Here is a 72,089-nt window from a genome sequence, read left to right on the forward strand (position 1 = left end):
TACATGGTGATACTATATAACGTTATACGTTATAACGTAATACTATATAACGTTATACGTTATAACGTAATACTATATAACGTTATACGTTATAACGTAATACTATATAACGTTATACGATATAAAGTAATACTATATAACGTTATACGTTATAACGTAATACTACATAACGTTATACGTTATAACGTAATACTACATAACGTTATACGTTATAACGTAATACCATATAACGTTATACGTCATAACGTAATACTATATAACGTTATACGTTATAACGTAATACTATATAACGTTATACGTTATGACTTAATACTATATAACGTTATACGTCATAACGTAATACTATATAACGTTATACGTTATATGGTGAAACTATATAACGTTAGAACGTAAAACTATATAACGCTATACGTTATATGGTAATACCATATAACGTTATACGTTATAACGTAATACTATATAACGTTATACGTCATAACGTAATACTATATAACGTTATACGTTATAACGTAATACTATATAACGTTACACGTTATAAGGTAATACTATATAACGATATACGTTATATGGTAATACTATATAACGTTATACGTTATAACGTAATACTATATAACGTTATACGTTATAACGTAGTACTATATAACGTTATACGTTATAACGTAATACTATATAACGTTATACGTTATAACGTAATACTATATAACGTTATACGTTATAACGTAATACTATATAACGTTATACGTTATAACGTAATACTATATAACGTTATACGTTATAACGTAATACTATATAACGTTATACGTTATAACGTAATACTATATAACGTTATACGTTATAACGTAATAATATATAACGTTATACGTTATAACGTAATACTATATAACGTTATACGTTATAACGTTATACGTTATAACGTAATAATATATAACGTTATACGTTATAACGTAATACTATATAACGTTATACGTTATATGGTGATACTATATAACGTTATAACGTAATACTATATAATGTTATACGTTATAACGTAATACTATATAACGTTATACGTTATAACGTAATACAATATAACGTTATACGTTATAACGTAATACTATATAACGTTATACGTCATAACGTAATACTATATAACGTTATACGTTATAACGTAATACTATATAACGTTATACGTTATAACGTAACACTATATAACGTTATACGTTATAACGTAATACTATATAACGTTATACGTTATAACGTAATACTATATAACGTTATACGTTATAACGTAATACTATATAACGTTATACGTTATAACGTAATATGATATAACGTTATACGTTATAACGTAATACTATATAACGTTATACGTTATAACGTAATACTATATAACGTTATACGTTATAACGTAATACTATATAACGTTATACGTTATAACGTAATACTATATAACGTTATACGTTATAACGTAATACTATATAACGTTATACGTTATAACGTAATACTATATAACGTTATACGTTATAACGTAATACTATATAACGTTATACGTTATAACGTAATACTATATAACGTTATACGTTATAACGTAATACTATATAACGTTATACGTTATAACGTAATACTATATAACGTTATACGTTATAACGTAATACTATATAACGTTATACGTTATAACGTTATACGTTATAACGTAATAATATATAACGTTATACGTTATAACGTAATACTATATAACGTTATACGTTATATGGTGATACTATATAACGTTATAACGTAATACTATATAATGTTATACGTTATAACGTAATACTATATAACGTTATACGTTATAACGTAATACTATATAACGTTATACGTTATAACGTAATACTATATAACGTTATACGTTATAACGTAATATGATATAACGTTATACGTTATAACGTAATATGATATAACGTTATACGTTATAACGTAATACTATATAACGTTATACGTTATAACGTAATACTATATAACGTTATACGTTATAACGTAACACTATATAACGTTATACGTTATAACGTAATACTATATAATGTTATACGTTATAACGTAATACTATATAACGTAATACTATACAACGTTATACGTTATAACGTAATACTATATAACGTTATACGTTATAACGTAATACTATATAACGTTATACGTTATGACGTAATACTATATAACGTTATACGTTATAACGTAATACTATATAACGTTATACGTTATAACGTAATACTATATAACGTTATACGTTATAACGTTATACGTTATAACGTTATACGTTATAACGTAATAATATATAACGTTATACGTTATAACGTAATACTATATAACGTTATACGTTATATGGTGATACTATATAACGTTATAACTTAATACTATATAATGTTATACGTTATAACGTAATACTATATAACGTTATACGTTATAACGTAATACTATATAACGTTATACGTTATAACGTAATACTATATAACGTTATACGTTATAACGTAATACTATATAACGTTATACGTTATAACGTAACACTATATAACGTTATACGTTATAACGTAACACTATATAACGTTATACGTTATAACGTAATACTATATAACGTTATACGTTATAACGTAATACTATATAACGTTATACGTTATAACGTAATATGATATAACGTTATACGTTATAACGTAATACTATATAACGTTATACGTTATAACGTAATACTATATAACGTTATACGTTATAACGTAATACTATATAACGTTATACGTTATAACGTAATACTATATAACGTTATACGTTATAACGTAATACTATATAACGTTATACGTTATAACGTAATACTATATAACGTTATACGTTATAACGTAATACTATATAACGTTATACGTTATAACGTAATACTATATAACGTTATACGTTATAACGTAATACTATATAACGTTATACGTTATAACGTAATACTATATAACGTTATACGTTATAACGTTATACGTTATAACGTAATAATATATAACGTTATAAGTTATAACGTAATACTATATAACGTTATACGTTATATGGTGATACTATATAACGTTATAACGTAATACTATATAATGTTATACGTTATAACGTAATACTATATAACGTTATACGTTATAACGTAATACTATATAACGTTATACGTTATAACGTAATACTATATAACGTTATACGTTATAACGTAATATGATATAACGTTATACGTTATAACGTAATATGATATAACGTTATACGTTATAACGTAATACTATATAACGTTATACGTTATAACGTAATACTATATAACGTTATACGTTATAACGTAACACTATATAACGTTATACGTTATAACGTAATACTATATAATGTTATACGTTATAACGTAATACTATATAACGTAATACTATACAACGTTATACGTTATAACGTAATACTATATAACGTTATACGTTATAACGTAATACTATATAACGTTATACGTTATAACGTAATACTATATAACGTTATACGTTATGACGTAATACTATATAACGTTATACGTTATAACGTAATACTATATAACGTTATACGTTATAACGTAATACTGTATAACGTTATACGTTATAACGTAATACTATATAACGTTATACGTTATAACGTTATACGTTATAACGTTATACGTTATAACGTAATAATATATAACGTTATACGTTATAACGTAATACTATATAACGTTATACGTTATATGGTGATACTATATAACGTTATAACGTAATACTATATAATGTTATACGTTATAACGTAATACTATATAACGTTATACGTTATAACGTAATACTATATAACGTTATACGTTATAACGTAATACTATATAACGTTATACGTCATAACGTAATACTATATAACGTTATACGTTATAACGTAATACTATATAACGTTATACGTTATAACGTAACACTATATAACGTTATACGTTATAACGTAATACTATATAATGTTATACGTTATAACGTAATACTATATAACGTTATACGTTAGAACGTAATACTATATAACGCTATACGTTATATGGTAATACCATATAACGTTATACGTCATAACGTAATACTATATAACGTTATACGTTATAACGTAATACTATATAACGTTATACGTTATAACGTAATACTATATAACGTTATACGTTATGACGTAATACTATATAACGTTATACGTTATAACGTAATACTATATAACGTTATACGTTATAACGTAATACTATATAACGTTATATGTTATAACGTTATACGTTATAACGTTATACGTTATAACGTAATAATATATAACGTTATACGTTATAACGTAATACTATATAACGTTATACGTTATATGGTGATACTATATAACGTTATAACGTAATACTATATAATGTTATACGTTATAACGTAATACTATATAACGTTATACGTTATAACGTAATACTATATAACGTTATACGTTATAACGTAATACTATATAACGTTATACGTTATAACGTAATACTATATAACGTTATACGTTATAACGTAACAGTATATAACGTTATACGTTATAACGTAATACTATATAACGTTATACGTTATAACGTAATACTATATAACGTTATACGTTATAACGTAATACTATATAACGTTATACGTTATAACGTAATACTATATAACGTTATACGTTATAACGTAATACTATATAACGTTATACGTTATAACGTAATACTATATAACGTTATACGTTATAACGTAATACTATATAACGTTATACGTTATAACGTAATACTATATAACGTTATACGTTATAACGTAATACTATATAACGTTATACGTTATAACGTAATACTATATAACGTTATACGTTATAACGTAATACTATATAACGTTATACGTTATAACGTAATACTATATAACGTTATACGTTATAACGTAATACTATATAACGTTATACGTTATAACGTAATACTATATAACGTTATACGTTATAACGTAATACTATATAACGTTATACGTTATAACGTAATACTATATAACGTTATACGTTATAACGTTATACGTTATAACGTAATAATATATAACGTTATACTTTATAACGTAATACTATATAACGTTATACGTTATATGGTGATACTATATAACGTTATAACGTAATACTATATAATGTTATACGTTATAACGTAATACTATATAACGTTATACGTTATAACGTAATACTATATAACGTTATACGTTATAACGTAATACTATATAACGTTATACGTTATAACGTAATATGATATAACGTTATACGTTATAACGTAATATGATATAACGTTATACGTTATAACGTAATACTATATAACGTTATACGTTATAACGTAATACTATATAACGTTATACGTTATAACGTAACACTATATAACGTTATACGTTATAACGTAATACTATATAATGTTATACGTTATAACGTAATACTATATAACGTAATACTATACAACGTTATACGTTATAACGTAATACTATATAACGTTATACGTTATAACGTAATACTATATAACGTTATACGTTATAACGTAATACTATATAACGTTATACGTTATGACGTAATACTATATAACGTTATACGTTATAACGTAATACTATATAACGTTATACGTTATAACGTAATACTATATAACGTTATACGTTATAACGTTATACGTTATAACGTTATACTATATAACGTTATACGTTATAACGTAATACTATATAAGGTTATACGTTATAACGTAATACTATATAACGTTATACGTTATAACGTAATACTATATAACGTTATACGTTATAACGTAATACTATATAATGTTATACGTTATAACGTAATACTATATAACGTTATACGTTATAACGTAATACTATATAACGTTATACGTTATAACGTAATACTATATAACGTTATACGTTATAACGTAATACTATATAACGTTATACGTTATAACGTAATACTATATAACGTTATACGTTATAACGTTATACGTTATAACGTAATAATATATAACGTTATACGTTATAACGTAATACTATATAACGTTATACGTTATATGGTGATACTATATAACGTTATAACGTAATACTATATAATGTTATACGTTATAACGTTATACGTTATAACGTAATAATATATAACGTTATACGTTATAACGTAATACTATATAACGTTATACGTTATATGGTGATACTATATAACGTTATAACGTAATACTATATAATGTTATACGTTATAACGTAATACTATATAACGTTATACGTTATAACGTAATACTATATAACGTTATACGTTATAACGTAATATGATATAACGTTATACGTTATAACGTAATATGATATAACGTTATACGTTATAACGTAATACTATATAACGTTATACGTTATAACGTAATACTATATAACGTTATACGTTATAACGTAACACTATATAACGTTATACGTTATAACGTAATACTATATAATGTTATACGTTATAACGTAATACTATATAACGTTATACGTTATAACGTAATACTATATAACGTTATACGTTATAACGTTATACGTTATAACGTAATAATATATAACGTTATACGTTATAACGTAATACTATATAACGTTATACGTTATATGGTGATACTATATAACGTTATAACGTAATACTATATAATGTTATACGTTATAACGTAATACTATATAACGTTATACGTTACATGGTGATACTATATAACGTTATACGTTATAACGTAATACTATATAACGTTATACGTTATAACGTAATACTATATAACGTTATACGTTATAACGTAATATGATATAACGTTATACGTTATAACGTAATATGATATAACGTTATACGTTATAACGTAATACTATATAACGTTATACGTTATAACGTAATACTATATAACGTTATACGTTATAACGTAATACTATATAACGTTATACGTTATAACGTAATACTATATAACGTTATACGTTATAACGTAATACTATATAACGTTATACGTTATAACGTAATACTATATAACGTTATACGTTATAACGTAATACTATATAACGTTATACGATATAAGGTAATACTATATAACGTTATACGTTATAACGTAATACTATATAACGTTATACGTTATGACGTAATAGTATATAACGTTATACGTTATATGGTAATATTATATAACGTTATACGTTATAACGTAACACTATATAACGTTATACGTTATAACGCAATACTATATAACGTTATACGTTATAACGTAATACTATATAACGTTATACGTTACATGGTGATACTATATAACGTTATACGTTATAACGTAATACTATATAACGTTATACGTTATAACGTAATACTATATAACGTTATACGTTATAACGTAATACTATATAACGTTATACGTTATAACGTAATACTACATAACGTTATACGTTATAACGTAATACTATATATCGTTATACGTTATAACGTAATACTATATAACGTTATACGTTATAACGTAATACTACATAACGTTATACGTTATAACGTAATACTACATAACGTTATACGTTATAACGTAATACTATATAACGTTATACGTTATAACGTAATACTATATAACGTTATACGTTATAACGTAATACTATATAACGTTATACGTTATAACGTAATAGTATATAACGTTATACGTTATATGGTAATATTATATAACGTCATACGTTATAACGTAATACTATATAACGTTATACGTCATAACGTAATACTATATAACGTTATACGTTATAACGTAATACTATATAACGTTATACGTTATAACGTAATACTATATAACGTTATACGTTATAACGTAGTACTATACAACGTTATACGTTATAACGTAATACTATACAACGTTATACGTTATAACGTAATACTATATAACGTTATACGTTATAACGTAATACTATATAACGTTATACGTTATAACGTAATACTATATAACGTTATACGTTATGACGTAATACTATATAACGTTATACGTTATAACGTAATACTATATAACGTTATACGTTATAACGTAATACTATATAACGTTATACGTTATAACGTTATACGTTATAACGTTATACGTTATAACGTAATAATATATAACGTTATACGTTATAACGTAATACTATATAACGTTATACGTTATATGGTGATACTATATAACGTTATAACGTAATACTATATAATGTTATACGTTATAACGTAATACTATATAACGTTATACGTTATAACGTAATACTATATAACGTTATACGTTATAACGTAATACTATATAACGTTATACGTCATAACGTAATACTATATAACGTTATACGTTATAACGTAATACTATATAACGTTATACGTTATAACGTAACACTATATAACGTTATACGTTATAACGTAATACTATATAATGTTATACGTTATAACGTAATACTATATAACGTTATACGTTAGAACATAATACTATATAACGCTATACGTTATATGGTAATACCATATAACGTTATACGTCATAACGTAATACTATATAACGTTATACGTTATAACGTAATACTATATAACGTTATACGTTATGACTTAATACTATATAACGTTATACGTTATAACGTAATACTATATAACGTTATACGTTATAACGTAATACTATATAACGTTATACGTTATATGGTGATACTATATAACGTTATACGTTATAACGTAATACTATATAACGTTATACGTCATAACGTAATACTATATAACGTTATACGTTATAACGTAATACTACATAACGTTATACGTCATAACGTAATACTATATAACGTTATACGTTATAACGTAATACTATATAATGTTATACGTTATAACGTAATACTATATAACGTTATACGTTAGAACATAATACTATATAACGCTATACGTTATATGGTAATACCATATAACGTTATACGTCATAACGTAATACTATATAACGTTATACGTTATAACGTAATACTATATAACGTTATACGTTATGACTTAATACTATATAACGTTATACGTTATAACGTAATACTATATAACGTTATACGTTATAACGTAATACTATATAACGTTATACGATATAAGGTAATACTATATAACGTTATACGTTATAACGTAATACTATATAACGTTATACGTTATAACGTAATAGTATATAACGTTATACGTTATATGGTAATATTATTTAACGTTATACGTTATAACGTAATACTATATAACGTTATACGTCATAACGTAATACTATATAGCGTTATACGTTATAACGTAATACTACATAACGTTATGCGATATAACGTAATACTATATAACGTTATACGTTATAACGTTATACGTTATAACGTAATACTATATAACGTTATACGTTATAACGTAATACTATATAACGTTATACGTTATATGGTGAAACTATATAACGTTATAACGTAATACTATATAACGCTATACGTTATATGGTAATACCATATAACGTTATACGACATAACGTAATACTATATAACGTTATACGTTATAACGTAATACTATATAACCTTATACGTTATAACGTAATATGATATAACGTTATACGTTATAACGTAATACTATATAACGTTATACGTATAACGTAATACTATATAACGTTATACGTTATAACGTAATACTATATAACGTTATACGTTATAACGTAATATGATATAACGTTATACGTTATAACGTAATACTATATAACGTTATACGTTATAACGTAATACTATATAACGTTATACGTTATAACGTAATACTATATAACGTTATACGTTATAACGTAATACTATATAACGTTATACGTTATAACGTAATACTATATAACGTTATACGTTATAACGTAATACTATATAACGTTATACGTATAACGTTATACGTTATAACGTAATAATATATAACGTTATACGTTATAACGTAATACTATATAACGTTATACGTTATATGGTGATACTATATAACGTTATAACGTAATACTATATAATGTTATACGTTATAACGTAATACTATATAACGTTATACGTTATAACGTAATACTATATAACGTTATACGTTATAACGTAATACTATATAATGTTATACGTCATAACGTAATACTATATAACGTTATACGTTATAATGTAATACTATATAACGTTATACGTCATAACGTAATACTATATAACGTTATACGTTATATGGTGAAACTATATAACGTTATAACGTAATACTATATAACGCTATACGTTATATGGTAATACCATATAACGTTATACGACATAACGTAATACTATATAACGTTATACGTTATAACGTAATACTATATAACGTTATACGTTATAACGTAATATGATATAACGTTATACGTTATAACGTAATACTATATAACGTTATACGATATAAGGTAATACTATATAACGTTATACGTTATAACGTAATACTATATAACGTTATACGGTATAACGTAATACTATATAACGTTATACGTCATAACGTAATACTATATAACGTTATACGTCATAACGTAATACTATATAACGTTATACGTTATAACGTAATACTATATAACGTTATACGTTATAACGTAATACTATATAACGTTATACGATATAAGTTAATACTATATAACGTTATACGTTATAACGTAATACTATATAACGTTATACGTTATAACGTAATAGTATATAACGTTATACGTTATATGGTAATATTATTTAACGTTATACGTTATAACGTAATACTATATAACGTTATACGTCATAACGTAATACTATATAACGTTATACGTTATAACGTAATACTACATAACGTTATGCGATATAACGTAATACTATATAACGTTATACGTTATAACGTTATACGTTATAACGTAATACTATATAACGTTATACGTTATAACGTAATACTATATAACGTTATACGTTATAACGTAATACTATATAACGTTATACGTTATATGGTGAAACTATATAACGTTATACGTAATACTATATAACGCTATACGTTATATGGTAATACCATATAACGTTATACGACATAACGTAATACTATATAACGTTATACGTTATAACGTAATACTATATAACGTTATACGTTATAACGTAATATGATATAACGTTATACGTTATAACGTAATACTATATAACGTTATACGTTATAACGTAATACTATATAACGTTATACGTTATAACGTAATACTATATAACGTTATACGTCATAACGTAATACTATATAACGTTATACGTCATAACGTAATACTATATAACGTTATACGTTATAACGTAATACTATATAACGTTATACGTTATAACGTAATACTATATAACGTTATACGATATAAGTTAATACTATATAACGTTATACGTTATAACGTAATACTATATAACGTTATACGTTATAACGTAATAGTATATAACGTTATACGTTATATGGTAATATTATTTAACGTTATACGTTATAACGTAATACTATATAACGTTATACGTCATAACGTAATACTATATAACGTTATACGTTATAACGTAATACTATATAACGTTATACGTTATATGGTGAAACTATATAACGTTATAACGTAATACTATATAACGCTATACGTTATATGGTAATACCATATAACGTTATACGACATAACGTAATACTATATAACGTTATACGTTATAACGTAATACTATATAACGTTATACGTTATAACGTAATATGATATAACGTTATACGTTATAACGTAATACTATATAACGTTATACGTTATAACGTAATACTATATAACGTTATACGTTATAACGTAATACTATATAACGTTATACGTTATAACGTAATATGATATAACGTTATACGTTATAACGTAATACTATATAACGTTATACGTTATAACGTAATACTATATAACGTTATACGTTATAACGTAATACTATATAACGTTATACGTTATAACGTAATACTATATAACGTTATACGTTATAACGTAATACTATATAACGTTATACGTTATAACGTAATACTATATAACGTTATACGTTATAACGTTATACGTTATAACGTAATAATATATAACGTTATACGTTATAACGTAATACTATATAACGTTATACGTTATATGGTGATACCATATAACGTTATAACGTAATACTATATAATGTTATACGTTATATCGTAATACTATATAACGTTATACGTTATAACGTAATACTATATAACGTTATACGTTATAACGTAATACTATATAATGTTATACGTCATAACGTAATACTATATAACGTTATACGTTATAACGTAATACTATATAACGTTATACGTCATAACGTAATACTATATAACGTTATACGTTATATGGTGAAACTATATAACGTTATAACGTAATACTATATAACGCTATACGTTATATGGTAATACCATATAACGTTATACGACATAACGTAATACTATATAACGTTATACGTTATAACGTAATACTATATAACGTTATACGTTATAACGTAATATGATATAACGTTATACGTTATAACGTAATACTATATAACGTTATACGATATAAGGTAATACTATATAACGTTATACGTTATAACGTAATACTATATAACGTTATACGGTATAACGTAATACTATATAACGTTATACGTCATAAAGTAATACTATATAACGTTATACGTCATAACGTAATACTATATAACGTTATACGTTATAACGTAATACTATATAACGTTATACGTTATAACGTAATACTATATAACGTTATACGTTATATGGTGATACTATATAACGTTATAACGTAATACTATATAACGTTATACGTTATAACTTAATACTATATAACGTTATACGTTATAACGTAATACTATATAACGTTATACGTTATAACGTAATACTATATAACGTTATACGTTATATGGTGATACTATATAACGTTATAACGTAATACTATATAACGTTATACGTTATAACGTAATACTATATAACGTTATACGGTATAACGTAATACTATATAACGTTATACGTCATAACGTAATACTATATAACGCTATACGTCATAACGTAATACTATATAACGTTATACGTTATAACGTAATACTATATAACGTTATACGTTATAACGTTATACGTTATAACGTAATACTATATAACGTTATACGTTATAACGTAATACTATATAACGTTATACGTTATAACGTAATACTATATATCGTTATACGTTATAACGTAATACTATATAACGTTATACGTTATAACGTAACACTATATAACGTTATACGTTATAACGCAATACTATATAACGTTATACGTTATAACGTAATACTATATAACGTTATACGTTACATGGTGATACTATATAACGTTATACGTTATAACGTAATACTATATAATGTTATACGTTATAACGTAATACTATATAACGTTATACGTTATAACGTAATACTATATAACGTTATACGTTATAACGTAATACTACATAACGTTATACGTTATAACGTAATACTATATAACGTTATACGTTATAACGTAATACTATATAATGTTATACGTTATAACGTAATACTATATAACGTTATACGTTATAACGTAATACTATATAACGTTATACGTTATAGCGTAATACTACATAACGTTATACGTTATAACGTAATACTATATAACGTTATACGTTACATGGTGATACTATATAACGTTATACGTTATAACGTAATACTATATAATGTTATACGTTATAACGTAATACTATATAACGTTATACGTTATAACGTAATACTATATAACGTTATACGTCATAACGTAATACTATATAACGTTATACGTTATAACGTAATACTATATATCGTTATACGTTATAACGTAATACTATATAACGTTATACGTTATAACGTAACACTATATAACGTTATACGTTATAACGCAATACTATATAACGTTATACGTTATAACGTAATACTATATAACGTTATACGTTATAACGTAATACTATATAACGTTATACGTTATAACGTAATACTATATAACGTTATACGTTATAACGTAATACTATATAACGTTATACGTTATAACGTAATACTATATAACGTTATACGTTATAACGTAATACTATATAACGTTATACGTTATAACGTAATACTATATAACGTTATACGTTATAACGTAATACTATATAACGTTACACGTTATAACGTAATACTATATAACGTTATACGTTATAACGTACTACTATATAATGTTATACGTTATAACGTAATACTATATAACGTTATACGTTATAACATTATACGTTATAACGTAATACTATATAACGTTATACGTTATAACGTAATACTATATAACGTTATACGTTATATGGTGAAACTATATAACGTTATAACGTAATACTATATAACGCTATACGTTATATGGTAATACCATATAACGTTATACGTCATAACGTAATACTATATAACGTTATACGTTATAACGTAATACTATATAACGTTATACGTTATAAGGTAATACTATATAACGATATACGTTATATGGTAATACTATATAACGTTATATGTTATAACGTAATACTATATAACGTTATACGTTATAACGTAATACTATATAACGTTATACGTTATAACGTAATACTATATAACGTTATACGTTATATGGTGATACTAAATAACGTTATAACGTAATACTATATAACGTTATACGTTATAACTTAATACTATATAACGTTATACGTTATAACGTAATACTATATAACGTTATACGTTATAACGTAATACTATATAACGTTATACGTTATATGGTGATACTATATAACGTTATAACGTAATACCATATAACGTTATACGTTATAACGTAATACTATATAACGTTATACGGTATAACGTAATACTATATAACGTTATACGTCATAACGTAATACTATATAACGTTATACGTCATAACGTAATATTATATAACGTTATACGTTATAACGTAATACTATATAACGTTATACGGTATAACGTAATACTATATAACGTCATACGTCATAACGTAATACTATATAAAGTTATACGTCATAACGTAATACTATATAACGTTATACGTTATAACGTAATACTATATATCGTTATACGTTATAACGTAATACTATATAACGTTATACGTTATAACGTAACACTATATAACGTTATACGTTATAACGTAATACTATATAACGTTATACGTTATAACGTAATACTATATAATGTTATACGTTATAACGTAATACTATATAACGTTATACGTTATAACGTAATACTATATAACGTTATACGTTATAACGTAATACTATATAACGTTATACGTTATAACGTAATACTATATAACGTTATACGTTATAACGTTATACGTTATAACGTAATACTATATAACGTTATACGTTATAACGTAATACTATATAACGTTATACGTTATATGGTGAAACTGTATAACGTTATAACGTAATACTATATAACGCTATACGTTATATGGTAATACCATATAACGTTATACGTCATAACGTAATACTATATAACGTTATACGTTATAACGTAAAACTATATAACGTTATACGTTATAAGGTAATACTATATAACGATATACGTTATATGGTAATACTATATAACGTTATACGTTATAACGTAATACTATATAACGTTATACGCTATAACGTAATACTATATAACGTTATACGTTATAACGTAATACTATATAACGTTATACGTTATAACGTAATACTATATAACGTTATACGTTATATGGTGATACTATATAACGTTATAACGTAATACTATATAACGTTATACGTTATAACTTAATACTATATAACGTTATACGTTATAACGTAATACTATATAACGTTATACGTTATAACGTAATACTATATAACGTTATACGTTATATGGTGATACTATATAACGTTATAACGTAATACTATATAACGTTATACGTTATAACGTAATGCTATATAACGTTATACGGTATAACGTAATACTATATAACGTTATACGTCATAACGTAATACTATATAACGCTATACGTCATAACGTAATACTATATAACGTTATACGTTATAACGTAATACTATATATCGTTATACGTTATAACGTAATAATATATAACGTTATACGTTATAACGTAACACTATATAACGTTATACGTTATAACGCAATACTATATAACGTTATACGTTATAACGTAATACTATATAACGTTATACGTTACATGGTGATACTATATAACGTTATACGTTATAACGTAATACTATTTAATGTTATACGTTATAACGTAATACTATATAACGTTATACGTTATAACGTAATACTATATAACGTTATACGTTACATGGTGATACTATATAACGTTATACGTTATAACGTAATACTATATAATGTTATACGTTATAACGTAATACTATATAACGTTATACGTTATAACGTAATACTATATAACGTTATACGTTATAACGTAATACTACATAACGTTATACGTTATAACGTAATACTATATAATGTTATACGTTATAACGTAATACTATATAACGTTATACGTTATAACGTAATACTATATAACGTTATACGTTATAACGTAATACTACATAACGTCATACGTTATAACGTAATACTATATAACGTTATACGTTACATGGTGATACTATATAACGTTATACGTTATAACGTAATACTATATAACGTTATACGTTATAACGTAATACTATATAACGTTATACGTTATAACGTAATACTATATAACGTTATACGTTACATGGTGATACTATATAACGTTATACGTTATAACGTAATACTATATAACGTTATACGTTATAACGTAATATGATATAACGTTATACGTTTTAACGTAAGACTATATAACGTTATACGTTATAACGTAATACTATATAACGTTATACGTTATAACGTAATACTATATAACGTTATACGTTATAACGTAATACTATATAACGTTATACGTTATAACGTAATACTATATAAGGTTATACGTTATAACGTAATACTATATAACGTTATACGTTATAACGTAATACTATATAACGTTATACGTTATAACGTAATACTATATAACGTTATACGTTATAACGTAATACTATATAACGTTATACGTTATAACGTAATACTACATAACGTTATACGTTATAACGTAATACTATATAACGTTATACGTTATAACGTAATACTATATAACGTTATACGTTATAACGTAATACTACATAACGTCATACGTTATAACGTAATACTATATAACGTTATACGTTACATGGTGATACTATATAACGTTATACGTTATAACGTAATACTATATAATGTTATACGTTATAACGTAATACTATATAACGTTATACGTTATAACGTAATACTATATAACGTTATACGTTATAACGTAATACTACATAACGTTATACGTTATAACGTAATACTATATAACGTTATACGTTATAACGTAATATTATATAACGTTATACGTTATAACGTAATACTATATAACGTTATACGTTATAACGTAATACTACATAACGTCATACGTTATAACGTAATACTATATAACGTTATACGTTACATGGTGATACTATATAACGTTATACGTTATAACGTAATACTATATAACGTTATACGTCATAACGTAATACTATATAACGCTATACGTCATAACGTAATACTATATAACGTTATACGTTATAACGTAATACTATATATCGTTATACGTTATAACGTAATACTATATAACGTTATACGTTATAACGTAACACTATATAACGTTATACGTTATAACGCAATACTATATAACGTTATACGTTATAACGTAATACTATATAACGTTATACGTTACATGGTGATACTATATAACGTTATACGTTATAACGTAATACTATATAATGTTATACGTTATAACGTAATACTATATAACGTTATACGTTATAACGTAATACTATATAACGTTATACGTTATAACGTAATACTACATAACGTTATACGTTATAACGTAATACTATATAACGTTATACGTTATAACGTAATACTATATAACGTTATACGTTATAACGTAATACTATATAACGTTATACGTTATAACGTAATACTACATAACGTCATACGTTATAACGTAATACTATATAACGTTATACGTTACATGGTGATACTATATAACGTTATACGTTATAACGTAATACTATATAACGTTATACGTTATAACGTAATACTATATAACGTTATACGTTATAACGTAATACTATATAACGTTATACGTTACATGGTGATACTATATAACGTTATACGTTATAACGTAATACTATATAACGTTATACGTTATAACGTAATATGATATAACGTTATACGTTATAACGTAATACTATATAACGTTATACGTTATAACGTAATACTATATAACGTTATACGTTATAACGTAATACTATATAACGTTATACGTTATAACGTAATACTATATAACGTTATACGTTATAACGTAATACTATATAAGGTTATACGTTATAACGTAATACTATATAACGTTATACGTTATAACGTAATACTATATAACGTTATACGTTATAACGTAATACTATATAACGTTATACGTTATAACGTAATACTATATAACGTTATACGTTATAACGTAATACTATATAACGTTATACGTTATAACGTAATACTACATAACGTTATACGTTATAACGTAATACTATATAACGTTATACGTTATAACGTAATACTATATAACGTTATACGTTATAACGTAATACTATATAACGTTATACGTTATAACGTAATACTACATAACGTCATACGTTATAACGTAATACTATATAACGTTATACGTTACATGGTGATACTATATAACGTTATACGTTATAACGTAATACTATATAATGTTATACGTTATAACGTAATACTATATAACGTTATACGTTATAACGTAATACTATATAACGTTATACGTTATAACGTAATACTACATAACGTTATACGTTATAACGTAATACTATATAACGTTATACGTTATAACGTAATACTATATAACGTTATACGTTATAACGTAATACTATATAACGTTATACGTTATAACGTAATACTACATAACGTCATACGTTATAACGTAATACTATATAACGTTATACGTTACATGGTGATACTATATAACGTTATACGTTATAACGTAATACTATATAACGTTATACGTCATAACGTAATACTATATAACGCTATACGTCATAACGTAATACTATATAACGTTATACGTTATAACGTAATACTATATATCGTTATACGTTATAACGTAATACTATATAACGTTATACGTTATAACGTAACACTATATAACGTTATACGTTATAACGCAATACTATATAACGTTATACGTTATAACGTAATACTATATAACGTTATACGTTACATGGTGATACTATATAACGTTATACGTTATAACGTAATACTATATAATGTTATACGTTATAACGTAATACTATATAACGTTATACGTTATAACGTAATACTATATAACGTTATACGTTATAACGTAATACTACATAACGTTATACGTTATAACGTAATACTATATAACGTTATACGTTATAACGTAATACTATATAACGTTATACGTTATAACGTAATACTATATAACGTTATACGTTATAACGTAATACTACATAACGCCATACGTTATAACGTAATACTATATAACGTTATACGTTACATGGTGATACTATATAACGTTATACGTTATAACGTAATACTATATAACGTTATACGTTATAACGTAATACTATATAACGTTATACATTATAACGTAATACTATATAACGTTATACGTTACATGGTGATACTATATAACGTTATACGTTATAACGTAATACTATATAACGTTATACGTTATAACGTAATACTATATAACGTTATACGTTACATGGTGATACTATATAACGTTATACGTTATAACGTAATACTATATAACGTTATACGTTATAACGTAATACTATATAACGTTATACGTTATAACGTAATACTATATAACGTTATACGTTATAACGCAATAGTATATAACGTTATACGTTATAACGTAATACTATATAACGTTATACGTTATAACGTAATGCTATATAACGTTATACGGTATAACGTAATACTATATAACGTTATACGTCATAACGTAATACTATATAACGCTATACGTCATAACGTAATACTATATAACGTTATACGTTATAACGTAATACTATATATCGTTATACGTTATAACGTAATAATATATAACGTTATACGTTATAACGTAACACTATATAACGTTATACGTTATAACGCAATACTATATAACGTTATACGTTATAACGTAATACTATATAACGTTATACGTTACATGGTGATACTATATAACGTTATACGTTATAACGTAATACTATTTAATGTTATACGTTATAACGTAATACTATATAACGTTATACGTTATAACGTAATACTATATAACGTTATACGTTACATGGTGATACTATATAACGTTATACGTTATAACGTAATACTATATAATGTTATACGTTATAACGTAATACTATATAACGTTATACGTTATAACGTAATACTATATAACGTTATACGTTATAACGTAATACTACATAACGTTATACGTTATAACGTAATACTATATAATGTTATACGTTATAACGTAATACTATATAACGTTATACGTTATAACGTAATACTATATAACGTTATACGTTATAACGTAATACTACATAACGTCATACGTTATAACGTAATACTATATAACGTTATACGTTACATGGTGATACTATATAACGTTATACGTTATAACGTAATACTATATAACGTTATACGTTATAACGTAATACTATATAACGTTATACGTTATAACGTAATACTATATAACGTTATACGTTACATGGTGATACTATATAACGTTATACGTTATAACGTAATACTATATAACGTTATACGTTATAACGTAATATGATATAACGTTATACGTTTTAACGTAATACTATATAACGTTATACGTTATAACGTAATACTATATAACGTTATACGTTATAACGTAATACTATATAACGTTATACGTTATAACGTAATACTATATAACGTTATACGTTATAACGTAATACTATATAACGTTATACGTTATAACGTAATACTATATAAGGTTATACGTTATAACGTAATACTATATAACGTTATACGTTATAACGTAATACTATATAACGTTATACGTTATAACGTAATACTATATAACGTTATACGTTATAACGTAATACTATATAACGTTATACGTTATAACGTAATACTACATAACGTTATACGTTATAACGTAATACTATATAACGTTATACGTTATAACGTAATACTATATAACGTTATACGTTATAACGTAATACTACATAACGTCATACGTTATAACGTAATACTATATAACGTTATACGTTACATGGTGATACTATATAACGTTATACGTTATAACGTAATACTATATAATGTTATACGTTATAACGTAATACTATATAACGTTATACGTTATAACGTAATACTATATAACGTTATACGTTATAACGTAATACTACATAACGTTATACGTTATAACGTAATACTATATAACGTTATACGTTATAACGTAATATTATATAACGTTATACGTTATAACGTAATACTATATAACGTTATACGTTATAACGTAATACTACATAACGTCATACGTTATAACGTAATACTATATAACGTTATACGTTACATGGTGATACTATATAACGTTATACGTTATAACGTAATACTATATAACGTTATACGTCATAACGTAATACTATATAACGCTATACGTCATAACGTAATACTATATAACGTTATACGTTATAACGTAATACTATATATCGTTATACGTTATAACGTAATACTATATAACGTTATACGTTATAACGTAACACTATATAACGTTATACGTTATAACGCAATACTATATAACGTTATACGTTATAACGTAATACTATATAACGTTATACGTTACATGGTGATACTATATAACGTTATACGTTATAACGTAATACTATATAACGTTATACGTTATAACGTAATACTATATAACGTTATACGTTATAACGTAATACTATATAACGTTATACGTTATAACGTAATACTACATAACGTTATACGTTATAACGTAATACTATATAACGTTATACGTTATAACGTAATACTATATAACGTTATACGTTATAACGTAATACTATATAACGTTATACGTTATAACGTAATACTACATAACGTCATACGTTATAACGTAATACTATATAACGTTATACGTTACATGGTGATACTATATAACGTTATACGTTATAACGTAATACTATATAATGTTATACGTTATAACGTAATACTATATAACGTTATACGTTATAACGTAATACTATATAACGTTATACGTTATAACGTAATACTACATAACGTTATACGTTATAACGTAATACTATATAACGTTATACGTTATAACGTAATACTATATAACGTTATACGTTATAACGTAATACTATATAACGTTATACGTTATAACGTAATACTACATAACGTCATACGTTATAACGTAATACTATATAACGTTATACGTTACATGGTGATACTATATAACGTTATACGTTATAACGTAATACTATATAACGTTATACGTCATAACGTAATACTATATAACGCTATACGTCATAACGTAATACTATATAACGTTATACGTTATAACGTAATACTATATATCGTTATACGTTATAACGTAATACTATATAACGTTATACGTTATAACGTAACACTATATAACGTTATACGTTATAACGCAATACTATATAACGTTATACGTTATAACGTAATACTATATAACGTTATACGTTACATGGTGATACTATATAACGTTATACGTTATAACGTAATACTATATAATGTTATACGTTATAACGTAATACTATATAACGTTATACGTTATAACGTAATACTATATAACGTTATACGTTATAACGTAATACTACATAACGTTATACGTTATAACGTAATACTATATAACGTTATACGTTATAACGTAATACTATATAACGTTATACGTTATAACGTAATACTATATAACGTTATACGTTATAACGTAATACTACATAACGCCATACGTTATAACGTAATACTATATAACGTTATACGTTACATGGTGATACTATATAACGTTATACGTTATAACGTAATACTATATAACGTTATACGTTATAACGTAATACTATATAACGTTATACGTTATAACGTAATACTATATAACGTTATACGTTACATGGTGACACTATATAACGTTATACGTTATAACGTAATACTATATAACGTTATACGTTATAACGTAATACTATATAACGTTATACGTTACATGGTGATACTATATAACGTTATACGTTATAACGTAATACTATATAACGTTATACGTTATAACGTAATACTATATAACGTTATACGTTATAACGTAATACTATATAACGTTATACGTTATAACGCAATACTATATAACGTTATACGTTATAACGTAATACTATATAACGTTATACGTTATAACGTAATGCTATATAACGTTATACGGTATAACGTAATACTATATAACGTTATACGTCATAACGTAATACTATATAACGCTATACGTCATAACGTAATACTATATAACGTTATACGTTATAACGTAATACTATATATCGTTATTCGTTATAACGTAATAATATATAACGTTATACGTTACATGGTGATACTATATAACGTTATACGTTATAACGTAATACTATATAACGTTATACGTTATAACGTAATACTATATAACGTTATACGTTATAACGTAATACTATATAACGTTATACGTTACATGGTGATACTATATAACGTTATACGTTATAACGTAATACTATATAACGTTATACGTTATAACGTAATACTATATAACGTTATACGTTACATGGTGATACTATATAACGTTATACGTTATAACGTAATACTATATAACGTTATACGTTATAACGTAATACTATATAACGTTATACGTTATAACGTAATACTATATAACGTTATACGTTATAACGCAATACTATATAACGTTATACGTTATAACGTAATACTATATAACGTTATACGTTATAACGTAATGCTATATAACGTTATACGGTATAACGTAATACTATATAACGTTATACGTCATAACGCAATACTATATAACGCTATACGTCATAACGTAATACTATATAACGTTATACGTTATAACGTAATACTATATATCGTTATACGTTATAACGTAATAATATATAACGTTATACGTTATAACGTAACACTATATAACGTTATACGTTATAACGCAATACTATATAACGTTATACGTTATAACGTAATACTATATAACGTTATACGTTACATGGTGATACTATATAACGTTATACGTTATAACGTAATACTATTTAATGTTATACGTTATAACGTAATACTATATAACGTTATACGTTATAACGTAATACTATATAACGTTATACGTTACATGGTGATACTATATAACGTTATACGTTATAACGTAATACTATATAATGTTATACGTTATAACGTAATACTATATAACGTTATACGTTATAACGTAATACTATATAACGTTATACGTTATAACGTAATACTACATAACGTTATACGTTATAACGTAATACTATATAATGTTATACGTTATAACGTAATACTATATAACGTTATACGTTATAACGTAATACTATATAACGTTATACGTTATAACGTAATACTACATAACGTCATACGTTATAACGTAATACTATATAACGTTATACGTTACATGGTGATACTATATAACGTTATACGTTATAACGTAATACTATATAACGTTATACGTTATAACGTAATACTATATAACGTTATACGTTATAACGTAATACTATATAACGTTATACGTTACATGGTGATACTATATAACGTTATACGTTATAACGTAATACTATATAACGTTATACGTTATAACGTAATATGATATAACGTTATACGTTTTAACGTAATACTATATAACGTTATACGTTATAACGTAATACTATATAACGTTATACGTTATAACGTAATACTATATAACGTTATACGTTATAACGTAATACTATATAACGTTATACGTTATAACGTAATACTATATAACGTTATACGTTATAACGTAATACTATATAAGGTTATACGTTATAACGTAATACTATATAACGTTATACGTTATAACGTAATACTATATAACGTTATACGTTATAACGTAATACTATATAACGTTATACGTTATAACGTAATACTATATAACGTTATACGTTATAACGTAATACTACATAACGTTATACGTTATAACGTAATACTATATAACGTTATACGTTATAACGTAATACTATATAACGTTATACGTTATAACGTAATACTACATAACGTCATACGTTATAACGTAATACTATATAACGTTATACGTTACATGGTGATACTATATAACGTTATACGTTATAACGTAATACTATATAATGTTATACGTTATAACGTAATACTATATAACGTTATACGTTATAACGTAATACTATATAACGTTATACGTTATAACGTAATACTACATAACGTTATACGTTATAACGTAATACTATATAACGTTATACGTTATAACGTAATATTATATAACGTTATACGTTATAACGTAATACTATATAACGTTATACGTTATAACGTAATACTACATAACGTCATACGTTATAACGTAATACTATATAACGTTATACGTTACATGGTGATACTATATAACGTTATACGTTATAACGTAATACTATATAACGTTATACGTCATAACGTAATACTATATAACGCTATACGTCATAACGTAATACTATATAACGTTATACGTTATAACGTAATACTATATATCGTTATACGTTATAACGTAATACTATATAACGTTATACGTTATAACGTAACACTATATAACGTTATACGTTATAACGCAATACTATATAACGTTATACGTTATAACGTAATACTATATAACGTTATACGTTACATGGTGATACTATATAACGTTATACGTTATAACGTAATACTATATAATGTTATACGTTATAACGTAATACTATATAACGTTATACGTTATAACGTAATACTATATAACGTTATACGTTATAACGTAATACTACATAACGTTATACGTTATAACGTAATACTATATAACGTTATACGTTATAACGTAATACTATATAACGTTATACGTTATAACGTAATACTATATAACGTTATACGTTATAACGTAATACTACATAACGTCATACGTTATAACGTAATACTATATAACGTTATACGTTACATGGTGATACTATATAACGTTATACGTTATAACGTAATACTATATAACGTTATACGTTATAACGTAATACTATATAACGTTATACGTTATAACGTAATACTATATAACGTTATACGTTACACGGTGATACTATATAACGTTATACGTTATAACGTAATACTATATAACGTTATACGTTATAACGTAATATGATATAACGTTATACGTTATAACGTAATACTATATAACGTTATACGTTATAACGTAATACTATATAACGTTATACGTTATAACGTAATACTATATAACGTTATACGTTATAACGTAATACTATATAACGTTATACGTTATAACGTAATACTATATAAGGTTATACGTTATAACGTAATACTATATAACGTTATACGTTATAACGTAATACTATATAACGTTATACGTTATAACGTAATACTATATAACGTTATACGTTATAACGTAATACTATATAACGTTATACGTTATAACGTAATACTATATAACGTTATACGTTATAACGTAATACTACATAACGTTATACGTTATAACGTAATACTATATAACGTTATACGTTATAACGTAATACTATATAACGTTATACGTTATAACGTAATACTATATAACGTTATACGTTATAACGTAATACTACATAACGTCATACGTTATAACGTAATACTATATAACGTTATACGTTACATGGTGATACTATATAACGTTATACGTTATAACGTAATACTATATAATGTTATACGTTATAACGTAATACTATATAACGTTATACGTTATAACGTAATACTATATAACGTTATACGTTATAACGTAATACTACATAACGTTATACGTTATAACGTAATACTATATAACGTTATACGTTATAACGTAATACTATATAACGTTATACGTTATAACGTAATACTATATAACGTTATACGTTATAACGTAATACTACATAACGTCATACGTTATAACGTAATACTATATAACGTTATACGTTACATGGTGATACTATATAACGTTATACGTTATAACGTAATACTATATAACGTTATACGTCATAACGTAATACTATATAACGCTATACGTCATAACGTAATACTATATAACGTTATACGTTATAACGTAATACTATATATCGTTATACGTTATAACGTAATACTATATAACGTTATACGTTATAACGTAACACTATATAACGTTATACGTTATAACGCAATACTATATAACGTTATACGTTATAACGTAATACTATATAACGTTATACGTTACATGGTGATACTATATAACGTTATACGTTATAACGTAATACTATATAATGTTATACGTTATAACGTAATACTATATAACGTTATACGTTATAACGTAATACTATATAACGTTATACGTTATAACGTAATACTACATAACGTTATACGTTATAACGTAATACTATATAACGTTATACGTTATAACGTAATACTATATAACGTTATACGTTATAACGTAATACTATATAACGTTATACGTTATAACGTAATACTACATAACGCCATACGTTATAACGTAATACTATATAACGTTATACGTTACATGGTGATACTATATAACGTTATACGTTATAACGTAATACTATATAACGTTATACGTTATAACGTAATACTATATAACGTTATACGTTATAACGTAATACTATATAACGTTATACGTTACATGGTGATACTATATAACGTTATACGTTATAACGTAATACTATATAACGTTATACGTTATAACGTAATACTATATAACGTTATACGTTACATGGTGATACTATATAACGTTATACGTTATAACGTAATACTATATAACGTTATACGTTATAACGTAATACTATATAACGTTATACGTTATAACGTAATACTATATAACGTTATACGTTATATGTAATACTATATAACGTTATACGTTATAACGTAACACTATATAACGTTATACGTTATAACGCAATACTATATAACGTTATACGTTAATACGTAATACTATATAACGTTATACGTTACATGGTGATACTATATAACGTTATACGTTATAACGTAATACTATATAATGTTATACGTTATAACGTAATACTATATAACGTTATACGTTATAACGTAATACTATATAACGTTATACGTTATAACGTAATACTACATAACGTTATACGTTATAACGTAATACTATATAACGTTATACGTTATAACGTAATACTATATAACGTTATACGTTATAACGTAATACTATATAACGTTATACGTTATAACGTAATACTACATAACGTCATACGTTATAACGTAATACTATATAACGTTATACGTTACATGGTGATACTATATAACGTTATACGTTATAACGTAATACTATATAACGTTATACGTTATAACGTAATACTATATAACGTTATACGTTATAACGTAATACTATATAACGTTATACGTTACATGGTGATACTATATAACGTTATACGTTATAACGTAATACTATATAACGTTATACGTTATAACGTAATACTATATAACGTTATACGTTATAACGTAATACTATATAACGTTATACGTTATAACGTAATACTATATAACGTTATACGTTATAACGTAATACTATATAACGTTATACGTTATAACGTAATACTATATAAGGTTATACGTTATAACGTAATACTATATAACGTTATACGTTATAACGTAATACTATATAACGTTATACGTTATAACGTAATACTATATAACGTTATACGTTATAACGTAATACTATTTAACGTTATACGTTATAACGTAATACTATATAACGTTATACGTTATAACGTAATACTACATAACGTTATACGTTATAACGTAATACTATATAACGTTATACGTTATAACGTAATACTATATAACGTTATACGTTATAACGTAATACTACATAACGTCATACGTTATAACGTAATACTATATAACGTTATACGTTACATGGTGATACTATATAACGTTATACGTTATAACGTAATACTATATAATGTTATACGTTATAACGTAATACTATATAACGTTATACGTTATAACGTAATACTATATAACGTTATACGTTATAACGTAATACTACATAACGTTATACGTTATAACGTAATACTATATAACGTTATACGTTATAACGTAATATTATATAACGTTATACGTTATAACGTAATACTATATAACGTTATACGTTATAACGTAATACTACATAACGTCATACGTTATAACGTAATACTATATAACGTTATACGTTACATGGTGATACTATATAACGTTATACGTTATAACGTAATACTATATAACGTTATACGTCATAACGTAATACTATATAACGCTATACGTCATAACGTAATACTATATAACGTTATACGTTATAACGTAATACTATATATCGTTATACGTTATAACGTAATACTATATAACGTTATACGTTATAACGTAACACTATATAACGTTATACGTTATAACGCAATACTATATAACGTTATACGTTATAACGTAATACTATATAACGTTATACGTTACATGGTGATACTATATAACGTTATACGTTATAACGTAATACTATATAATGTTATACGTTATAACGTAATACTATATAACGTTATACGTTATAACGTAATACTATATAACGTTATACGTTATAACGTAATACTACATAACGTTATACGTTATAACGTAATACTATATAACGTTATACGTTATAACGTAATACTATATAACGTTATACGTTATAACGTAATACTATATAACGTTATACGTTATAACGTAATACTACATAACGTCATACGTTATAACGTAATACTATATAACGTTATACGTTACATGGTGATACTATATAACGTTATACGTTATAACGTAATACTATATAACGTTATACGTTATAACGTAATACTATATAACGTTATACGTTATAACGTAATACTATATAACGTTATACGTTACATGGTGATACTATATAACGTTATACGTTATAACGTAATACTATATAACGTTATACGTTATAACGTAATATGATATAACGTTATACGTTATAACGTAATACTATATAACGTTATACGTTATAACGTAATACTATATAACGTTATACGTTATAACGTAATACTATATAACGTTATACGTTATAACGTAATACTATATAACGTTATACGTTATAACGTAATACTATATAACGTTATACGTTATAACGTAATACTATATAAGGTTATACGTTATAACGTAATACTATATAACGTTATACGTTATAACGTAATACTATATAACGTTATACGTTATAACGTAATACTATATAACGTTATACGTTATAACGTAATACTATATAACGTTATACGTTATAACGTAATACTATATAACGTTATACGTTATAACGTAATACTACATAACGTTATACGTTATAACGTAATACTATATAACGTTATACGTTATAACGTAATACTATATAACGTTATACGTTATAACGTAATACTATATAACGTTATACGTTACATGGTGATACTATATAACGTTATACGTTATAACGTAATACTATATAACGTTATACGTTATAACGTAATATGATATAACGTTATACGTTATAACGTAATACTATATAACGTTATACGTTATAACGTAATACTATATAACGTTATACGTTATAACGTAATACTATATAACGTTATACGTTATAACGTAATACTATATAACGTTATACGTTATAACGTAATACTATATAACGTTATACGTTATAACGTAATACTACATAACGTCATACGTTATAACGTAATACTATATAACGTTATACGTTACATGGTGATACTATATAACGTTATACGTTATAACGTAATACTATATAACGTTATACGTTATAACGTAATACTACATAACGTTATACGTTATAACGTAATACTATATAACGTTATACGTTATAACGTAATACTATATAACGTTATACGTTATAACGTAATACTATATAACGTTATACGTTATAACGTAATACTACATAACGTCATACGTTATAACGTAATACTATATAACGTTATACGTTACATGGTGATACTATATAACGTTATACGTTATAACGTAATACTATATAATGTTATACGTTATAACGTAATACTATATAACGTTATACGTTATAACGTAATACCATATAACGTTATACGTTATAACGTAATACTACATAACGTTATACGTTATAACGTAATACTATATAACGTTATACGTTATAACGTAATACTATATAACGTTATACGTTATAACGTAATACTATATAACGTTATACGTTATAACGTAATACTACATAACGTCATACGTTATAACGTAATACTATATAACGTTATACGTTACATGGTGATACTATATAACGTTATACGTTATAACGTAATACTATATAACGTTATACGTCATAACGTAATACTATATAACGCTATACGTCATAACGTAATACTATATAACGTTATACGTTATAACGTAATACTATATATCGTTATACGTTATAACGTAATACTATATAACGTTATACGTTATAACGTAACAGTATATAACGTTATACGTTATAACGCAATACTATATAACGTTATACGTTATAACGTAATACTATATAACGTTATACGTTACATGGTGATACTATATAACGTTATACGTTATAACGTAATACTATATAATGTTATACGTTATAACGTAATACTATATAACGTTATACGTTATAACGTAATACTATATAACGTTATACGTTATAACGTAATACTACATAACGTTATACGTTATAACGTAATACTATATAACGTTATACGTTATAACGTAATACTATATAACGTTATACGTTATAACGTAATACTATATAACGTTATACGTTATAACGTAATACTACATAACGTCATACGTTATAACGTAATACTATATAACGTTATACGTTACATGGTGATACTATATAACGTTATACGTTATAACGTAATACTATATAACGTTATACGTTATAACGTAATACTATATAACGTTATACGTTATAACGTAATACTATATAACGTTATACGTTACATGGTGATACTATATAACGTTATACGTTATAACGTAATACTATATAACGTTATACGTTATAACGTAATACTATATAACGTTATACGTTACATGGTGATACTATATAACGTTATACGTTATAACGTAATACTATATAACGTTATACGTTATAACGTAATACTATATAACGTTATACGTTATAACGTAATACTATATAACGTTATACGTTATATGTAATACTATATAACGTTATACGTTATAACGTAACACTATATAACGTTATACGTTATAACGCAATACTATATAACGTTATACGTTATAACGTAATACTATATAACGTTATACGTTACATGGTGATACTATATAACGTTATACGTTATAACGTAATACTATATAATGTTATACGTTATAACGTAATACTATATAACGTTATACGTTATAACGTAATACTGTATAACGTTATACGTTATAACGTAATACTACATAACGTTATACGTTATAACGTAATACTATATAACGTTATACGTTATAACGTAATACTATATAACGTTATACGTTATAACGTAATACTATATAACGTTATACGTTATAACGTAATACTACATAACGTCATACGTTATAACGTAATACTATATAACGTTATACGTTACATGGTGATACTATATAACGTTATACGTTATAACGTAATACTATATAACGTTATACGTTATAACGTAATACTATATAACGTTATACGTTATAACGTAATACTATATAACGTTATACGTTACATGGTGATACTATATAACGTTATACGTTATAACGTAATACTATATAACGTTATACGTTATAACGTAATATGATATAACGTTATACGTTATAACGTAATACTATATAACGTTATACGTTATAACGTAATACTATATAACGTTATACGTTATAACGTAATACTATATAACGTTATACGTTATAACGTAATACTATATAACGTTATACGTTATAACGTAATACTATATAAGGTTATTCGTTATAACGTAATACTATATAACGTTATACGTTATAACGTAATACTATATAACGTTATACGTTATAACGTAATACTATATAACGTTATACGTTATAACGTAATACTATATAACGTTATACGTTATAACGTAATACTACATAACGTTATACGTTATAACGTAATACTATATAACGTTATACGTTATAACGTAATACTATATAACGTTATACGTTATAACGTAATACTATATAACGTTATACGTTATAACGTAATACTACATAACGTCATACGTTATAACGTAATACTATATAACGTTATACGTTACATGGTGATACTATATAACGTTATACGTTATAACGTAATACTATATAATGTTATACGTTATAACGTAATACTATATAACGTTATACGTTATAACGTAATACTATATAACGTTATACGTTATAACGTAATACTACATAACGTTATACGTTATAACGTAATACTATATAACGTTATACGTTATAACGTAATACTATATAACGTTATACGTTATAACGTAATACTATATAACGTTATACGTTATAACGTAATACTACATAACGTCATACGTTATAACGTAATACTATATAACGTTATACGTTACATGGTGATACTATATAACGTTATACGTTATAACGTAATACTATATAACGTTATACGTCATAACGTAATACTATATAACGCTATACGTCATAACGTAATACTATATAACGTTATACGTTATAACGTAATACTATATATCGTTATACGTTATAACGTAATACTATATAACGTTATACGTTATAACGTAACACTATATAACGTTATACGTTATAACGCAATACTATATAACGTTATACGTTATAACGTAATACTATATAACGTTATACGTTACATGGTGATACTATATAACGTTATACGTTATAACGTAATACTATATAATGTTATACGTTATAACGTAATACTATATAACGTTATACGTTATAACGTAATACTATATAACGTTATACGTTATAACGTAATACTACATAACGTTATACGTTATAACGTAATACTATATAACGTTATACGTTATAACGTAATACTATATAACGTTATACGTTATAACGTAATACTATATAACGTTATACGTTATAACGTAATACTACATAACGTCATACGTTATAACGTAATACTATATAACGTTATACGTTACATGGTGATACTATATAACGTTATACGTTATAACGTAATACTATATAACGTTATACGTTATAACGTAATACTATATAACGTTATACGTTATAACGTAATACTATATAACGTTATACGTTACATGGTGATACTATATAACGTTATACGTTATAACGTAATACTATATAACGTTATACGTTATAACGTAATATGATATAACGTTATACGTTATAACGTAATACTATATAACGTTATACGTTATAACGTAATACTATATAACGTTATACGTTATAACGTAATACTATATAACGTTATACGTTATAACGTAATACTATATAACGTTATACGTTATAACTTAATACTATATAAGGTTATACGTTATAACGTAATACTATATAACGTTATACGTTATAACGTTATACGTTATAACGTAATACTATATAACGTCATACGTTATAACGTAATACTATATAACGTTATACGTTATATGGTGATCGACAATGCGTAAACCAAACGACGATTCGTTTCACGCCCCAATCCTAATTCCAATGTGCACCCGACATATATATATATATATATATATATATATATATATATATATATATATATATATATATATATATTGTTTAGACTCCGTCGTCGTCGTCGTCGCCGTCATTGTTGCCGCCGCCGTCGTCGTCGTCGTTATTGTTGCCACCGCCGCCGCCGCCGCCGCCGCCGCCGCCGCCGCCGTCGTCACCCTCGTCGTCGTCGTCGTCGTCGTCATCGACGTCGTCGTCGTCGTCGTCATCGACGTCGTCGTCGTCGTCGTCGTTACCGTCATCATCGCCATCAACTTCTTTGTCATTATCTTCGTTATCGTCCACATTATTGGTGTCATCAGAATCGAGTACACGACGACACTTAGCTTCAACCGGACAGCAATGCGGTGTACCACCTCCTACACCATTACAACCTATAAACTTACCACCTCCAAACATTCCTCCTCCTAATATATTATCGAGAATGACACAAATGCCACCAAGCGTAATATCGATTCCGGCTACGCAGACAATCGTGGTCAGTGTACCGAATGCATCAAACGTGCCAAATGTCCCAAACGTCCCACAGCCAAATGTAATACCATCTGTGATGATGTCCGCTCCACCACCAGTTCACAATGTTGCCTCGAATATGAATTCAATTCCAGCGCCCAATTTTAATATTCCACCTCCGAATGTACCACCCCCTTCCTTAATTCCAAACGCCAGACCGCCGCTTTCTTTAATGTCGACCAGTTACCCTCTTCCTAATCAAGTCGCTCAGGTACCTATGGGACCACCTAATGTACAAGTGCCACCACCAGTGAGGCCATTGACTGATCTACAAGCCTCTGAACAGCTAGGTACGATATGTCGATTATTTTCATTTATTTCTTCGTTTCGGCGTATCGCCGCATGTTTATATTTACGAAGAACAAGTTATTTCTTGTAAAATGGATTACTTGTTCGCGCAGTCCAGAATATGTAAGTGTGCGTGCGTATGCGTATGCGCGCGCGCGATACGTCGAATACAAGACGCGTGGGCGAATACGAAACTTGCAAAAAGCAAATTCGTGCTGATCATTCGTGTAGACGAATACGTGTTCTACACTACAGAAACAAAAACAAAATCCAGAGCTTTTAGCGTTGTTACGCATGTCTGACAAAGGCTTCTAAGTGTGTCCCCTAGAGGCTGAGCAGCTGGCACGCATCGTCACTGACTGTGGGGCTGAAATCGAATAAGAAGCACGAGAGAAGAATGCCCAAGATCCTAAATTATGGTAACTACTGTGCTCTCTGGTCCCCCATCTATAGTGTCTTTATACGTGTAGCGTTTGCACATATCACATTTTCTTTATTTCACCTTACGTATCGTTCGTTCGTCTTTTTTGTACAACATTGCTCTATTTCAAGCACTAGATACAGCATCTAGGTGTAATGTATTACAATGCTTGCTTTGTCTGTATCACTTCTCCGTTCTCTACTTCCTTTTTAATCAAATAGCGAAATCTTACCGATAATATTTGATAATAACGATACGTGAAATTGTAATTAAAATTTGACCAATAAGTTTTCTAATCATACATATATCGTGCGTCCAAAACGTGAATGTCTATCTTCATTTCTTATTTACAATTATTTATAATTACTATTTTATCCTCTGTAAAACAACATACGTTAGAGTATGTTCCCCTAATTAGTTTATAAAATATTTCTTTTATAAAACAAAGACAATACCTAAATTCTTCAATGTAATTGACGAATCAAAGGCGTGACATATTGGACGAACATACGAATATATGAGCTGTTTTCTTATAAAACACCTGTTATCTTCTATTCTTTCTTCTTATTCTTTTTTTTTCTTTTATTTTTTTCCCTCTTTATTGTGTCTCTTTTAATCTAAAGGAATTTAATTTAGGAGACTATGTTACTCGTCAGAAGTTTTAAGTTTTGTTTTAATCAAGGTTTCTGCACCAAAAGCAAAGTGCAGCCTATATGCAGTACAGGGGATTGGCAAAATTTCGCACCGAAAAATCCGTTAAGGAAAATAAAAACACCGGCGCGGAACTCTATTGTCCGGAAGAAGCTCTCAGCGATAATGACGATAGCGATCAAGGTCCTACCTCTAACAAGCATGTTTCACCACAAGGTATATATAATGTATATTTATTTTTGCATCGTGTCATCATCTACCATTATTGATTATAATTATTTGTACATTAAGCAGAAAAGAAACGAGAGAGAGAGCGATAACAATTCTACAGATCGATCAAAGGAAGACAACAAGGAAGAACGTAAACGAAAAAGACGTAGCCGATGGGGTGATCCAGATAATAAGGTGCCTGTAGCAGAAATGAACACGTTAACCAGCCATAATAAACAGCAAAGTAGTAGTGGCTTTTCACAGCCAGGTATCGTGATTCCTGGACAAATTGGACAACCGGCTGTTATAATTCCATCACCAAAAGTGCAACGTACGGAAACAAAGAACCCTATGTTAACTAAAATATCAAGGAACGATCCAGCCTTGATACAATATGCACGACCAACTTTGGGGACGTTAGATCTCACTGAAGAGCAAAGGAAAAAAGCCGAAGATCATTACAAGGTGACAAGATTGTTTATTTTAAAATTGTTTTATTTCAAGCGTTCATTTAAGATTTAAGATTAAGATTGAGCTTAGTACTTTGTTAATTCAACTATGTGTAATTTCTGCCAACTCACTCACCGTTTATTCTAACCTTCATTCAGATAAATCTTCTCTACCAAAACTTATTAAGAAAAAGAGAAGAAGTAAGACGTTTAGAAGCACAGGGTAAGCACAAATACGAATACGACAGTGACGAAGAGACGGAAGGTGGTACTTGGGAACACAAACTCAAATCTGCCGAAATGGAGGCTACTCAAATGTGGGCTGAAGAATTGACGGCCCAAGCAGAAGGAAAGCATCATATTGGTGATATCTTGCCACCGGATAAACTTAAAAAATTTATGGAACGATATAACGCAGTTAATCAAGGGAAGGAACCTGACCTTAGCGATTACAAGGAGTACAAACTAAAAGAAGATAACATCGGTACGCAGCCTGCCTTTCTTTGCGCGTCCATGTATTTACATATATTAAAATATATATGTATCTTTTTGTCAGTAAGTTATGTTTGACAACCAAATTAACGAAGTTTGCAATTCTTTAGGATTTCACATGCTACAAAAACTTGGTTGGAGCGAAGGACAAGGATTAGGTAGCGAAGGCAATGGTCGCATCGAACCTATTAATAAGTAAGTAGTTCCTGACTGATTGTACTTATTATATTCGCGTTAATTTCACATATAAACATATAATACATGTGAATTATTTTTATGATAGAAGTTTACCGTATTATTGAATTTCCTTAGCATTTTATTTGATCTATCTGTGACCATTTTCTACTTCATTTATTAATACCAATATCTTCGATGTTGTACCGACATTTCTCATTTTTCTATAGAGCAACCAATAGATTCGACAGTGCTGGTTTAGGTTCCGAAAGACCGGATGGTGTATCCAGGGACGACGATGAATTCGATGCCTACAGAAAGAGAATGATGCTTGCCTACAGATTTAGGCCTAATTCTTTGGTAATTTTGTCAAACATCTAAAAAATTTCGCAATACCAAAGTTATGTTTCATATACTTAACCACTAATCAAATGTTTATTTTTCTTCCTTTTATTTTTAGAACAATCCTCGAAGACCTTATTATTGAGAAGAAGGTGACATTAGTAGATCGTATTCGAGGTATTATATATCGTGATGTTCCATTTAGTTGGGAGATAAATTGTCATTATTTTGTATATTTGACATACTATACTGAACGTACAGATTACAGTTACAGTTATAGTGACATAATAAATGAAATCCCAATCTTGTTTCTATTTCTATAGATGCTTACTCTGTTTTTCTTATTGTATGTATGTACGATTATGAATGCTCATTAGAATTATTAAATGAAATATGAACTGTGAATGTTTTGTTACATATATTATTTGTACGTAGGTTTCATATTTGATGCACCGTGCGATATGTATTAGATTGTAATAGCATCGATTAAGTACAGAGTAGACGTAACATAATTATATGGGACTTCGTGTCTCACAAATTCCAACTGAATACCAACTTCAAAAAAATTAGAGTATTTCTTATTACATTGGACAAGCGTGCTTAAGCGCTTCTACATTGATCGATCTGATTGATACATTGCCCTAACATAGGGAATATATCACGCCTCACAGGTCACATGGTCCCCCAAACATGGGACACGTAAAAACAGCGACAGGTATCAGCTCTATCCTGTATTCAGTCCGTGACAAAGCATTCCGGTTAATTTGTGTCGATAAGTGAAACAATTTTACCAATCTACATACATACATATATGACGATACCTATGTATACTTGAATTTATAATGTACTCTTCCCTTTCCCCTCTGCTTTCTTCCTCTCTTCATTTTTATACTACGATCTACCTCATTGCCAGTCTGTCGGTTTACTAATTTTCTTGTACATCTTCTTTCCGATCGTATCTTGTTACTTTTTCCTTTATCGCATTTACCGAATTACTGTATTGCATTCTTTTTTTCGATTTTGATTAGATTCGTTATTTAATCTGTTCCATTTCTTCATTCTCGTCGTTGTCGTTGGAATTTTAATGCATATTTCACATCGATGCGCCCTGATAATCATGGAATGCACATTTCACAGTAATACCGAGTATGCCTGTTCTCGTGTCTTGATCAACAATTGTATCGACGTCTCGATCAAGGTGAAAAGTCTGACACGTTCTCTTAGAATGTAAGATCATGACATTCTCGAAATATTTCACACAAGTTCTCTTAGATTCGGAAAATAATGTTTTGATTTGTTTGTAATTTCACACGAAGAGTATAGATACGAGATAGAAGCTCAGCTATAAATAACTGACGACATTTATCTTATTTAAAAGCAATTTTCACCTTTGAATTAGCTCACCTTAATAATAGTTATTTCCTTAATCTTCATTTTACGTTTAAGTTATGTAATTTTAATCCTCGTTCCAACTGCGCTCTGACACATTTTAATTAAAAGATAAATAATGATTTATAAAAAGATGATTTATAATCATTACGAAGAAAATGAAAGTTATCAATACGTTAGATGCAAATATATTAAATATTAGATAGATATCGATGCGATATAGATATGTATTTACAAATTAATATATCATACGCAGGTAATGTTCGGTTTATTCCTGCTTATTTTTCAATCAACTGTAATCGATATTGTCAGAAAGTCAAAAGTAGAAGTAAAATGGCTGTTGGAACTGTTGAAAGTTTGGAAGCATGAAGAACGGCAGCAGTAAGAATTAAAACAGTATTTATGGTGTATGTAGTAGTAGCATAGAATGACGGAATATCTCGTACTATAGATGCACTCAAATAAGCGAAGGGGCAAGACAATGATGGGGACTGACAGTCGTATTCGCGTATGGTCACATACATGTATGTCTTCGTTTTATAAGTGACGTCATCTTGTTCCTGCGATAGGAACTTCTCCTGGTGACGCTGGCAACGACATCAGTCAAGAAGGGGTAGAGTGGTAGGTAGGGTGAGAAAAAGAAGGGCAACGCAAAGGAAGGGGAAGAAGAAGTTGCAACGAAACGGAACAGTACGAATTCAAACGGATCGAACCGTTTCAGATCGGATCATAGCCTTACAGAGGGAAAGGACGGAAAAAGACCACAGAATGGTCGGTAGATCAGTGGGGAGAGGTACAAGCACTCTTTCAAAGCGGACACGTATGTACGTGAAAGTAACTCTTACTATTTAGCGGCGATCGGGAACTTGTTGGTGCTTTATGGTGTCGGCAGTCTGATTGTTTGTATCGAATTTAAAATACGGTGCGCATAATTGCGTATTACTGTTGTATATTTTGCTCGTTATTTCAGGAGACGTACGAACAATAAAGTGAAAAACATTAGAATAAGGAAGGGTGATGCACAATCGTATATGACATAGGGTTTATCTATGTTTCAATTTATATCGAACTTATATATCTAGGAAGAAGAGAAGAACGGATAGATCATCGAACTTGGAAGAAAACGGAACAGGTGTCATACACAACATTCAGTGCGAAGTGCGCGTAATCATCGAGATTCAAAAGAATTAAATAATGGTTCTGATTTTGTCTGTGGAACAGTTGCGCACATATAAATACAACAAATTGATACGGTCTTTTGTCTTTCTTTTTTAAGTCGTTTCTAAGAGACTATACTAATTACTCATTTACCGTGTGTGTGTGTGTGTGTCTTCATCAAGGGAATGTCAATGTTCGTAATGACAACGGTCGTATATATTTCGATCAAGGCGAACGAATATTAAAAGTAGAGCGAAACCAACAGAACAAGTAATGATTTTGCTACAAAGAGAAAAATGAGAAAAATATAGGATTCGCTTAAGTTCATCATCTCATCTTATCCTTGGTGCGTATACGGTGATCAAAGTGTTATATCGAAGAGGATGGGGATAAACTCCGCTGTGATCACCTTGAACATTCGTTATGATAACGAATTGTTATGAAACAATTTAAAATTGGTAATGGCGAAAGAAAGATCTTTTCCTGTTTGTTGCAACTTGTAATAGTCGTGTTTTCTTTGCCGAGTGTTTCGTGATTTGTGCTTCGATCAAATTGGTTTTGTTCCAGTCGAAAAGAACATTTACATTCTCGCGTATATATCTTCACTTAGAAACATTATCGTTGGTGAATTTACTTATTGCTTTGTACATATATATAAGCGTTGAGAATGAATGGATGTTCGGCTTAAAAAGAAGAAGAAGAAGAACTTGCATGCGAACAACCAACCGAACATTAAGTGATCTTCGTCGGGAGTGCCGTGGGTACGTGAATTTTTAAAATCGCGTATTTTTCTTCGTTCCGTTCTTTATTTCTGCCGTTCTCTCTTTCTTTTTCTTCTGTTCCTTCTTCTTCTTCAATCTTACGGAAGTTATCAGTTGTGGAATGTCGTCCGTTGTAAGCGCTCGTTGTAATTCCGCTTCCACCTTTCAATAGTCGTTGTTAGTTTTTGTTCGTTGGTTTCGCTGCGGAGAACTTTTACACTAGAGTAATTTCGATAATATTCATGCCCATTTTCGTTATAAGCTGGTTAAAAATGTGGATCAAGTAAAACAATTATACAGTTATAGCTTAATAAATTAAATTAAAACATGCGTTCTATCATGTATGTTTATATTGTAACCTTTCTTTCTCTCTTTTTTTTTGCAACGTCATGGACCTTATATGATACAATTGTATTTGAAAGAATAACGACATTTTCTGTTTTCTATGAATCGAAGGACCGATATCTATAATAATTACGCTTATGGTATCAATTATTCTTATTGAGACTTATTTAAGAGGAGCATTCGTGAAAGAACAAGGTCTTATTATTATTTAAGGTAACATTATATAACGATGTCGGCATAATAATTGAAACAACAGAAATATCAGCGATTAAAATTACGCGATACGTTTGAGATGATAGAATTTTATAATAGACAACTTCATTTACATATAGATAAAGTATAAGATATTAATCTGACAATTTGATAATTAGAAGGAAAGTAAAGAGAACGATTTTTTTTGGCTTAGGAACACGAGACCTGTTTATTATTATAATTTGTATAATCATACGTACATACTATACTTGTAGATGAATCGGCAATAGCTGGAACGAAGTAGAAATTAATAGAATAAAATTACGTTTTAAATTTCATTCTTCAGTTAGAATCGTTCAAGTATATGTGAAGAAATCAGTCAGAAGTAAATCTCGTCAGCACCAAATACATACTTGTATAAATATTTGTTTCTCATTCAGCCAATCGTAACTACGGCAGTAGACATAGTCGATCATCGATCGCATTTAAGCAATACTAACCTCAGCTGCCTATACAGTTGATCGAATTGTGAACCATTTTTCAAACAATCAGTCGACGATACGTCGAGCATGTCGCACTGCAGCAGCAGTATCGTCGTGTTTGTAAAGATCTCTCGATTAAAAATTTTACATAAAGTTTATCTAACAACTGGGTTTGATGGATGTGACCTTTGAGGATACTTTGTTTTATCGCTCCTCGATGAATCTGGCATTAATGATTGTAATATCGTAATTCTAAAGAATTAAAAGAGATAACTCAACTTTTTATATTGTAAAAATAAAATAACTTTGCCCGAAAGAAGCTGATAAGTATCATAAAGTATTTTTATTATCGGAAAGGGTAAAGTAAACATAAGTTAACTTCACAAACCTTTCTATTATATATTCTATTATATATTCTATTATTCATTCTATTATATATTCTTATGATCATGAAAGGTTTCGTCTCATCATATCAAATCAATTAAATAGGATTTAAAAAGTATTCCTTACTAATAATTCTTATTAATCACTTGTCATTAATTTTTTTAATTCATTTTTACGTAGGAATAATCTCATTATAGCACGTAGGACTATCAAACTTGCAACGAGCGGGCGTTTCAATTACAAGGCTACAGGGTCTCGGCCGATTGCTCTTATGTGCAATGTGTAATTTTAATAATAATTGTAGATGTTCATCAATTTGAAGAAAAAAAGGAACAAAATTTCGATTTATCCGTATTTTAAGCACAGGTGTACAACGTCAACGTAAACTGTAATTTGCATGAAAATATTTAGAAGATTTAGAATATTAGCGAAAAAGTAACAGATTCTAATATATTATTTAAACAATTCACTATTTCAGTCGCCAAGAATATGTTAGCGTTCATCCGGAGTATTCATCCACCAGTGAACTGGTGTAAATACTCTCCGTTTTTCGTTGTTCACTTTCACTGTGGAGGAATCATCTATCCAGCGATCCTGCAACGCGAAACAGTACAAGTTTGGCTTTATCTATGCGAGAGCCATAAACTCGCATACATACGTATAGGTAATATCATCTTGCCCGGTACACAAAGCTGCCAGCAACCTAACCGATACCAAGATAAAAGGTAGCAAGGGTATTTTTACGAACATGTACATATCTCGAAAGCTACAGCCGAGCAGGGCCCCAAACATACGTAGGAAAAAGTTGTTCAAAATCATGATCCTGACAATAATATATTTGAAAATCATTGAAACTGGTAAACGTAGATCTCCTCGTTCGAATAATTAATAATTAAGATATTTTCCTACTCTCCTTACAAGGTATATTTATCGTATCTGTATATTTAGTAAAAGCGAGTGAGCAAATATTTGCGAGTCATTTTCTTTCTGTATATATTTTACTATAATTCTACATTCTATAATCATTGCATGTTACATACTATATTTATATATAATTATTATTATAAATTACATTTTTATTCGACGAATAAAGCCAGAGTAAACCAGAGAATACACACACGAATACGAATACGAATACGAATATCGCGTGTGCGTTACGAAAAGAGAATAAATGATAAAATTTACGAAAATATGTTGTAATTCTTAATAATGTATATGTATGTTAATTATTTAAGTATGTTGATTATCGTTCAGTAGTCGTGTACATGTGGTAAAAGTAATGACAACAATGCCGTTATATTTTACATTACATACAATTACATACAAATTCTACAAATTTAGGCATTACACTATAAAGTTTACAGATTTGTAAGATTCGAAAGGACCGTAATAACCATGGAGAGTACGACTGTTGACCTACCTATGGATTGCGTAAAATTACAGTTTACATCGTAACGAGAGAAAGGATACATCTGTGCAAGTTGTTTCAGATTCAGCTTTATCTTAGATCCGATACTATTTTATATAAGATAGAGCAACATTTTCCTCATTTATAGCAATGATGTATCGATTATCAATATCGTTTAATTTATTTAAAGAAGATGAATTAATTTTGTAGCTTTTTATAATAACTAATATTAATCAAATTTGATAATTTGTTCATATTTTGAAATTTCTATTAATTGTTGAGATAGTTAAGATGTAACGAATCAATGGATGAACATTCTTACTTTTGCATTACTCCAGTGAAATGAAAATTTCTTAATTGAAATTAAAACGAATTTCATTCTTTGATCGTAATACTTTTCGGTACTTTTTTTTCAGAGAGCAATACCTCTTTAACGTTTTCGAGGTTATAGTTTCGACTTTGGAATCAAAATTAAAGCACATTGAAAATTTGGACAAAGCGGTGGAACACTTGATGAGAAGAGTGGAAGCTTTGGATTCACGCGTGAATGATAATATCGATAAAACCGATGCAGTTATTACAAAGCTACGAACATTAGATCTAAAACTTTTCAATTCTCATCAAATTCAATTTTCTTCAACTGAATCTGCATACTCGACAAAAAGGAGCGATGATAAAAACGACAGTGAAATCAGAAGCGGTACGTATGTATGTATGTACATAAAATGCTAATACGTAAAAACAGAAATTCGTTAACAGACGTATCTATAGAAGAAGAAAAGAAAAAAAAAAAAAAAATATTGGACTGATCGACTCGGTTAGAACAAACATGGATCGCAACTACAAATTGTCGTTTGAATTGTATTACATTTACAGCCGGTTTTCTTTTATCTATATCGTTTACTTAACAATTGTATTTACGTGTAGTTTATAGGTACCTACCTATATATACCTATTGTATAGGTATATACCTACATATGTACACACGTATACAAGCCTGCTTTCCCTGTATTTCCCCCCTCCCCTTTTTTCGTTCTCTTTGTCTCTTTTCCATACTTTTATCTTTTTACTGATGCTTCTTCTTCTTTTCTTTCTACGGTTGCCATTCGCTGTTCAAGTTTATCGTATAAATTGGCATTTATTTGGCAAAACAGGTCCGAAATTACAAGCAATCCATCAGAAGCGAGAAAATACATCATCATCCGATTTCACTCTTGGTGAAAAATTATTGTCACTTGATCAAAAGGTATCGGATATAGATAATAAATTGATCGATTTGAAACATCAATTGGATAATAACTTGTTACAAAATGACGACATAAATGCCGAAGCCAGCGAAAAAAAGCCAGTCAATGTATGAGCGTAATCGAAATCACTAAAGCGATGAGTAATGAAGTAATAAATCACATTACGATCGGGATAGAAAATTTAAGGCAAGCGACAAACAATATGGACAGAAAGTTACAGTTTCACGTAAACTTGGTTTCCGATCGTTTGGGAACTATTTACAACATGATGAGTGACGTGCACGATGCGATATTAGTGAGAGGAAGTACGAACGGTCGACCGGCGTTCAACGTTACAACAACAACAACGACAACTACCGAGCCGCCACCACCAAGGCAGAGTAAAATCGATCGACTCGTCGAACAAATATATCCAATTGTTGACTGTATCGGAGAAAATGGATGAAGTCTGGAACGTCGTGGTAAGCTGAGAAGATGTGGCTAAATTGTTAATTTCACTGTTTACCTGCCGTGTTAATCACGTTGTATGACCGCATGCACAATTTTACATGTCCACTTGACGGCATTCCATATAGATAGGTATTATACTTTTTTCGACAGGTTGGCACGAAAAGTTTCGTGGACGATCTCTTGCCAAAATCCGATGAATTACTTACACAAACGCAAAGACAAGAAAGAGCGATCAGTGAAATTCATGCGGATTTAAGATAGAAAACGAATAAGATTATCGAAAATTTAGAAGGAGTGGAGAATAGACTTCGAAAGCAGGAGGACGATGTAGCTAGCCTTGCTCAGCGTCCAATACCTGCGGAATTGCTGCTAGATCCCACGATCGATCGCCTTGTCGAATACGACTCCAATAGGTTAGTTTTCCTTCTTTGATACTTTATTCGCTTGCTTTTATTATCATACACCATGTTACGAAATAATATAGAAACCAAAGGCATTTACGACGTTGTCAGTTCCATTCCATTTTTCGAGAAATAATCTTTTCTCTCTAATAATAACAGACAATGTACATACGTATTTCTATCTTTATCTGTTTGCTTTGTTCCGTTCGATGAAAAGAAATCTTTCGTTTCGTGTAATGTGAAAGAATCGTATTTCGAATTGATTGCATCTGTTGTTAGTAAATATTCCAATATATTATTATACATAGGTATATGATGCGTGAAAGAACGATGTAAAAGAATATTAGTAAATAAATAAATAAATAAATATGTAGAAAGTGTAGCGACAATATACTACGTTCAACTAACGAAACACCATTATTACATTGCTATGTAATTAATTATTATGTTTCATGTAGAACGAATTTCTTTCGATTCACAGATACGTTGAACTCTCTGATGACATTGCAGTTGAAACAACCGTTTCACCGGTCAATCCGACTACCATTGTTTCGTCTGTGTCGATGTCCATGTCTTCCTCGACCTCGTCGAACGCCGTATCGATCAATAATTTCATTAATTCAAGCAATATAGCTGGTTCCACTAATTTCTCCAACTCGACAGCCAATCCTTCAATAGGTCCCCCATTATCACCGAGTTCGCAGCGATCATCGTCTAAAAATCGTTATATTTCCATTGTTATATTTCCAAGTGTCAAAAACAAACCAAGTACAGCAAATTCCACCTTTACCACCGATGCATTCCTTAATTACAAAGATGTTAAGGTAATAAACAACAAAAACATTCTCAACCCGTACCAATTAACGTCATTGGTAATCGGCACCGTTCAAACGAATTAGAAACAGTTTTTATATAGTATTTTATATTTTTCTCATTTCTTCTTTGGTTTTTAACCGACCAAAGTGGAATAATCGATATACCGCATGACTTTTATGCAAACATACTTTTTTCTTTCTTCCTCTCTCTTTTCTATAGTTTAGTTACCTTGTAAGACCCTGTAAGCGAATAAGCGAACGAACGCGATGAAACGGAAGAAGATGAGAGAGTAAACGTAACAACAACGCTGCTGTATTTCTATGTGAAGAATGTGTAGACAAGGGGAGGCCCAATTACTACGGAAAAGGAGTGATTGTGTAGGGAGGGGGAAGGGTGAAGGGGTTGGAGAGAGAAAGAAGGAATCTTAAACATATGCATTTTATCGTGCATACACAGTATAGTTAAATCACTTATAGAATACACGACATGCCTACGCATATGCCCACCTTCGTTCACGTACATATCGTATGTGCTATAACACAAAGAAATGTTCAGATTTGAAAAATTTATTACGTAATACATCGATTAACATTCTGAATGTTTCGTTTAAACGGTCATTTTAAAGTTGCTCGTAATTACTCGTCTCGTCAAACCGTAAATAACACACAAAGTCACTATAATGTACACATGTGCATCACGTACAACCATCAACTTTGAAACGTTCGAATATGGCTCGTAAAAAGTCCCTGTCGGTGAAATTTTTATTAATCCTTCCTTTATGGGAATTTTGAAAATCTATACCATATTTCTAGAAGAAATAAAAGGAAAGAAAGAGAAAAGTAGTTTTTACAATACGATTGTATAATTGAAACATTAAATATGTATAACAATATTGTAGAAAGAGAGAAAACTACTAATCTATGTACGTAATATGTAACAGAGTGAAAAATCTACGCAAGAAAAAGAAAGCGTTATTCCATATTATCAATGCTTACAAACACGATAATACATGTACATATTGTTTAACGTTACAGGACTATTCATGTGTTGATTTGTTAAATGCTGGCATGAGAGATAGCGGTGTCTATTATCTTCAAATAGGAACAACCTATTGGTTTCTCAAGGTTTATTGCGAGCAGGATATCGCCGAAGGAGGTTGGACGGTAAAACAGAGATTCGTCCAAATACTATAATATGTATATACGCGTGTGCATCATGCATCGAGATAAAACTAGTGTGATAGAACGGGCTTTTTTTCCCAAAAAAGTATATTTCGCAATGTAGAATCAATGTAGGATCAATGTAGAATCGATAGCTTATACTCTTAGGTCGTTACAGAAAAAGAATAACTGTGCGTACAATAAACAGCCGCGTTCGTTGGTAAAAGATATTTAATCTTCCTACTTCTTTTATCTCATAATTCGAAAAAGAATTTCCACTTTTTCCTAGGTTATTGAAAGAAGAGACGATTTCGGCGAGCCAAGAGAAAATTTCAATCGTGATTGGGCTGATTATAAAAACGGTTTTGGTGATCCTGCTCGAGAGTTTTGGCTCGGCAACGAAAACATATACATGTTAAATAACAACGAAGATTACATGCTTCGGGTGGAACTCGAAGATTTCGAAGGTAACAAAAGGTAAGAAATATCAAAATTACAATTGCAACTGATTTTGGATGCGAAGTTCGGACGTTTTAATGTCTGTGTAGAATAGATCGGAGAGGATTTCAAAGACGATTTTCTCTGTACATTTAAGATATAGAACGTTTCGGAACATCCGTATATCCGTGCGCATACAAAAATTATATATCTATGTACTTTCGTTTAGGTACGCACAGTACTCTCACTTCAAAATCTATTCAGAAGGAGAATATTATAAATTGGAGATTGACGGTTACGACGGAAATGCCGGTGACTCATTAAACGATCCATGGTACGGTTCGAACAATAATCCGTTTTCCACGTACAACAGGTAACACGTTATTTCTTCATTTGTTAGAATGCATGAAATGACAATTTCGGTTATGTGATGTTGAGGTTATTCGATGTATAACCTTAGATGTAGAGAAAACTAGTGGATAAATTGTAAGGCAGAAAATATATTTAAATATAAATGTAATTATAAGTAAGAATACAATTTGAGCTGGTCCAGATCCGCACGCTAGCTGTGTTACCCAATAACTGAAAAAACGCCGAAGCCAACGTCGCTTGTCTACTGTTTGTGGTCTGACTTCGTCGCAGTCTTTTGTCTACGCGCTGTCGATGGCTTCAGTGCTTGAGAAACTAAAAAGACCAGATGTAGAGTTTTCTTATAAGTGGTGACCACTTCAACACCCTCCCTAAAACTCTACATCTCCACAAACAATTATCTCAAATTTACAAATTATCTCTTAATTCACAAGTACATTTGCCAGACGCCTTTCTCTTTTTCATTCAAATTAATTTATTACAAAAATACTAGAAGACTAAACAGATCATGTAGAGTTTTTCTTTTTTTTTTTTTTTTTTTTTTTTTAGAAGTGACAACCACTTCGACACCCTCCCTAAAAACTCTACATGTCTACAAACAATTACCTCTTAATATCCTTTTTATTTTTCAAACCTAACTTTTGCCTTAAATATTCAAATCTTGGTTTTGGCAACGCCTTTGTACATATATCTGCCAGTTGCTCTTCGCTTGTTACATACGTTACATCAATTTCGCCTCTATTGTATAAATCTCGCAAGAAATGATATCTTACGTCAATATGCTTACTTCTTTGATGGAATTCTGGATTCTTAATTAATTTCACGGCACTAGTATTGTCTACACATAGCATATACTTAAGGATCTCTATTTTACATTCAAGAAATATTTTCTTTAGCCACATAATTTCTTTCGCTCCTGAGGCTGCACTGACATACTCAGCTTCGGTCGTAGATAGAGCTATACATTGTTGTCGCTTACATTGCCATGTGATGGCCGCATTCGCATACTTACATACAACGCCTGATGTCGACTTTCTTGTTTCTTTGTCGCCTGCATAGTCAGCATCGCTAAAGGTTTCGAGACTGCCTGCTTTGGTATATAAGAGTCCCATGTCCGCGGTCCCCTTTTATGTAGCGCAAAATTCGTTTGACTAATTTCCACTGATACTGGTTTGGATTCTCTAAATGTCTCGCCGCTATATTTATTGCAAAACTAATATCTGGCCTACTTACGGTTTGTAAAAAACATTAAGTTCCCTACTGCTTCTCTGTATGGTGCGTTACAATCATTATTGCCTATGTTACTTTCGTTCCAATTAGTCTCGATAGGTGTAGAAACACTGTTTGCCTCATTCATATTAAATTTTTCTAATATGTTTTCGATATATCTACTCTGATAAAATTTTAAGTTTGAAATATATTTTGTGAAACGTTCCGTCCAACATCTTGGAGACTGCTTTAAGCCATATAGGCTTTTTAGCAATTTACAAACGCGATTCGTACCATCATCATAACCTTTAGGTTGTTTCATATAAATATCTTCTTTCAGACTTCCATATAAAAAATGCGGTTGTAATGTCAAACTGTCCGAGGTGCAAATTATTTTTGGCTGCAATACTGAGCATTAATCTAATTGTATCAAACCGAGCAACGGGACTATAGGTTTCCTTATAATCTATGCCTTCCTTTTGTGAACACCCTTTTATTACAAGTCGCGCTTTGTATCGTTCTGAATTGTCCGGATTTAGCTTTACCGTTAAAACCCACCTATTACTAAGTACCTTCTGATCTTTAGGTTTTTCTACAAGAATCCACGTCTTATTTTCATGGTGCGATTTCATTTCATCGTTCATAGCCGTTTCCCATAACTCTTTATTTTCGGAACTCATCGCTTCGTTAAAATCCACCGGTAATTTTTCCGCTACGTACGTTACTGGGCTACCATAAAAGTCGGTTCGTTTGATCTTAGCTCTATCTCTCAATTGTCTTACATTGTCGCTAGTTTCAGGAGGTTGTTTTTCATGTTCACTCTCTGCACTTTCATACGTACATGCTCTATCGCTCTGCGCACACACATCTTCGCGCTCGACAATTTTCGGTAAACTTAAATTAATAAATTTCGCACTTTCTAGTTCGGGCTTAAATATTACGTCACGGCTTAATATAACATTTTTTACTGTCGGCACATACACTCGATACCCTCGTCCGTCATCTAGATAGCCTACCAAATATCCTTTGTTCGCCTTTTTGTCAAGTTTTTTTCTCTTCTCCGCAGGTATGTGTGCAAAGCACTCCGTACCGAAAACCCTAAACTTTTCTAAATTTGGCGGTTTCCCGTACCACAGTTCATACGGTGTTTTCTTGTCTTGTCTTGTCGGCCCGGTCTTATTTATGACATGTACTGCTGTGTTCATGGCTTCGGCCCATAAAAACAGCGGTAGATTTGGTTTTGAATATAGCATCGATCGTCCTGCCTCTACTATTGTTCTATTTTCCCTTTCTGCGACACCATTCTGTTCAGGAGTGTATGGGACGTTAATTGTGTGCCTAATTCCCTGACTTCTTAAAAATTCTTTAACTTCTTTATTTTTGAACTCTTTCCCTCCATCACTATGAATTTCTTTAATCTTATCGTTGAATTGATTCTCAACTTCTAGGCAAAAAGTTTTTAATTTTTCGATTACTTCAGACTTATGTCGTAAGAAGTAAATCTTTGTGAATTTTGAAAAATCATCCTTAAATGCAAGAAAATACAGTTTCTTGCCTAATGACTCGACTTCCATAGGTCCACATACATCCGTATAAATAATTTCGCGAGGTTTAGTCGCACGATTGATTTTCTCATGAAAACTCGATCTATGCTGTTTCCCGTACGCGCAACCTTCACAGAAAAAGCTACTATCCTCCACGACTTTCATATTCGAATTTTTTAAAAAACTTTTAACATGTCTGATGTTTTGATGACATAGCCGTTCGTGCCATAACTGCAATGTGTCCGCGTTTGACTCTGCTCTATTGCTAAAATTACAAACTGACGGTGTGATAACTCGCATATCTATTTTATACAAATTTCCGATAACAGAACCTTTTGCTATTATTTTCTGGTTTTGTAAAAACATACAATTGGTCCCTTCCTTTAAAACACAGAAATCTATGCCCCTTCTCGCAACAGATCTAATGGAAAATAGGTTTCTTTTCATACCTGGTACGTACAGAACATCGTTCATTGTACATGTTACCCATTTGCCGTCCACAAGAGTCTCTACTTTGATTTTTCCTTTGCCGCACGCATCCATGAACGTACCATCGCCGATCTCTATCTTCACCGTGTTATCGAATTCTTCAAAGACGCTGAACCATTCCCGTCGTCCTGTCATATGATCCGTAGCTCCTGAGTCGATTATCCAAACATCAGGGTTTGCCGCTTGTATCGCCGAGGTGCTTCCTAATAGACCAATTCCGCTGTGATCACGATTTTGATTTCTAGGTTCCTGGCTGTTTCTACTGTTGCTTCTTTTATTATTTTTAAAACAATTTTTACTGGTGTGGCCTTTCCTTTTGCATATAAAGCATCTAAAGCAATCCTTCTTTAGATGGCCAACTTTTCCACAATTGAAGCAGCTTGGTCCTTGTTTCTCGTATTCACATTTGCTTGACTGTTTCTGCTGTTCTCTTTTATAATTGTTACTCTTTGTTACCAGCGCCACCGATGTTTCCTGGTCGTCTTTCTTCCATCTGGTTTCTTCTGTCATCAGCCTGGTACTAAGCCTGTCTAGGGTCTTCTTTCCTTCTTCCACCGAATCCCACGCACTGTGAAAATGGTCAAATTTGTTTGGTAACACCGATAAAATGCGTGTTATCAGCATTTTCTCGCCAATTTCACTCCCAAGGGCTTTCATCTTCGCCGCTATCAATTCCAACTTTGATAGGTTGTAGGCGACATTTTCAGATTCTTCCCATTTAAAATCGAAGAACTGCTTCTGGACCATATTTAGATTCTCATCTGACTTCATGTCATATACTGTATTCAACTTTTTCCACATTTCATGTGCTGTTGTGCAACATAAAAGAAGATCCAACGGTTTCTTTCCTACTGAAGTCACGATTAATTTTCTCGCTAACCGATCTGCCTTCAAAAATCTTTCACGAGCGATTTCTTTCTCCGCGCTGTTACCTGGATGACACAGATTCCCTTCACACACGTTGATCAGGTCGTCATCTTCCTCCAAAAGTGTACGCATAACAAAACGCCACTGGAGCCAGTTTTCTTCGCCGCGTAACATCTCGATCTTCGCACTTGCTGATTCCATTTTAGCACTATCCCTTACTTTACTAAGCACAACACTTTAACAATTTATTCACTTTACGTTGCTGCCTTGCAATTTACAGCTCTGGGCCCATAACGTGTTGAGGTTATTCGATGTATAACCTTAGATGTAGAGAAAACTAGTGGATAAATTGTAAGGCAGAAAATATATTTAAATATAAATGTAATTATAAGTAAGAATACAATTTGAGCTGGTCCAGATCCGCACGCTAGCTGTGTTACCCAATAACTGAAAAAACGCCGAAGCCAACGTCGCTTGTCTACTGTTTGTGGTCTGACTTCGTCGCAGTCTTTTGTCTACGCGCTGTCGATGGCTTCAGTGCTTGAGAAACTAAAAAGACCAGATGTAGAGTTTTCTTATAAGTGGTGACCACTTCAACATGTGAAAGCATAGAGCAAAAAGCATTGAAGAACGGATAATATCGGATAGATTAATCGTAATAAGAGTCAACTATTCGTTCGAGACGATATTTCATTTCACACAGGGACAACGATAGGTCATCGTTGAACTGCGCTTCCATGCTAAAAGGCGGATGGTGGTGGAAATCGTGCGGACGAGGATTAAACGGTCTTTATTTGAATGATCCTCAGGATTTAACCGCTCGACAAGGTATGATTGCTTACAAAATAATGTCGTCACGTACAACCAGCCATTCATATTTCGTATTATCCGTTTAATGACAAAAGACAATTCTTCCTTTCTGTTATTTAATAAAAGGTATCGTATGGTTCCGTTGGAGAGGTTGGGATTATACTTTGAAACGAGCCACGATGATGATTAAACCAAAAGGACCAACAACAGCAATGATATAGACGATTATAACAATAACAATAACAATAACAATAACAATAACAATAACAATAACAATAACAATAACAATAACAATAACAATAACAATAACAATAACAATAACAATAACAATAACAATAACAATAACAATAACAATAACAATAACAATAACAATAACAATAACAATAACAATAACAATAACAATAACAATAACAATAACAATAACAATAACAATAACAATAACAATAACAATAGCAATAACAATAGCAATAGCAATAGCAATAGCAATAGCAATAGCAATAGCAATAGCAATAGCAATAGCAATAGCAATAGCAATAGCAATAGCAATAGCAATAGCAATAGCAATAGCAATAGCAATAACAATAACAATAACAATAACAATAACAATAACAATAACAATAACAATAACAATAACAATAACAATAACAATAACAATAACAATAACAATAACAATAACAATAACAATAACAATAACAATAACAATAACAATAACAATAACAATAACAATAACAATAACAATAACAATAACAATAACAATAATAACAATAACAATAATAATAATAATAACAATAATAACAGTAATTAATGAGCACTCGACTCCGGAATCGAAGTGAAACGGAAACGACTCACCCAGATGACTCAAACTACCAACTGGCGGCTTCATCCCACAGAAGTCGACTCGGGGATTGTTCTTGGGGCTGGTTTGCTTCAAGTGTAAGGCGGAGGGCCATATCGCACCAGCTTGTCTCACTTCTGTGAGATGAAGCCGCCAATTGGTAGTTTGAGTCATCTGGGTGAGTCGTTTCCGTTTTACTTCGATTCCGGAGCCGAGTGCTCATTAATTAAAGAATCCGTAGCCTAGAAATTTTCCGGTAAGAGAACGACTGATGTAATAGTAATGCAAGGAATCGGGAATACCTGCGTTAAAAGTACGTCTCAGATTTTGTCCGTCGTACGTATTAACGATTTTACATTGGAGATAGCTTTTCACGTCCTTGACGATAGTCATTTAAAGTACGATATTATGATTGGTCGCGAGATAGTAAGATTCGATGTAATCATTACGCCCAACGGCCTCGATATCCGCAAAACGAAGACAGTCAATGCTTGCCATAAAACCGTCGAAAATGAGATTGATTTTGATAAAGTAGACACCGAAGTATGTGGTAATGATAAGAGCCGATTGATTTCTATTCTTAGAAATTCTTTCTAGGCCAGTTAGAGATTCGATTAATTGATCCCAACATCACCGTACAAAGAAGGCCCTACCGACTCAGCGAGGAAGAACGAAGAACAGTGCGAGAGAGAATCAGCGAGTTAATCGATGCAAAAATCATAAGGCCCAGTAGTTCGTCGTTCGCGAGCCCCATGATACTCGTGAAGAAAAAGGACGGCTCAGATAGACTGTGTGTAGATTTTCGAGAGTTAAATAAAAACACGGTCGCGGATCGGTATCCCCTACCCCTCATCGCGGATCAGATCGCGAGATTGCAAAAGGCCAGATACTTCATTCGCTTAGACATGGCCAGCGGGTTTCATCAGATTCCCATTCATCCTAATTCGACGGAGTATACGGCGTTCGTTACACCCGACGGACAATACGAGTACCTAACCATGCCGTTCGGATTGAAAAACGCACCTTCCGTTTTTCAGAGGGCCATTCTCAATGCCTTAGGCGACCTTGCGTATTCATATGTTGTTGTTTACTTGGATGACGTTCTAATTATTGCCGACTCGATAGATCAAGCCCTAGAAAGATTGAACACCGTATTGGATACCCTCGCAAAAGCCGGATTCTCTTTCAACTTTTCAAAATGTTCTTTTCTAACGACCTCGGTACCTTATTTGGGGTATGTAATCCGTGACGGAGAAGTTCGCCCCAACCCGGGTAAAATACACGCCCTGAGCTCTTTACCTGCGCCAACGACCGTCACACAGCTCAGACAATTCATAGGTCTAGCCTCTTACTTCCGAAAATTCGTCCCTAAATTCTCACAGATAATGAAACCCTTGTACGCGCTTACTTCCGGTAACAAAAGCATAGCTTGGACGGATAAACATGAAAAAATAAGGCAAAAGGTAATTTCCGTCCTGACCGAAGCACCGGTGTTAATGATATTCGACCCCAACTACCCGATAGAACTACATACCGACGCTAGTTCTGAAGGATATGGGGCTATTTTGATGTATAAGGTCGAAGGTCAAAATAGAGTAGTAGAATATTACAGTAAAAAGACTAGCCCCGCGGAATCTAGATACCATTCCTATGAACTGGAGACGTTGGCGGTTGTAAACGCCGTCAAACTTTTCCGCCATTACCTACACGGTCGAGAATTCCTCGTTGTCACTGATTGGAATTCCCTGAAGGCATCCAGTAATAAGGTACATTTAAGCGACAGGGTTTACAGGTGGTGGGCCTACCTGCAAACTTTCACCTTCGACATTATGTATCGGGAAGGCAAACAAATGGCTCACGCCGATTTCTTTTCGTGGAACCACGTAGACTCGGATCACCGTACGATCGACAAAATCGCCGAAAAGGAAATCAATCTGGCCGAAATATCCGACGACTGGCTCTTAGCGGAGCAACGTCGCGACCCCCAAATCACCGAAATCGTTGATAAGTTGCGGAACGACGAGCTTGCGGACGACATCGCGAACACCTACGAACTACGATCCGGCACCCTGTACCGTAAAATACAAAGAAGAGGCAGAACTCTCTGCTTGCCCATTGTCCCAAGAAGCTTTAGGTGGTCCGTGATCAGCCATGTACACCAGTCAATCATGCACTTAGGATGGGATAAAACGCTCGAGAAACTGTACGAGTATTACTGGTTCGAAGGAATGGCGAAATACGTTCGCAAATTCGTTGAGAACTGTCATGCTTGTCGAGTTTCTAAGGCTAGTTCAGGCAAAATACAAGCCGAACTACACCCATACCTAAGACCAGCATACCTTGGCACACGGTTCACATGGATATCACGGGCAAACTAAGCGGTAAAAACGACGCGAAGGAATATGTCATTGTGTTGGTCGACGCCTTCACCAAGTTCGTATACTTGCACCACACCCGTAAGATAGACTCCCTTAATACCATTAAAGCACTCATGTCCGCTATATTCTTATTCGGCAGCCCCTGCCGGATAATAGCGGACCAGGGAAGATGTTTAACGGGCAAAGAATTTCAAGACTTTTGCAGAGACAAACATATTAAACTCCACTTAATAGCAACCGGTGCTAGCAGGGCCAATGGACAGGTAGAGCGTATCATGGGTACGCTAAAAAATACCTTCACAACAATAGAAACGACCGGAAGGTCCTGGCAAGACGCGATCGGGGAAACACAACTGGCTTTAAATTGTACCCCCAACCGCGTGACTAAGTCGAGCCCATTGGAACTGTTAGTCGGTAAAACAGCGAGACCCTACGGCTTGTCCGTACCCGACAACATCGAAGAAAGAGAAGTAGATATCTCCCATGTAAAACGACAGGCGATAAAATGTATAGAAGCAAGTGCCAAATACGATAAGGATCGGTTCGACAAAAATAAGGCTCAAGTAGTTAGGTTTAACCTTGGTGATTTTGTATTACGTAAAAACGAGGAAAGGAACCAAACGAAGCTAGATCCGAAATTCAGAGGTCCGTTCAGGATAGCAGAGATTTTGGAAGGAGATAGGTACACCTTAGAAACCTTAGACGGCAAAAGATCATATAAGGGCAGACATGACAGACTGAGGAAGATGCCAGACAGCAGCGTTCCTGCTGAGTTAGACGTCTACGATGATGACAACGACGGTGATAATAACGATGCAAGTTCACGGACCTCAGAGGATCATTAATACCACGTTGTGGTCGTGCACCCAGTGTGGTACTCTGCGCCTTCGTAATACGTAAAGTGGGACACTCTGCGCCTTCGTAATACGCCCAACGTAGTAACACGATCCAACAAACTGAGATTCACCCGTATACGAAATCAAAAATGATCTGTCGTGTCGTTACGATCTGACTGATAACTCACAGAATGCAACTAGCACTTTGAATACAAATTATAACGCCACTAATTTTAGTTCTCCTTCATTTCCTTGCTTGTCAAACCTCTGAACAAAATCTCGTTGTCGAAATGGACCCTCGTCTTATTTGGAACGTTTAATTGAATGGTAAATAATATCAGTTACGTCGAGTCTAATGTTAAAAAAAAAAAAAAGAAAAAATTGCAATATTTAGTTACACACGAGGACGTGTGATAGTCAGGATGGCCGTGTCGGAGATGAAAGGACATCGGAGCCTTCCCTTTGGAACCCCGGGAAAATCCCTTAACACCGTAATCTAGATTCTATCATAGGCGTAATTAAACAATTGTCGTCTTTCGATCCGATTGTATTTGTTCAAGATTTGTGATAATGAGCTTGGGCTCGAGGCGATAGCCAGTCGCCGAACGTAGCCACGGTCACGGGATGAACGCTTTGCCTAACAAAGGTATAAAGTAATTCTATAGCTTTCCTTAAAAGATGACTGCCAGATGTCGATGCTTCTCCGCAGTACACTTTCAGCTAGCCTGAGGGCCCGTTATAAATCTTAAGATTTAGCTAACTAAAGTCCTTCAAACAAACAGTCTTTGTCCCAACTACGAGAAGATAGAGGAGACCTATTTTTCAACGAACGACGTCTCCCACGAGCAACTTTCCCTGGAGGGCGGCTAGCATCTTTTTCTAATCACCAATTTGGAGATTGACCAATTAGCAGCAACGTCAATTTCCCTTACTTTCTGAACGAAGACTATCCTCGACGAATCCGATGACCTCGTGTCCTTAGACACACCCCATTATAGTTTTCCTCTGCAGCATCATCGCGACGAAAAGTCATTCTCTCGTGAGATCGTATTAGCGACTTACTTAGCGTCTGTACGCTCGGTGGATATTCCACGTTTTAACAAAGAGTCCGACTTAGATTTTGCGAGCACGTTCATCCATCATCCCGTCGACCGCGGATTCGTTATTGAACCTAGGATCATTGTCACTAGTTTCTCGAGTATCTAATTACCACGGTTACTTGTCCAATTCTATGATAATCGTATCTGCACTAGACAATCTCTTCTCTATTGCTTATCGACAATGTGTAATCCAAACGAAGATTCGTTTCACGCCCCTAACCCTATTTCCAATGTAAACCCGACATATAAGTTTAAAAAAGAATTGAAAATATTTAATTAACTTCGCCAAATCTACGACTTTAATAACGTTGATTGATTTCAATGCAACCTGTATATCGCATAAAGACATTCATAGGAGAAAGTGGAAGAAACTGTTCAAAAGTTCAGAGATGTGTACACGGTTTGCTTCATGCGCTGTAAATAATGTTACGTAGTTTTGCCATCAGCGCCAGTCTGTAGCGATGGCGTTAAGTATGAGGTGGTATGTCGTGATAGGTGCATAAGGAATACTCAGTTGTTTAACGAACAACAGTTTATTAAGAAACAATTTAACAGAAGAGTCAACAAATAACTATTAACTGTTAACTACTAACAATTGACACCGAGAGTTCAATCGACGCGTTTGCTACGCAATGGCACTGAGGACATTATTATTTAACGGCTCGAGACAGACTGCTTGTCCTTTTGTTCCGGATCGAACAGACTCTTCCCTTCGTTGCCCATCGAAATCCCCCACTAGCGTGCGTTCATTAGATGTGCCGCCGCGGCTGGCACGTGTATGCTCTTCCGAGAATTCGGCGAAAAGAGCGTGAAGATATCGATCCCACGTTGGGCACGTCGGTGTCGCGCTTTGACAGCGTAGCGCTTTGTATCCGGAGCCGTCGGAAAGTTCCGTGACCCGTGCCGCCACAGTACCCCCTTACCAGTGATAACGTTTTTCCTTATATCTATGTCGCAGGTAGATCTAAATGTTAGCTTATCTAAGGCCTGCCTGGAAACGATCGGGAAAGCGAACTTTCCTGCCTGCGCGTGTAGTGTGATGAACTCTTGAGTCCCCTTCGCTTTGTTCGTTTCGGACACCAGGCGATGTTGTTACATTACGCTTTTCGGTGCTATGGTGTTCAATGTTATCGTCTAGTAAAATGCGGGATTCAATCGGTTTATGGACACTATTACGTTTTTGTTGTTTATTTTAATCGTAAAGGTCTTTTTTCCTCGCTCTATAACCTTATACAGTCCGTAGTAGGGTGGTTGTAAGGGGTCTCCGATGGCGTCGTGGCGCAAAAATACGTAAGGCGATGTTTCGAGATCACGGAACACGAAGGTTCTCTTTTCGTCGTGTTGCGTAATCGGGTGAGGCCTGATCTTTTCTATTCGGTCTTTTAGGCGAGTTGCGCATTCCGAGTTGGCCTGTTGCTTAGTCGGTAAAAAGAATTCTGCCGGCAATTGTATGCCGGTGCCATAAACCATTTCGGCTGCCGTCACGTTCAGGTCCTCTTTAATAGCTGTTCGTATGCCTAATAGAACTATTGGCAAGATTTCTACCCAGTTGCTCGCAGCCTTTGGTTGTTTTAGTGGCTAACGTGGAATATCCACCGAACGTACAGACGCTAAGTAACTCGCTAATACGACCTCACGAGAGAATGACTTTCCATCGCGATGATGCTGCAAAGGTAAACTATGATGGGGTGTGTCTAAGGACACGAAATCATTGGATTCATGGAGAATAGCCTTCGTTCAGAAGGTGAGGGAAATTGGCGTTGCTGCTAATTGGTCAATCTCCATATCGATGGTTAGAAAAAGATGCTAGCCGCCCTCGAAGGAAAGTTACTAGTGGGAGACGCCGTTCGTTGAAAAATATAATAAGTCTTTCCTATCTTCCCGTAGCTGGGACAAAGATTCTTTGTCTGTCTGAAGGACTTTAGTTAACTAAATCTTAAGATTTATGACAGGCCCTCAGGCTAGCCGAACATGTACTGCGGAGACGCATCGACATCTGGCAATCATCTTACTCGAAGAATAGGGTCTGCGTGTGGCGAGCCACGGGAGAGAAACCATTGGAATGTTTACTGTCGCGTGCCGCCACAAATATTTCTTTTAAGGAGAGCTATAGAATTACTCCATACCTTTGTTAGACAAAGCGTTCATCCCGTGACCGCGGCTACGTTCGACGAATTGCTGTCGCCTCGAGCCCAAGCTTATTATCACAAATCTCAAACAAATACAATCGGATCGAAGGACGACAATTGTTTAATTACGCCTATGATAGAATCTAGATTACGGTGTTAAGGGATTTTCCCGAAGTTCCAAAAGGAAGGCTCCGATGTCCTTTCATCTCCGACATATCTTTTACATCCTGTTAATGCAGTGTTATATCAAAACAATCACCCCTGTACAACAACATTGTAACTAGTAATTTATAACGTCTAAACCATTAATTTACAACACTTAAGCTATTAATTTATAACATTCAAGCCATTAATTTATAACATTTAAGGAATTAATTTATAACGTCTAAACTATTAATTTATAACATTTATGCTATTAATTTATAACATTTAAGCCATTAATTTCTAACTTTTGAACTGTTATTTTATACATTTAGCCATTAATTTATAACATTTAAACTATTAATTTATATCATCTAAGCCATTAAATTATAACATTCAAGCTATTAATTCATAACATTTAAACTGTTAATTTATAACATTTAAACCATTAATTTACAGCATTTAATGTGTTATTTTATACATTTAAGCCATTAATTTATAACATTTAAGCTATTAATTTATAACATTTAAGCCATTAATTTCTAACTTTTGAACTGTTATTTTATACATTTTGCCAATAATTTATAACATTTAAACTATTAATTTATATCATCTAAGCCATTAAATTATAACATTTAAGCTATTAATTTACAACATCTAAGCCACTAATTTACAATATTTAAACTATTAATTTATATCATCCAAGCCATTAATTTATAATATTTAAGCCATTAATCTAAAACAATTCCTCCATTAATTCTTAACAACTATACCAATAATTTATAACCATATTCTCCCATTAATTCAAAGTAATTGTGCTCTTAATTTATAACAGTTGTACCATTAATCGGAAGCAACTCTACATTCATTGATTTAAATCAGTACCATCAATGTGAGTGAATTAATGATTTATATTGTATTATTTTATTAACGAAATCTTTCAGGTCCCTGGATTGCTATTTTATTTCTATATAGCATTATTTTTTAATTTTAAATACAGTACTTAATTTCTCATTTCACTATTTTGTATAAAAGCAGTGGTAACGCAGAGTGTAATTTTAAGATGTAATTTTCCATGTCTGCTAAAAACCAAGGAAACAACACCATATTCATGGAATCAAGGAAGCAAGTGTAGTTTAACCGAAGGCAACGACATCTTATCTGTAGCTGCACATGAGTCATAGGACATTTCAAATAGTGTTGTTGTTTTGCCTCGGAGTACCAAAACCGTTAGATTACAAGTAATTTAAAAACAAATAAACTCCGGACAAGACAATGCCGCCGCTACAATGTCGCTTTATTATAAAATAATTTTACATCTCTGCTTCCAATGCGTAAAAACTCATATGTAAATGGGACCCGAGCGTAGTTACCTCCTCGTGGTGGGTCCCGGTAATTGGTATCGTTTTCCAAATAATAATACACCAAGTACTATTTCGAATATTAGTATTATTATTCGAAAACGATATCAAGCTAAAAACTACTTGAATATAGTCTGGTCTTGATCACCCAAAATAGTTTTGGTGATCTAAACTGGACTAATACCCCCCCCCCCCGCGGGGGCAACGTGGGACATCGTGGGACATCGCAGGACACCGTGGGATGCGAGCGTATTAGCTTTAATTAATCATAAGATAGATACCTATGTTATGTACATTGTAAGCTCATTCTGTACAAAGATACTTATCTATCTTGGAACGACAAATAAAGATCTCGTCTCTCTTGATCCCCTCGCTTACCATACTGGAAAAATTGTTCCACGATATATCGGTTCGCGATCACTCAGTTCTTTCAAACTGTCGCGTGGCGTACTCGCTCGCGTGTATTTCGGGTGCGTGCGGGTCAATGTGCTCTAGACAACTCTTCGGATTCGTAAGTCGCCCAAGGACAGCTCTGTCTTGGTGACTGCTCAACGTTTGCATCGGATCACGGGAGTTGTCGTCGTGCCGGTGATGCTTGCTAATCTGTTGGGGATTCAGTCGTGGATCTGCAGTCCTGTCCGATTGGTACTTCGGTACTCGGTCAGGGACCAGCAATTTCACGTCCTCCGTAATCCTGTTCGGCCCCGCGGGAGTGGACCCCACTGTTCAGTTGAGGTATTGCCTTCGTAATCCTGTTCAGCGGTCCCTCCCCGTGAGTGGACCCCACTGTTCAGTTGGGGCCTCGTGCCTTGGTAATCCTGTTCAGCGGTCCCTCCCTGTGAGTGGACCCCACTGTTCAGTTGGAGCCTCTTGCCTTCGTAATCCTGTTCAGCGGTCCCTCCCCGGGTTCCACTTGTTCAGTTGGAGTGTGTCAAGTTGCTGGCCTATGTGCTGGATCCACGGCTGAATTACTAGTGGATCACTGGCATCATCTGTCGGCGCCATCGACCGCGACTCGTGTAAGTTTCGAACGGCGAAACAGGAATCGAGTTACGGCCAATTCTTGGGCTTTCCGTTGAACCTCGGGGTTATCTCGTGTACGGGGGTACGTCGCGTAGGTTTGTTAGTTCTTTCGAGAGATCGCGATCTCGTCCGTTTCGGGACAGTGTCAGTAGCTTCATCTTCTTCTTTTCGCTCCAAGTTAGATAAATGTGTCTTTGATACCGAATGTTGCCAGTAGGGATGCGAATTATTGTTTATTTGTACTGATCGATGTAATCGTTGTGTGGGAGATAGATGATGCGTTACGTATGCCTTGTTCTACGTTTGTAAATATTCATGTTAGCGCTGCGTTGGAGATATGTGTTTCGCAGTTAGACTACGAAACAACTATTTCTTTACGCAGGCCCATGGTCAAGTAGTGTCAAAACTGGACATTCTGCCAATAGGTTGAATGTCGAGATCGATGTGTAGTGTTAAATAGCCCATGGGCGGGTCTCGTGCGTAGTCACCTCCTCGTGGTGAGACCTGGTAATTGGCATCGTTTTCCAAAAATTAATCAGTCGATTAATCTTTGGAAAACGATACCAAGCCAAGAACTACGCAACAGTCCAGTTTGGATCAACAAAAGCCCCTAAGATCATTTTGGATGATCTACACTGGACTGCACTATTAATTTATAACATTTAAGCCATTAATTTACAATATTTACGTCATGAATTTACAACAATAAGTCACAAATTCATAACATTTAAGCTATTAATTTTTACATTTATACCATTAATTCCTAACACTCAAACTATTAATTTATAACACTTAAGCTATTAATTTATAACATTTAAGCAAATAATTAACAACGATTAAAATATTAATTTATAACAATTGAAACAATAATTGGCACATTTAAAACATTAATTTATAAGAATCAAACCATTCCTCGAGGAATCAGTAAGTCTCGCGCTAATAGCCCAATACATCGATAGATTTAACGAAGAAATACGTAACCGCGATTACAACCAATTAGATCATATTATTTGCTACATAGTTAATAACTGTATCACGTACAGCGATGCAGGCGGTATTGAAGAAATAAAGCCATTTTATGTTACAACTATAACGAGTAAATTTAATCGTTTAACTTGTGAAGAATTAAAAAGGTACTTAAAAAGGTACCAGACCTTCTAAATAAGCATTAAATAAGAATATTAAATATCGCAAAACAGTGATGTAGGTGTTACTCAAGAAAAAAGAACGTTTTATTTTTTAATTAGCACGAGTAAATGAACGAATATCGATAATATAATATAACGCTTAATATGAATTTTATCTGTCTGATTACTTAATAGCTTAACTTATTTCACAGTAACGTCCATCGACTGCACTTAGGCTCTTTTTCCCTTTTTGTCCAAACTAATCGATAGTCGAAAACTAGTATCATGTAGGTGTGAATTGAGTCTTAGTTTGTAGAAACTATTAAAATGATAAAAATGGATATCGTATTAAATCGTAAAAGATGCCAATTTACGATAAAAAATTAAGAAATCGTTCAATTTGATTTTGTTACAATGGAAAAACCGTCCTCCTGCTATGTCAAAAAAATCGTTTACCGTTTTGATTAACAAACCGACGCCTTGTTAAGTTATATAAGGAACACGGAAGTCGCGCGCGAGTTCTTTTGTGCCTGAAAATTCCGGAGAGTGAACATCGAAGAAGAACCTAAATATCAGGTAAGTAAGAAAAAATATAAAACAACAACACTGTAACTAGTAATTTATAACGTCTAAACCATTAATTTACAACACTTAAGCTATTAATTTATAACATTCAAGCCCTTAATTTTATAACATTTAAGGAATTAATTTATAACGTCTAAACTTTTAATTTATAACATTTATGCTATTAATTTATAACATTTAAGCCATTAATTTCTAACTTCTGAACTGTTATTTTATACATTTAGCCATTAATTTATAACATTTAAAACTATTAATTTATATCATCTATGCCATTAAATTATAACATTCAAGCTATTAATTTATAACATTTAAACTGTTAATTTATAACATTTAAACTATTAATTTACAGCATTTAAAGTGTTATTTTATACATCTAAGCCATTAATTTATAACATTTAAGCAAATAATTTATAACATTTTAAACTATTAATTTCTAACATTTTAAGCCATTAATTTCTAACATTTTAAGCAATTAATTGACAACATCTGAGCCACTAATTTACAACATTTAAACTGTTGTTTTTATACATTTAAGCTATTATTTTTATAACATTTAAGCTATTAATTAACAACATCTTAGCCATTAATTTACAACATTTAAAGTGTTATTTTATACATTTAAGCTATTAATTTATAACATTTAAGCTATTAATTTATAACATTTAAGCCATTAATTTCTAACTTTTGAACTGTTATTTTATACATTTAGCCATTAATTTATAACATTTAAGCTATTAATTTACAACATCTAAGCCACTAATTTACAATATTTAAAACTATTAATTTATATCATCTAAGCCATTAATTTATAATATTTTAAGCCGTTTAATCTAAAACAATTCCTCCATTAATTCTTAACAACTATACCAATAATTTATAACCATATTCTCCCATTAATTCAAAGTAATTGTTCTCTTAATTTATAACAGTTTGTTACCATTTAATCGGAAGCAACTCTACATTCATTGATTTAAATCAGTACCATCAATGTGAGTGGAATTAATGATTTATATTGTATTATTATATTAACGAAATCCTTCAGGTCCCTGGATTGCTATTTTATTTCTATATAGCATTATTTTTTTAATTTTTAAATACAGTACTTAATTTCCCATTTCACTATTTTTGTATAAAAAGCAGTGGTAACGCAGAGTGTAATTTTTAAGATGTAATTTTCCATGTCTGCTAAAAACCAAGGAAACAACACCATATTCATGGAATCAAGGAAGCAAGTGTAGTTTAACCGAAGGCAACGACATCTTATCTGTAGCTGCACATGAGTCATAGGACATTTCAAATAGTGTTGTTGTTTTGCCTCGGAGTACCAAAACCGTTAGATTACAAGTAATTTAAAAACAAATAAAACTCCGGACAAAACAATGCCGCCGCTACAATGTCGCTTTATTATAAAATAATTTTACATCTCTGCTTCCAATGCGTAAAAAACTCATATGTAAATGGACCCGAGCGTAGTTACCTCCTCGTGGTGGGGTCCCGGTAATTGGGTATCGTTTTTCCAAATAATAATACACCAAGTACTATTTCGAATATTAGTATTATTATTCGAAAACGATATCAAGCTAAAAAACTACTTGAATATAGTCCTGGGTCTTGATCACCCAAAATAGTTTTGGTGATCTAAACTGGACTAATACCCCCCGCGGGGGCAACGTGGGACATCGTGGGACATCGCAGGGACACCGTGGGATGCGAGCGTATTAGCTTTTAATTAATCATAAGATAGATACCTATGTTATGTACAATGTATGCTCATTCTGTACAAAGATACTTATCTATCTTGGAACGACAAATAAAAGATCTCGTCCTCTCTTGATCCCCTCGCTTACCATACTGGAAAAAATTGTTCCCACGATATATCGGTTTCGCAATCAGTCCAGTTCTTCCAAACTGTCGCGTGTGTGTACTCGCTCGCGTGTATTTCGGGTGCGTGCGGGTCAATGTGCTCTAAACAACACTTCGGATTCGTAAGTCGCCCAAGGACAGCTGTGGTCTTGGTGACTGCTCAACGTTTGCATCGGATCACGGGAGTTGTCGTCGTGCCGGTGATGCTTGCTAATATGTTGGGGATTCACTCGTGGATCTGCAGTCCTGTCCGATTGGTACTTGGGTACTCGATCAGAGGACCACCAATTTCACGACCTCCGTAATCCTGTTCGGCCCCGCGGGCGTGGACCCCACTGTTCAGTTGAGGTATTGCCTTCGTAATCCTGTTCAGCGGTCCCCTCCCCGTGAGTGGACCCCACTGTTCAGGTGGGGCCTCGTGCCTTGGTAATCCTGTTTCAGCGGTCCCCTCCCTGTGAGTGGACCCCACTGTTCAGTTCGGGCCTCTTGCCTTCGTAATCCTGTTCAGCGGTCCCTCCCCGGGTTCCACTTGTTCAGTTGGAGTGTGTCAAGTTGCTGGCCTATGTGCTGGATCCACGGCTGAATTACTAGTGGATCACTGGCATCATCTGTCGGCGCCATCGACCGCGACTCGTGTAAGTTTCGAACGGCAAAACAGGAATCGAGTTACGGCCAATTCTTGGGCTTTCCGTTGAACCTCGGGGTTATCTCGTGTACGGGGGTACGTCGCGTAGGTTTGTTAGTTCTTTCGAGAGATCGCGATCTCGTCCGTTTTCGGGACAGTGTCAGTAGCTTCATCTTCTTCTTTTCGTTCCAAGTTAGATAAATGTGTCTTTGATACCGAATGTTGCCAGTAGTGATGCGAATTATTGTATATTTGTACTGATCGATGTAATCGTTGTGTGGGAGATAGATGATGCGTTACGTATGCCTTGTTCTACGTTTGTAAAGATTCATGTTAGCGCTGCGTTGGAGATATGTGTTTTCGCAGTTAGGACTACGAAACAAACTATTTCTTTACGCAGGGGCCATGGTCATGTAGTGTCAAAACTGGACATTCTGCCAATAGGTTGAATGTCGAGATCGATGTGTAGTGTTAAATAACCCATGGGCGGGTCTCGTGCGTAGTCACCTCCTCGTGGTGAGACCTGGTAATTGGCATCGTTTTCCAAAAATTAATCAGTCGATTAATCTTTGGAAAACGATACCAAGCCAAGAACTACGCAACAGTCCAGTTTGGATCACCAAAAGCCCCTAAGATCATTTTGGATGATCTACACTGGACTGCACTATTAATTTCTAACATTTAAGCCATTAATTTACAATATTTACGTCATGAATTTACAACAATAAGTCACAAATTCATAACATTTAAGCTATTAATTTTTACATTTATACCCATTAATTCCTAACATTCAAAACTATTAATTTATAACACTTAAGCTATTAATTTATAACATTTAAGCATATAATTAACAACGATTAAACTATTAATTTATAACAATTGAAAACATTAATTGGCACATTTAAAACATTAATTTATAAGAATCAAACCATTCCTCGAGGAATCAGTAAGTCTGGCGCTAATAGCCCAATACATCGATAGATTTAACGAAGAAATACGTAACCGCGATTACAGCCAATTAAGATCATATTATTTGCTACATAATTTATAACTGTATCACGTACAGCGATGCAGGCGGTATTGAAGAAATAAAGCCATTTTATGTTACAACTATAACGAGTAAATTTAATCGTTTTAACTTGTGAAGAATTAAAAAAGGTACCCTGACTTCTAAATAAGCATTAAATAAGAATCTTAAATATCGCAAAACAGTGGTGTAGGTGTTACTCAAGAAAAAAGAACGTTTTTATTTTTTAATTAGCACGAGTAAATGAACGAATATCGATAATATAATATAAACGCTTAATATGAATTTTATCTGTCTGATTATTTAATAGCTTAACTTATTTCACAGTAACGTCATCGACTGCCCTTAGGGCTCTTTTCCCTTTTTGTCCAAACTAATCGATAGTCGAAAACTAGTATCATGTAGGTGTGAATTTAGTCTTAGTTTGTAGAAACTATTAAAATGATAAAAATGGATATCGTATTAAATCGTAAAAGATGCCAATTTTACGATAAAAATTAAGAAATCGTTCAATTTGATTTTGTTACAATGGAAAAAACCGTCCTCCTGCTATGTCAAAATATCGTTACCGTTTGATTAACAAAACCGGACGCCTTGTTAAGTTATATAAGGTACACGGAAGTCGCGCGCGAGCTCTTTTGTGCCTGAAATTCCGGGAGAGTGAACATCGAAGAAGAACATAAATATCAGGTAAGTAAGAAAAAATATCAAACAACAACATTGTAACTAGTAATTTATAACGTCCTAAACCATTAATTTACAACACTTAAGCTATTAATTTATAACATTCAAGCATTAATTTATAACATTTAAGGAATTAATTTATAACGTCTAAACTATTAATTTATAACATTTGTGCTATTAATTTATAACATTTAGGCCATTAATTTCTAACTTTTGAACTGTTATTTTATACATTTAGCCATTAATTTATAACATTTAAACTATTAATTTATATCATCTAAGCCATTAAATTATAACATTCAAGCTATTAATTTATAACATTTATACTGTTAATTTATAACATTTAAACCATTAATTTACAGCATTTAAAGTGTTATTTTTATACATTTAAGCCATTAATTTATAACATTTAAGCAATTAATTTCTAACATTTAAAACTATTAATTTCTAACATTTAAGCCATTAATTTCTAACATTTAAGCAATTAATTGACAAACATCTGAGCCACTAATTTACAACATTTAAACTGTTGTTTTATACATTTAAGCTATTATTTTATAACATTTAAGCTATTAATGAACAACATCTAAGCCATTAATTTACAACATTTAAAGTGTTATTTTATACATTTAAGCTATTAATTTATAACATTTAAGCTATTAATTTATAACATTTAAGCCATTAATTTCTAACTCTTGAACTGTTATTTTATACATTTAGCCATTAATTTATAACATTTAAACTATTAATTTATATCATCTAAGCCATTAAATTATAACATTTAAGCTATTAATTTACAACATCTAAGCCACTAATTTACAATATTTAAACTATTAATTTATATCATCCAAGCCATTAATTTATAATATTTAAGCCATTAATCTAAAACAATTCATCCATTAATTCTTAACAACTATACCAATAATTTATAACCATATTCTCCCATTAATTCAAAGTAATTGTGCTCTTAATTTATAACAGTTGTACCATTAATCGGAAGCAACTCTACATTCATTGATTTAAATCAGTACCATCAATGTGAGTGAATTAATGATTTTTATTGTATTATTTTATTAACGAAATCTTTCAGATCCCTGGATTGCTATTTTATTTCTATATAGCATTATTTTTTAATTTTAAATACAGTACTTAATTTCTCATTTCACTATTTTGTATAAAAGCAGTGGTAACGCAGAGTGTAATTTTAAGATGTAATTTTCCATGTCTGCTAAAAACCAAGGAAACAACACCATATTCATGGAATCAAGGAAGCAAGTGTAGTTTAACCGAAGGCAACGACATATTATCTGTAGCTGCACATGAGTCATAGGACATTTCAAATAGTGTTGTTGTTTTGCCTCGGAGTACCAAAACCGTTAGATTACAAGTAATTTAAAAACAAATAAACTCCGGACAAAACAATGCCGCCGCTACAATGTCGCTTTATTATAAAATAATTTTACATCTCTGCTTCCAATGCGTAAAGACTCATATGTAAATGGGACCCGAGCGTAGTTACCTCCTCGTGGTGGGTCCCGGTAATTGGTATCGTTTTCCAAATAATAATACACCAAGTACTATTTCGAATATTAGTATTATTATTCGAAAACGATATCAAGCTAAAAACTACTTGAACATATAGTCTGGTCTTGATCACCCAAAATAGTTTTTGGTGATCTAAACTGGACTAATACCCCCCCGCGGGGGCAATGTGGGACATCGTGGGTCATCGCAGGACACCGTGGGATGCGAGCGTATTAGCTTTAATTAATCATAAGATAGATACCTATGTTATGTACATTGTAAGCTCATTCTGTACAAAGATACTTATCTATCTTGGAACGACAAATAAAGATCTCGTCTCTCTTGATCCCCTCGCTTACCATACTGGAAAAATTGTTCCCACGATATATCGGTTCGCGATCACTCAGTTCTTTCAAACTGTCGCGTGGCGTACT

The 72,089-nt window shown here is 30.8% G+C and overlaps 2 pseudogenes; both read left to right on the forward strand.

The window, feature by feature from the left end:
• The first annotated feature begins 35,007 nt into the window (after positions 1–35,007).
• Positions 35,008–38,060, forward strand: LOC138189520 (SURP and G-patch domain-containing protein 1-like; annotated as a pseudogene).
• A 6,544-nt stretch (positions 38,061–44,604) lies between these two features.
• On the forward strand, positions 44,605–54,638 carry LOC138189519 (angiopoietin-2-like; annotated as a pseudogene).
• The last annotated feature ends 17,451 nt before the right edge of the window (positions 54,639–72,089 follow it).

Source organism: Bombus flavifrons, unplaced genomic scaffold (genome assembly GCF_040668555.2).
Source record: "Bombus flavifrons isolate JBK064 unplaced genomic scaffold, iyBomFlav1_principal scaffold0136, whole genome shotgun sequence".
Taxonomy (NCBI): domain Eukaryota; kingdom Metazoa; phylum Arthropoda; class Insecta; order Hymenoptera; family Apidae; genus Bombus; species Bombus flavifrons.